A 72,089-nucleotide genomic window follows, 5' to 3' on the forward strand; every position below is an offset into this window, starting at 1 on the left:
GATTCAGTTTTATCAGAACGCTAAGGACACAACACAGGGAGGGATACATTGCTGCTGATTCTTACTTGAACAGGTCAAAGCTCCAGTATAATAAATGGAGAATAAATGCATGATACTAGAGTATTAATTGAAACATTATTGTAACTTGGATTTGTTGACTAGCTTGAATATTATTTTACGTCCATCCATTTTCTTCAGCTTATACAAATCATAGTTGGGGCTGGAGCCTACCCCAGCTGTTGTAGGGCAATAGGCGATGCACACCCTGGATTAACATAGAGGTAGATAACCATTCACACCTGTGGTTAACATTCATGTCTTTGGACTGTCGGAGGAAGCCAGAGTACCTGGAAAGAACCCACACAAGCACAGGAAGAACATGCAAACATTACAGAGAAAGACCCTGACTTGGATACGAACTCAGGGCCTTCTTTCTGTGAGGTGGCAGTGTTAAGCACCTAAAACAACATTAAAAACTAACATTTACTTGTGGTTTTACTTTTAAATGTAAAACACTGCATTTTGTATGAATGGATAAATGACAGTGAATACATACACTATCATGTTGTATGCTCTAATCATTACAAGAGTAATTCTGTGTAATGCACCAAGACTAAACATATTATTGTAATGTAATCGAGTTAAAGATGTCCTTTTTAAATTATTTAAAGGTCTTCTCATTTAGAACCCTTTCTGCCTTACGCCACATTATTATTTTAATTTTAACATTGGTCTTCTGCATTAACCTTCCCGCTGGACTACTATTTGCATTTTGCCGCAGTGTTTATATGTTACATTGAATAAATGGGAATGTGTTCACATGAAGTCTTTCTTTATGTCTTAAGAGACTGCTGTAATAGCTGTCAAGGTCTCCACTGATGCTTGAGAAGCATGCCTTCAGTCCTTCAAAGGTTTTCATCACAGACCCCATGACTATTGGTTTTGGTTTCTATGGCAACTAAGTTAAAATATAAGTTGACTCATCTTTTTACAAACATGAGTACAGCATTGTGAAGAAAAAAAATATTTTGGTCAGAAAAGGATTTAAGAGCAAAGCCTTTTCTGCAAAGAAGTGAAAAAATAAATAAATACATTTTTTTTCTTTTCAATAAAACAGTGAAGAAATTGTGCTGATTTAACAACATTGTTTGATCTGCTGGAATAACTTTTTTTCTGTCTTTTCTCAAGATCTAGAAGGTGTAACATAATGTACTGGGATAAATTCTTGTCATGTCTGGTGTGGTATTAACAAAACCCACTCTGTATTTGAAATCCTTCACTGAAGGAACTGATTTCAGACACAGACAAAAAGACAAACATCTTGGACCTGTTAAGCAGGGAGCCATTTGAGTCCATTCACAGACTTACAAATGCTGGATTAACTACATGCAGCCATGGTAACATAAGGATGAGCAGAGCATTGAGTAGTTTCTGAGAAGCACAGTGAGGTAGTGCCTGCGAGCTTAATGACGCAGATTCCACTTTTGCGTATGCTTTTACTGTATGACCGACTAAAAAGCCTGTGGTTAATTACGAATGATATAAATCACATTAGGGGGATATAGTGCATGTTTTGTTCAGGAAAGAACTAAGTAGAGAGTGTTTCTCTTTATTAGATAAAACATATTTAACATTCTTTCAAATGCACAAGGCAAAATAGCTTTAACAATGGGTAGTTATTAATTCTGAATTCCGCATTCATAAAAATGATACAGTCTGTTGCCGTTAACCAAATTTGCAATGACTGCTGAAGGTCGAAATCCACATTAATGTGATTCACTTTGAAATGGCTGTCTGTGCAAGTTTCTCATCGTGACGCAATGAATTAGACATGTAACTAATAAATATCCAACATTAAATAAGAGTAAAATAAGAGTGAAGTGTGCACAGTGAACCAAAGCTCAGAGATACGAGGGTCTTCAGGCCGACGAGACTCAATAAATGTGAAAAATGTTTGTCTAAACTTTCGAGGCGCTCAAAATCATTGGATTTTAATTTAAATTCAGCAGCAAGAATTAAATTACAACCAACCCCAGAGTCTCTTAGATCTGGAAATGATGCTCATGGTTGTTTTAAAGATACCTGTTGTGAGATTTGTTAGTGCAAAATGACTTGCACTACAGTTTCTTCTATCAAATGGCACCACACTGCAAAATCCTTGTCCCTAAGAGGCTGTTACTATGGTGACAGCACACGGACAACATTGATGTCAGAGCCAATCTTGCAGTTGTATCGAGCATGTGGACATACAAATATTCAAATGTAAACACGGGTGTGGAGTAAATACATATTCTACACATGTTGCAATCCTTCATTATACATATCTAAAATGACCTGCTGTCCTTCAGCTCCTTTGACAATGAATTAGATTTATATAACACTTTTTTGGACTTGCTGACCACTCAAAGCACAGGGAAGTATCACGTCTCAAGGCTGTCACACTAGATTCTTTATGACTGTTCTAGACAGTGTCTCAAGCACCCTGGACACTCTCCAAATATCTTTTATCTAATAATATTGGTTTTCAGGAAATACAGAGGCCTCACTTTTGATGAAAACTCCATGCAGTCTTGTTAATTTTCATTAGAAAAGGTGCTTCTTTTGCAGCACTTTTAGTGGGAGTTGTATTTCTGAGCTCTTTTGGCTTTAAATGCTTGATTTTCCACTTTAAAATTTAATGGATGGCTGGAGAGAGGATTTTAAACCTATAGTAGTTTATAAATTTTGACAACAGTATATAAAATTTCAGGATTCAGATTTGTGATACAGCACAACTTGTACTCCTAAGACAACCAGAATTCTGGAGAGCCATATATTACAGGGAGTCAGAAAAGAGAGAGTAGGTGGTTTTGTGGGTAGGTGGGGAGCAGGTTAAAGATGCTCCACCACACTCTTTCCAGTTATCCCAATGGCCTTTTAGCGGCATTACTCATTTTCGGAAAGGAGAGACACTCCTGTTATATAAGGCAGTGCTACAGAGTCTGCCTACAATCTAAAATCCCTGCAGATCCTCTGCATACCTGTACATAATTGCAAAGTTACTTATGGTGATATCTGTTTTCACTGCACTCAGCGAGCTCTAAAAATGACAGATTTCTGTTGTCTAAACTAACTAAACTTTATATGCATTAAAAATATGAGCGGAAAGAACCACGTAATAGATGTTTATTTTCAAACCTGCGCATTTTCAGCAATTTCACCATGACACACAGCACCCACACGGTCTGTGAAGAGGTTGAGGATAGCACCTGCTCCAGAAGTGTGTTGTTAATGTTATTTCTACCTCATGTAATCACCTCTTCAGAGGCTTGAGTGAGCCCTGTACCAGTATCAGCTCAAGAGATGAAAAACAAAACTGTGCTTGGTGATCCTTTTTTTTTTCTTGCACAGGTTAATTTTTATGTTGTGTAGCAGCTCTGGATAAGGGATACAGTTAATGTACTAAACTAATCTTGTGTTACTCACTTTACTGCCAGTTGTTTCCCAAAGATACTTTGGACTGGCATTCTTGTACTCCCTGGCTTTCGGTTTGATCTGACAATCGAGCTGCATGGACATAAACCTTCAATCCAGTTCATCACAGCAAATTAAAAGGCATCAGAAATCAATACACTTTAATAAGTTGGTAAAAATGGATATGAATGTGCTCTGTGGAGAAATAAAGGAGAAAGCATGTTGCCTCCTAGTCAGTTGCTTAACATAGCAGGTGGTTTTTAACATGAGTATAGGCTATACTCTGGAAAATATATTGGAAAATATATCATAGACAGCTTGCAGTTTTTGTGAAGTTGAAGGTACTGCCCTAGTCTCGTTGATACATGATGGAATTGTGCTGCTTGTGTTTGAGATGTTTTCCAGTCAAACATCTTGCAGGATTACTTGATCTTTGATGATGGTACTTTATCTATGTATCTTCCTGCAACTCTAATTTCATGACTAAATATGCTGTTATTTGGTTAACCACAAGGTGTACTGAAAGTTCACCCTAAAGGTAGGCTGCACCCTTCTTTCTTCAGGGATGAAAGAAATCTAATGAAAGGAAATGGCCATTTAAAATGGAATTACTTCCAGTCTTCCTCGTGGAAGTAGCAACGAGATTTTCGTTCTATTAAAAAAGAAGCTTTTTTTTCCCTGTTCCTCCAAGCCCCATTTTGAGACATCTCCCTAAATATACTTTGCTTTCAAAACATAATTGATGCAGTGGTGCACGTATATAGTGCTCCAAACACTGCTACACAGTGGGTCGCACTCGCGCGCACACACGCTTCCCCTCCTTTCTGCATCATAGTCCGCGGTTACCATCAAACGTTCACGTAATACTCCCGTGAATACGCTGACTTGTTGGAAACGCTCGAGTATCTTATATCTCTGTGATAGCACGCTGGGACATCAGTGGATGCATCCAAAGAAAAGTGAAGCCGCAGTCAAATACTCGAATATTACGCAAAGACTTGGATTACCGAGTACCAGTTGACTTCGTTGAAGGTAAGTGAGTACAGTTTGCGTAATTTGGATTAGTGTCATAAGACTGCAAAACACTGAAAACAAAAACGATAAGTGAAATTGTTGAGGGATGTTCTCCGAGGTTTATTTATTCAGTAACGCGAATGACCGTCTTTGATACCAAAACACAACACAGCCGAGATGTTTTGAAAACTTTTGGAGGAATTAAACATTTTGGTAGGAATAGCAGACATTCTCACGTGATTTCAGAAAACAGCAGGATCGGTGACATCGGACGAACCTGTGCTAAGCGCATTTTTTGAGCTATGCATAAACTGTTAAACCTGCATGAGCTACTGGGCTGTCAGTGTATTCCTATAGGAAGACTAATAACGGTGAAATCGGTTTTGCTGCCGATGGCAAGTTTGCATATACTCTTCATTATCATAACTTAATTCAAAATCTAAAATTTTGAAGCGGTAGTTCATAGACTTGCTCAAACTGCGCTCCAGATTTACATAAGGCGTCTTCTCCCTGCACTCAGACTGCAGTACTTCTTCAGTTCACATTTTAACAGTCTCGCGGTGTCCATGCCTCCTTGTCATTATTTGTCATCTTTTCACAGCCAGCGAGCTTACAATCCCCACTTACTTTGGCCACCACTTCTTACACCCCAGAAGGAGGGAGAGTGCTTTGACGTTTTGAACACTTTCCCAGAAGAAGCACAACAGTCCAAGTGACTGTCTCCTAGAATAAACCATTTTTAAAAAAGAAAGCCATAAGGGTGCCCTTGTATACCTGTAGTGGCTCTTGAAAGGATTGCAGTGACGTGTCATTTTAGTCATTACGGATTTGGATCAATTACACAGCATTAAAGGAGTGGGAATTTGTAATTAGCGCACAGAAGTTTGGAAAACCTGGTGCAGAAAACAAGAGACTTGATACAATGATACAGTGATAAGAGATGCTGTGTTTAAATGCAGAATTTGGAAATGCATATTAGAATGTGCATGTATGAATATCCAGTATTTACATATATTTACAAACAGAGATGTAGACACACCACACTCTGCTTTGGTGGTTCTTCTTTCCAAGAAACAGTAAAAGATTCATCACTGAGAAGAGTGTGGAAAGGGCTTACCTGAAGAGAGCTGTGGTTTTCAGTTCATGTAGCAAGCTATACACTGAATTTAATATTTCTATGCAGTGGTGCATTCCAGTAGGTTAAAGTAGCTGTCTGATAACTGGGTCATACACCGCTCTGGTATAGTGTCAGAGTATTGTGGTGAACAAGCTTCAGTATCTTTCTCGATTAATTACCTCGGTTAATATTTTTGAAGTTTCGTTCTGTAAACTCTTTTAATAGAGTTTCGGTCACATGAAGTGGCAGTGGTTTTGGGGAGTAATGCCAGTGAGAGCACAGAGAGCTGTTCTGTACAGACGGTGCCACAATGCATACTGTAGCTCTTGGAAACCATGGCAACAAAACAACATCAGAAGAAAGTGGTAAGATGAGCCAGTGATGCTTCAGAAAAGAGTTGAATGGTACGAGTCAGTGCATTGCACAAGCAAGCACAAAAAAGGACTGATTCATACTCAACAATTTTCTCCACCTCACTGGACCTGCCGTTCGAGGAGGGGTGGGGTTGGGTGGGTTGGGACAAAACAAACACTTTTCTTTCGCCTGTGTTCATTTCTGCCTTAATGTGTCGGAAAATGAAAAATGTAAATGTGTGCTTTGCATTCACAGCTAGCAAGAGGGACATTTTTATCATAAATGAAGCATTACAAGCTATAAAATTTGGCTCAGATATTATCACTGCCATCTGCCCCCTGTCACCAAGCAGTTTCCTTTGAAGAGCCTCAGCTGTGGCCAAATCCACAGCTCTGGCCTGCTGCCACTGTCTCACATGGCTTTGACAAACAATCCAATTCCAAAATAGCAGCAAGAAACATTTATTTAAAAATGAATATATAAATAAATAAGGAATAAATAAGGACGCTTGTAGTCATGTCTGTAAAATGTCACGGGCAAACCTAACAACAAAAGCACAGTAAAAGAAAAAAAAATGTTCTCCAGACCCCCCCAAAAAAAGGTTTATGTTCTTCCAAACTGCCTTCAGAGGTTGTCAGTTGTTACCTCCTACACAAACACACCCATTACATTGTGAAGTATGCGTACTAGTGGTCTACTAGAACATAAAACAAGTAAACAAGGCAACGACAGTAAATAGTATCTGTAAAATGAACGTCTGCTTTGGGGAAAATCGGTACGCATCATCCAGTTTCCATCACAGTTGTTCAACATGACTCAGCATATCAATTATGCTGCTTAGAAGACCAAAAGAGACAAAGCTTTATTACAGTGAAACAACATGCAGTTATAAGATGGATTATAAATACAATGTCACTGCAGGAACATTGAACATATAATGTCTTAGTATTTTAGTGTTTATTATATAATAGTTTATTTAATAAAGCAAAATGAGTGAAGCATAAAAACACATGAAATTACTTCATGTACATATTCATGATGCCAATTCATTAAATTACAAAAAAAAAAAAGACAATTGCAAGCTGAAATCAGTAAATTCATGAAATCTAATTTTTATTTAGGATGTTTTTAAAATTAAAATTTATAAACTTCTGGCATTGTGTTGAACTCAGTATTTTAACACATAAAATAAAATATCCAAATCTTTTCCACCCAGCTCCACAGTCATACTTTTTTTTACTTACTGAATGCAGATGATGGTTATTATTTTTAGCCATATTTAAACTTAACACGTTCATGCCATTCAGGCACTGCAGCCTAGGTGAGACTGCTTAAAAACACTGATTATTTTAAAATTCTGATACATTGCTGTCATTTTTAACTGCTAGAATATAATGCATAATGCAAATTTCCAGGCTTTTTTTTCTTCTCAAACTCACATCAGCATGAGCAGAACAAAAACGCAGACATGCCTCATCCCTCAAAGATTTTATTTTGAATCATAATAGTCCCCTAAGGTTAGGCAGTGTTGTGCAACTGCTGGAACGCAATGTGAAAAAGTGCCATCCATCCTCATTAATCTTATTCTTCAAAATTAGACCGGTGGTAGGCAGCTGAGATGTGCCCTAGGATGATATTTACAGACAAAGGCTTATATTTTAGTACCCTTTGTGGCAGGACCATGTCCAGTTGGTAATGTGTTCCAGATGTATGTAATTTATTTTCCTTAATAAAGGGTCAGTGGGAGCATTATGCGACTGCAGCTCTATGGCTCAGTGTACTCACAGTTTCATTTTTGTAACATACATACATTTCATCCCACTGTCACTATCAATAAAACAAATGCAACTCCAGCTAGTGAATAACAACAACAAAGTCAATGAAAAGGACAGAGACCTAAACACAAATTGCTTCTTGGTTTCTTGTCAGATATTATACATCACATTCAAGTTCAGGGGGATCATTTTTTCTTTTTCTTTATACATTTTTGACCTTTTTGTTCACTTTTGTTTAAATCCCATTTCAGCATAGAAATGGGAGTTTTTTGTGTTTGGTTTTTAATGTTGCAAAACCTCTGTAAAAAAAAAGGTGTCTATTCAAACCCCACGCATCACGACTGTCAGCTTTGTAGGCTGTATATTAAAGTTGTTATTACTGAAAACAAAATAACCTGAGCTACTACTTTATGCTACCAATCAGCAGCTGGACAGTGACATCTTTTTTTTATTTTTTATTAATTTGTTTTCTAATCACACCGTTCTGCCTTTGTCATTATTCACCAAGGGTGTCGCTAGTTATATTTTTCTTTTTTTAAGTTGAGCTCAGCGACTTAATTTGAGACATAATTTACATCCCCATTACTGAAGAGCACTTCATTCAGCTCTTTCAAAAAGCATAGATAAAAGACCCCTGACTCAGCAATAGTCAAGTGTCTTCTATCTTTTTTTTTCTGTCTTCTGCTGAAGAACTGCTTCTTATCTCAAAGATTGCTTTGAAAGGGGAAAAACATGTGCACACAAAATTCTGCCCAACTTGCCATATTTCTGTTTATTGTTTGCTGAGCCGTCCTGTGACTCAAGCTTATGAGAACAGGTGTAGGGATCTGTGATTCATTGTGAGGTCTGATAATTGTATTAACTGGTCTGACATCCGCCTTACCTTCTAATTCTGCTTGGCATTCATGATATTGTCTGTCTTTCTGCGGTAGCTATTGTCTGTGTGGTGAGAAACAGAGGCCATGAGATAAAATGCGTGTTTCTTAAAACTCTGGTCAGACCTTACTAAATATGCTTGCGGCCTAGTTTTTGTTCAAGCCCTTTTATAAGTGAGGGTAAATAAGATCATGAATTCTGGTTGAATAAACACAAACAATGAAAGCAAAATGTGTGCGTTTGTGTCCTCACGTACGTAGTATGTTTTCTTCCGTTGGTCTAAATGAGCCTTACAGGACTGGTGTATGTATAATGAAAAGAAATTATTCTGATACCCAGACAACAGAGTTGTATCAATCTGAGTGAGAGAAAATGCTAATGGTGAGTCTGGGTATTATTCTTGTCAGATTGATGCAGAGGATGTGATTTAGCTTGGGCATATCTTTCAAACGCTCCCATACTCTAGAAGTGAAAGCTCGCCCCTTTAGGACAGAGGAGAGCCACGCTGTTGTGTTCTGCATTTTCACCAGGCAAATGGTAAACTGAAGTATGGAATTGTTTAGGCTAGAGCTCTGCAGGAGGAGATGGATCGCGTGCTTTTAGTTTGCAGCACTCTCGGTCTTTCACTCACCCCCCAGGAAACATCTCCTGCTTGTGCACACTGAAGAAAAAACACAACCTTGAGTAAAGTCTGGGATGGACTTAAATAACAAAAAAGTAATGGCTGAAAAGAAGAGACTTGATCCCTTTGGCTACTCCAAGTTGACCCCCACCTTCACTTTAGCGTGCTCAAAATAAAAGTGGCCTGTTTGTAGTCAAAGAGTGGGTGGATTACTTTTTACCACATAAGTAACAGTGACTTAGAAATGCTGGTAACTTGCATAATGTGTCCGCATTCCTATTCACACACAATTACATAGCTCTTAAATTAATAATAGTTGTACTGTAACTACCTACTGCATTGCTTACCCTAGTACTAATGATATGAACCTCATGCGTCAAAGATTTTACAGTACATACAGGTAGAGATAGAAGATGTGTAAAAAATGCAATAAAGGTCATCTGCTGAAGTCTAATAAAGGATGCTGCATTTTAGAATTGTTATCAATTTGTTTACTGAAAGAGCACTTTGCAAACACAAAATCCAAGCGATAAAGAAGTTGGAAACTGTGTCTTTCCACTAAACCACTAAATAGCCTTATGGTGACATATTAACCTGACTTGTGTCATTTCTTAGATTGCTTAAAAAGAAGCTAAAATTTGGAATATCGCTAGAAAAGATAAGGCGTTCAGATACTGCAGCGTCACTATCTCCCATAGATGTCTTTGGAGAGTCTCCTTGAGAACATTTGGTCACCTATACCATCCCAGTGTCTTCGACTCGAGGGTGCTATCTTGATTCACAATTACTCTTAAGCAATACATTGTTAAAAAGTGCACTGAAAGAACATCTTCTTAAAATATGTTACACCTTGCTGTACTACAGATATTACTGGATGCAGCAGCCGGGAGAAATCTTTATCTCTGGTCTTGACTGAGGCTATCACTCAACACCTCAGTCAGAATTTTTGTACTCCCACTCTTCTGCACTGGCTGCTACTTCCATTGTAAGGCCTGCCAAAAAAATAGTCTGTTATCCACACACAGATCCTATGTCATCAGTAATTTTAGCTGGCAGTTGTGGACTTGTTCAGCCGCATCAGCTCAGGTTACCAGAATTTAAAGTTATGTGTAATTTCAAAGCAAAGTTTGAGTTCTAACCTAGAATTGAAACCAGAAGCCCAGCTGGTAAACACTTTGACCACCAGCTGCTTGCACTGATCTCACAAGACAGAAAGTCTCTAAGCAAAGTAGATAACTAATTCAAAGCAAAGGCGAGACACAAAATGCCGTTGCTCTGAGAACACGTTATAGCAAATGATCCAGTGTTAGATCACTCTGTGTCCATAAAAGTGCTCCAATTTTCATGATGAAAAAAAAGCAGCGGGGTTATGTAGCCAGGCTGTGAAATTGGCATAGAAACCTGTTAGAGGAATTCATGTGGGTGAATTTAATTTATTGGGCTTTTTGTGGCATACAGTTGGAAATGTCATCCTGCATGCAGTCATTTATCCTACAGTTAAGGATTTATGTTGTTATGTATTTGTAAGCTCTGTTATTTTGGTCAGTAGAGAGACCAGTGCACTCAAAGTGTTTTGTATTTATGAAAGCTGTAGGTTATTTATGATGTATGATTGACATATTTAGTAAAAGTTTTTTCCCATATACTGAAAATTCTCATATTTATGTTGTTTATCTTACAACATATCGAGATTTGTGTTATAGAAAATTAATTGGTGGTTCAGAACCTGGGATTTCTGCAGAACTGAGTTAAATAAAACCTGCATGAAAATACACTGGCAACCTGTCCAGGCTGTACCCAGGATTTCAGCTTTTCACTCTTTCGTCCTGTAACATCTCTGATGGGCTCCAATCAGTCAATCGCCACCCATGCATGGATGGATGGATCACATACATGATGTGTGTGGAAGCTGTTGTTCACGGAACATGGAGAACTAATACACATTGTTGGAACCTGTCAGTGTTTTGACTCAAACCATAAAATCGCTGTATAAATCACAGACTATATTATTAGAGTCTAAATTGTTTTACATTACTCTGTTGGTGTCCTTGGGAAGATTGACCAAAAAAGATAAGCATTTAATAAATTATCCTATGTGATTTCACATTTTCCAGCATTATAATATTTGTCTGACACACAGTTACGTATTCGAACGAAGGCACTGAACTTCTTTTTGGGAAGCCATGTGGCTTACACTGCATGTTATTCATTAGTTTTGTGATCATAAACTACCACTTATTTTGTTGTAGTACAGTACTTGGACAATAATATTATTCTCTAATAGATTTTCTCGTATATTTTCTTAATTCTTATAATTGAATTCTTCCTACTGGTTGACAGTGAACATGTACGGGTTTATATGTTAATATTGTGGTGTTTTCTCTTGTTATTTCAAAGCCAACAGGGCAACAGCTTTTCCAAATTTTAAGCAGTTTAGCATATACAAAAGCAGAAAAAATGTCAGCTGTTGCACAAGGTCAGATCCACCTGAATATTCTTTACTGCAGAAAACAGACAAATGAAAGCTGCTGCTCCTGCAGTGCAGGGCTGACTCACAGCAGGATGGAAAGAAGCACGCTTGCCGGTCTCACTGAGTTCCCCGAAGAAGATTACTGAAATTTTAAATTTTTATGTTGTGTTTCTCTTGTGGTAATTTGAAATAATTTGCTCCCACAAGCTCAATTATGCCTGCCTAGTCTCAGATGTACAACCAAAAAGATTCCAGAGAAAGAGAGTTTTGCTTCCTGCAAATGTGTGCACTGATTTACTACATTTACTCATTTAATGCTAAACGCATCGCTGAGAAACCATTCCCCCTATTTCTTTTAGTGTCATTAATGAAACAGTTTATTTCGTTCTCAAGTAATTTTTAGCACAGCTTTTAAAACTCGTGTGCAATAATGTTGTTTACAGTATTTAGCAAATACTATGTACTATGCCGTTATCTTTCAAAACAAAGCTATACTCATATGTTATCTCTTCACTTACTACCCATCGTTGGCAGGTTGTGTTGGCAAGATATTCCCCGGCTAGGGCACGAGCTGCCATGCCATTTGGCTGTTTGACACTCGGGGAGAAGAAGGATTACAACAGTCCCTCAGAGGTGACCGACAAGTATGACCTCGGACAAATTGTTAAATCGTGAGTAAATTTTTCCCTATCTGAATGCTGACAAGTGTGTACATAGTAGGGATGGACCGATCCGATATCGCGTATCGGTATCGCTCCGATACTGACGTAAATTACTGGATCGGATATCGGAGAGAAATAAAAAATGTAATCTGATCCATTAAATATCACAAAAGCACCTCACAAAATTTGCGACATGGCATAACTCAGCTCAGAACCTTAGCACGTCGGAGCAGTATGCCTCACGTGATAGAGCGGCTGTGGCGTGCGAGACCTGTCGGCGGTCTGATTGAGCATTTGGAGCCTCGCTACGTGCTGCCAAACCGGCATTTCATCTCCAAGAAAGTTATCCCAGAGAGAAGTAAAGCAAGTGTGTAAGTTCATCTCTGAATGTTTGTAAAGCATTCCCACGTTAAGCTTAACAACCGATATTTGGAGCGACTGCCTCTTCTCTCCCCTCCCTCTCCTGTTGCTACTTCAATCATGAAACTGATCAATGATCAGCTGATCAGCTTTTCTGTCGCGAGTCCGTCTCTCTTGTTTGTTTTTGGCCCACAAACAGTTTTATTCATTAAAAAAATACACTGTATCGGATTCATATCAGTATCGGCAGATATCCAAATTTATGATATCGGTATCTGTATCGGACATAAAAAAAGTGGTATCATGCCATCTCTAGTACAGACTTCTGAGGAATTTGACTCATAATATGATATATGTTTGCTTTTTTTCCATATTGACACAGAGAGGAGTTTTGTGAGATATTCCGGGCGAAGGACCGGAACACCTTAAAGATGTACACATGCAAAAAGTTCCACAAAAAGGATGGAAGGAAAGTCAGGAAAGCTGCCAAGAATGAGATTAAGATCTTGAAGATGTAAGTAAAGTATGGCGCTGCTCATTTCAGAGCTTTAGGGGTGTGGAAGCCACCTGGCAGTGAAGCAAAGCTGATGTGAAATGACCATTTATCTCTGAGTTCAGCCAAAAATACCAAAAAGGGGGCATTGTGGTGAAAAAGCCAAAATATTCAAGTTTGGTATATTGCAAAAGTGACAAACAGAGTAAAGTCAAGTAAAGTCAGATTGCAAGTTTCATACATATTTGTTTTTGCTTAAAGGATAAGTCCGGTGATGTTCAAAATTTACTTACCATCTACCAAGCTGAGAAGTAAACTCCTTAATTTATCCTTTTAATATATATTTATTTTGCAGCCAAATTATGACTTATGCCTTTTTAACATATTGAAAATCTGCTAAAAAAAAAAAAGAAAAGAAAAAGAAGAAGAAGAAGAAAAAGAGAGATCAGTGAGCATAACTATTGCAGTAGATGGCATGGCATTACCATAAACATGGGTTTATCCCACATGGACTGCTTTCGTAAATGTTTATTAGAGCACAAGAGGTGCAGCTTAAATCTAGTGTTTACTGATGAGTAAAAAAACAAAACTACTGCTCATCACTTTAAAAAAATAAAATAAAAGTAGTGTGTTAGCTGTGCTTTAAGATGAGGTCTTCATTAGTGACAAATGGGTATTGGACCTGACAAAATTAGAACTAAAAACATTTTTGGTCAGGATTTTTTCATTGGGTCTCCCACCATTCTTATCCTGTAAAACGTTATTTTTAAAAGCCTGAGATTCTATGACACGTAACATTCGGTGGGCCTATTGTGATGTCTAAGGACTCAATTGTCACATTTGCATGAAAAATAATACATAATAAAGGTCAACATACCAGCAACTGACAAGAAATTATAATAACAATCAGCATACTTGGTCCCAAATCAGTTTAATAAGGAATTCATTAGATGTTGATTATTTATGAACCCAGAACTGACATATTATTGTGGTGATTTGTCATTGCTTGACTAAGGCCTGCACTGTTTTAGTTGGTGTTCTAAAAATTCACCCTCTGATGAGCTAGACCGTGGTGATGCCATGCTGGCAGTTTTTGACGTAATGGAAAAAACTGCCTGTTGCAGTTACACAGCTTTACCTTGTTTTATGCTCTTGTTTTACAGAGTACCACTGAGATTTTGTTATCCTTTCTGACTCAGTTATTTCTCATGTAACCTCACCTACGTCACTGCATCTTTCTCCTGTTCCCTTCAAAGGGTAAAACATCACAACATCCTTCAGCTGGTTGACGCCTTCGAAACAAAGAAAGAGTACTTTATTTTCCTGGAGCTGTGAGTAGTTTTGGGGCATTTGTTGCTCACTGTACCTCTTCAACTCTCACAAAAGAAACGATTTATTGAATCTGTGAAATGTTTTAGAGTATTATCAAAAAGTGACGTACTAAATCTAGGTGTCCTTTTTTGCCAGTGCTACAGGCAGAGAGGTCTTTGACTGGATCTTAGATCAAGGCTACTACTCAGAGAGGGACACCAGCAATGTTATGAGGCAGGTGTTGGAAGCTGTAGCTTACCTGCACTCTCTGAAAATCGTCCACAGAAACCTTAAGGTACTGCACTGCTGACACCTAGTGAAAAACAACAGCATGTCATCACTGGCCAAATAAATTACTGTATGCAGGGACCACCTTGTAATAAGGTTGCATTCATTAAGATCATATGCTTTCTATGATACAAACAAACTTTCATTTCCTTAACCAGCTGGAGAACTTGGTCTACTTTAATCGCTTGAAGCACTCCAAAATTGTTATCAGCGACTTCCAGTTGGCAAAACTGGAAAATGGACTCATTAAAGATCCATGTGGGACTCCTGAATATCTTGGTGAGTAAAATCAGTTCAGATCAATAAAATTCATCTTGTACTGCTTTAGTTTTTAACTATAAAGTGCATCCCTGCCAAAATACTTAAAACCTGTTTTTGCTGCTAGCCCCTGAAGTGGTGGCGAGACAGAGATATGGAAGACCTGTGGACTGCTGGGCCATAGGTGTGATCATGTATATACTGTAAGTGGCTCATAATGTGCTTAGAGTATCTTGTATTACAAGTTTTGTTTTGTTTTCTTAAGTTAGAGTTTTGTGGAAGAAAGTCTTATTCTTTTATCCTCATTTTTCTACCTCATTAGTTTGTCTGGGAACCCTCCTTTTTATGATGATGCTGAAGAAGATGACTCTGATAATCGTGATAAGAATCTTTTCCTAAAGATTTTGTCAGGGGATTATGAATTTGATTCCCCATACTGGGATGATATTTCAGACTCTGGTAAGAGACACTCAATGTATTTGACTGTACAACCTTGTTTATAAAATTTTAAAAAAAAAAGTTGAGATGCTGTGTAAAATGTAGGAAAAAAAACAGAATGCAAACAAAAAACCAAACAAAAAATCCTGTATGTTCTCACTTAGGGATCAGGACCATTATTTACCTCAGCCTCAGACAGCAGCAGGCATATACAGTGGGGCAAAAAAGTATTTAGTCAGCCACCGATTGTGCAAGTTCCCCCACTTAAAATGATGACAGAGGTCAGTAATTTGCACCAGAGGTACACTTCAACTGTGAGAGACAGAATGTGAAAAAAAAAATCCATGAATCCACATGGTAGGATTTGTAAAGAATTTATTCGTAAATCAGGGTGGAAAATAAGTATTTGGTCACCTCAAACAAGGAAAATCTCTGGCTCTCACAGACCTGTAACGTCTTCTGTAAGAAGCTTTTCTGTCCCCCACTCGTTACCTGTATGAATGGCACCTGTTTGAACTCATCATCTGTATAAAAGACACCTGTCCACAGCCTCAAACAGTCAGACTCCAAACGCCGCCATGGCCAAGACCAAAGAGCTTTCGAAGGACACCAGGAAAAGTATTGTAGACCTGCACCAGACTGGGAAGAGTGAATCTACAATAGGCAAGCAGCTTGGTGTGAAAAAATCAACTGTGGGAGCAATCATCAGAAAATGGAAGACATACAAGACCACTGATAATCTCCCTCGATCTGGGGCTCCACGCAAGATCTCATCCCGTGGGGTCAAAATGATCATGAGAACGGTGAGCAAAGATCCCAGAACCATACGGGGGGACCTGGTGAATGACCTGCAGAGAGCTGGGACCAAAGTAACAAAGGTCACCATCAGTAACACACTACAACGGCAGGGAATCAAATCCCGCAGTGCCAGACGTGTTCCGCTGCTGAAGCCAGTGCATGTCCAGGCCCGTCTGAAGTTTGCCAGAGAGCACATGGATGATACAGCAGAGGATTGGGAGAATGTCATGTGGTCAGATGAAACCAAAGTAGAACTTTTTGGTATAAACTCAACTCGTCATGTTTGGAGGAAGAAGAATACTGAGTTGCATCCCAAGAACACCATACCTACTGTGAAGCATGGGGGTGGAAACATCATGCTATGGGGCTGTTTTTCTGCCAAGGGGACAGGACGTCTGATCCGTGTTAAGGACAGAATGAATGGGGCTATGTATCGTGAGATTTTGATCCAAAACCTCCTTCCATCAGTGAGAACTTTGAAGATGAAACGAGGCTGGGTCTTCCAACATGACAATGATCCAAAACACACCGCCCGGGCAACAAAGGAGTGGCTCCGTAAGAAGCATTTGAAAGTCCTGGAGTGGCCTAGCCAGTCTCCAGACCTCAACCCCATAGAAAATCTGTGGCGGGAGTTGAAAGTCCGTGTTGCTCGGCGACAGCCCCAAAACATCACTGCTCTCGAGAAGATCTGCATGGAGGAATGAGCCAAAATACCAGCTACTGTGTGTGCAAACCTGGTAAAGACCTATAGTAAACGTTTGACCTCTGTTATTGCCAACAAAGGTTATGTTACAAAGTATTGAGTTGTATTTTTGTTATTGACCAAACACTTATTTTCCACCCTGATTTACGAATAAATTCTTTACAAATCCTACCATGTGGATTCATGGATTTTTTTTTTTTCACATTCTGACTCTCACAGTTGAAGTGTACCTCTGGTGCAAATTACTGACCTCTGTCATCATTTTAGGTGGGGGAACTTGCACAATCGGTGGCTGACTAAATACTTTTTTGCCCCACTGTATATGCAAACCTCAAAACTCAGCACTGTCTAAATATTTTTGAACATACTGCCATAAAGATGTTAGACAATGGACAGAATCCAGCAGTGTGACTCTGTACTAAAAGAGTCAGTAGCAATCACATGACTCGAATCAGACTAGTTTACTACAGCTGTCTCAAACTGCTACATCCGGCTGGTCTCTCTAAAACACATCCTGAGTTGAGATGTTCAGGTCATCTGCACTCAAGTGATATGTAAACCATATGAATTCACACAACTCCTTATCTTTTTTGGAAACAAGGTTGCATGTATGTGTGTCTGCAATAGGCAGATTGCAAATGATGTGTCCAAGGTATAAATATTTTTTTATATTATTTCTTGTTTGTTTGTTTATTTTATTTGTATTTTTTACAGCCAAAAGCTTAGTGGCATCTTTAATGGAAGTGGACCAAGATCAGCGATTGACGGCACAAGAAGCCATAGCCCATGAATGGTAAAGAACCAAAATCAAATGTAAACAGTACCATGAATGCAAGTTAAATTATGAAGTTGATGAATAGATTGGCACTGGAGGAAAATCTCTCTTTTGTTACTTATTTTCAGGATTTCTGGCAATGCTGCCTCAGATAAGAACATCAAGGATGGCGTTTGTGCACAAATTGAAAAGAACTTTGCCAAAGCCAAGTGGAAGGTAGTCCTTCATATGAAGTATACATCATTAAATTAATGCTGTAATGTAATTACATAATTAATGTAATGTTTAGTGTATTACATACATACGTTATATTCAGTTGTGGCCCAGGATCCAACTAGCAGGCTATATCTAGTTGTATAAATTGTCTAAAACATATTTCTTTATCCATAAAATGACTCTTATTTGACTCTGTTTCTTAGAATAGACACACTTTGATGGTACCTGCTTGCTTTCAAACTGTTTGTTGTAGCATTTAAATAATGCTCAGTTGGTACCAAGGGGCCCAAAGTGCCAAGAAAATTACCGCAGACTGTTAAACCACCAACGGCAACCTGAATTGTTTACACAAGGAAGAATGCTTTAATGTTGTTTACACAAAATTATGAACCTACAATCAAACAGGCCACTTTTTCCTAATCTTCTATTGTCCAATGTTGATAAGCCTTGTGAAAAATGTATCCTCGGTTTCCTGTTTTTAGCTGAGCGGCGTGGCACATGGTGTGGTCTTCAGCTGCTCTGTAGCCCATGTCGTTCAAGTTTTGATGTGCATTCAAGACTTGAGTTACTGGTTCCCAGTATTGCTCAGTGGATCAGAATCAGAATGGCATTTATTCCAACGTTTGTACACAAATTAGGGATATTTTTTGGTGTCATGGTCCAAAAAAAGGGTTCGACAAATAGAATACAATATAGATTATATGTTTTATATGATTTATATTACATGATTATATATTATATCTTATATTGTATTATAAATACACACAATATAAATATATATAAAGTACCTACAGATATTAGAATACATCTTGTATGTAGGTAGAGCACAATGCACAAAAGGATATTGCCTACATGTCTAAATACATGAAGATACTGTCATGTGACTGATTTTTGCATTAATGAGTAGTTGAACAGTTGTGCCTAATGAAGTGGCTAGTGAAGTTGCCAATGATGAGCACAAGTGAAAAGATGGACTAATGTATTTCCTTGTATGTAATCATCTTATATGAACTACATTTTCGTTACTCACAGAAAGCTGTTAGAGTGACTACTCTCATGAAGAGACTTCGAGCATCTGAGCAGGGCGATTCTGGGGCCACGGGGGCTCCAGCTGACCCCAACGCACCAAGCGGTGCTCCTGCTCCTCCAGCAGGTGGCAGCGACGGCGTTGCCGCCAACATGAAAGGTGGTTGCAGCGAAAAGGCTCCGGAAACACAGACTGCACTCTCCCTGCTCAGTGCAGCCAGACAGGAAGAGCAGGCAAGGTGCAATGGTGATGTTCCTCAAATGTTGCCACAGAGAAAAGGAGACTAGGCCTCAGTCAAACACGTAAGGAGGAGCAACAATCCCATGTGCAGTACAGCCAATAAATCTGGCATCATGATATTGTGTCTTTGCCGTCTAAGTTTACCCCCAGTTTGCAGAATTAATCCACAACAACTCACTTTCATCCTTTTGCATTATGTAATGACTAGTCTTTTCAATAGTGTTCGCCACTCTCCCTTGTTTTGTTGCAAAGTAGGTCTTCTGTTGTGTTTGTTTTCCTTGAGAACTATAAAAAACTCACAGCGTAGTTTAGTGAAATTAACTCAACTTTATTCAACCTGCCACTGTATATAGATATATTTGTCTTTGTTTTGGCAAATTGCTACTTTAGCTTCAGAACTTAAAATCCTGAGTTTATATCTTGTGGCCTAAAATTATGAGTTGGTAATTTAACGATACTAAGGTTTATTTCAAAATAAATATATAGAGTTGTATTTAAAAGTCTCTCCAAAATAGACAGCAACACACCATCTCACAAGTAATTGAATATAAAACTAAAAGTCCAAATAATTATTTTTCAGCCGTCTTAAAGATTTCAAACTTGTACAATATGAGTGGTATTCAAATATTTTATAAAATACAGTGGATTCAATTTGACACCATGACTACTACCGGGCAACTTTTGACAACTTAGAATTTTAAGGCATAAGAAAGCATATGTTTTAAGTTAAAGTGCCTTAATATTTGTTGCAGTCATGTACGAATATGTTTCAAGAGGAACAACTTGATTACATATGCTTACTAAGTTCATTGAAATGTTTTAGCTGTTTTATTTGCGCCTCCGTTTAGAGTCTTTAGCCGCTGTATTGATAATTGTGTTCCGTCCTCTTTGACACTTCATTTAAAACACTGAAAACTAGATGTAGAGCATTCTGTGTGGAGTGATGTTTTAGTTGTTATTGTGTTGTAACTCGTAGCTAGTAAAACTCAGAGTTTATGGCAGAGTCCATATTCTGTACGACTATGTATATTTGAATTGTATGTGTATACATGTGTATTTTTTTTAATTGTGTGTATTTGGCAACCTTTAGCTGAGCTAACAAGTTGCTACAATGCTTGTGAATGAATAAAATGAGCAATACTCCTGTTGCCCTTCACTTACATGATACAGTATTTGATATTTGATTGTGTTGTTATGTTTTGCTTTGTTTCTCAATTAGTATAAGAATCCATGCCTTTTGCCCAATGTCAGACCAGATCAGCAATTCCAGTAATATTATACCAAGAAAGTGTATTTAATTAAAAACTGTGATAATTGCTGACACAGAAAACAAACAATAGATGCAACATATGCAAACACATGCATGTTCATAAAATGTCCCAGCCAATATTTATATTGTTTATTGTGCCTTTAAGCTTTAGACTTTAGCATGGGGCTTCTATAATTGTCTGTGGTAAATTGGATTTTCAGTGATTTTTGAAAACTAAACTCAATTGGACACCCAATATGAAACATATTATTATTATTATTAATATTATTATTATTATTATTATTATTATTATTATTATTATTATTATTATTATTATTATTATTATTATGAGGCACTAACAAAAAGGAGAGGAGGAACTGTAGGTGGCAGAGTGGAAGATGCTTAAATTTTCATTTGAGGGACCAGAAAGGACAGGATTAGAAATTAGAAAGCACATCATAGAGGTAAAATTAGAGAGGGATGGCTGAAATGGTTTGGACATGTGCAGAGGAAGGATAATGGATCTACTGGACAAAGGCAGTGGAACATGGAACTTCCAGACAGGAGGTAAAAGAGAAAGACCACAGAGAAAGTTTTGGGGTGCAGTGGGAGGAGATCATCATCATCTTCTTCTTCTTGTTATTATTGTATTTAATAACCGCTGGGTGGCAGCAATTCTCCCTGCATAGGTATAGTATAACAAAAACGAAGAAGACGAGTCTGCGCTGCAGCAGCTGTAGAAGAAGAGCACACGCCTCCATTTTTCGGCAGTTCGTTCAAGCCATCGACGGTCTGAGCGACAAATTCTCGCAGTATCAACTCTCAGCTCGAGGAGCAACCGAGGTGGGTTCCATACACTGAATATACACGTAATAATACTGTAAAAAAATAAGCCTTGGTGAAGGTGCTGCGCAGTTGGAAGCTTGGAAAACGAAAACGTCCTTTAATCGTTAGCCAAGTTACGTTAGCTTCGATAGCGTCACTCATCACTTACGGTAGACTGACTTTTGTTACAACGGTCTTACAAGTTAAAACACTGTCGCTGATGAAATGATTCGATCGTGTCGTTGAATTCCTTCGCAGTTCAATTAGTAGGACATCATTGTTTGTCTATGTTGTGGCGTAGTTTTGTGAGGCCTACCTATGGCTATAATTAGCGAGCCGTTCTTTTGTGGGCAACCATTAGCACTCACGCCACACTGCATGTTTATCCCGTGCAGCCATCTTTTGAAAATCATCTTTGTTTCGGCCTAATAGCGCTCTTCCTGACATATAAATGGACACTTTCACGTGACTGTGCATTCAAAGATTTCTGATCAGTCCTATTGGGTTTTTTTTCTGTCAAAGCCCAGTAGTTATCATCTTTATTATTAAATGACCGATGTACCATAGGTAGCTTAGATGGTGTGGATAATAACGCAAATTGGGTTTTTTTTTACTCTGCAGATAGGATACTGACTTATAAGAATGTGGGATGGACCAGGGCAAGGACCACGGGGAGGACCACCCTTTCGGTAAACGAGCATCATTTAGTCATAAGCGCATACTGACTTTAAGATGTGCTATTGTGTATTTATTTCTGCCCAATTTCACATGTTTTTATCTGTAATGCTATTTGCAAGCAGTAGGAAATGTATTTGCATATTTGAAAGATTATTATATAATTATTGTAGGGTCTTTGCCTTACAACTTATAGCGCATTTAAGCGACTGCTGATGTGATTTGGCACTATCATTAATTTGAAAAAGTTATGCAATACATTTTGCTACCTACCTTGAACCATCGAATGTTTGTATTGATCTGGATAAACATATCCGCTCACTGTCAAATCTGGCTTAAGATTATCCATATTGCTATAGAGTAGTGAAGAATGAGGTCCACTCAGCACTACACAATGGGGGACATGTCAGAACCTTTATTAGCAAAAGTCTGTAAAGGCATTTCTCATGTAGACAAAGAACCACAAACAAATACATGTAGATAAGCACACAGACCTCTACTAAATATTCTCACTCAAATGTTTTTCCAAACCTATAAAAACCTGCATGCTAAATCTCCCCACACACAACAGCTGCTGTGTCATTTGGTGCTGGGACTAACTGGTCCTTCTCAGAAACGATACAGTTCCCACTCCTAGCCCAACACCAGTTGGTGTAAAACTATACAGCTGGTGGTATAAAAATGTAATCAGTCCTATTTTGAAAATGGAAAAGAATAAACATCTTAAGATGATATGAAGGTTATATGTGGTCAGTGATAACTGTTAAGCAAGTGAGGTTAAGACAGACATTCATTTTCTGAAATGTAAAAGTTGCTTTAACAAAGTAAATCCTCAGATTTTGTATATTTAAGTTTACAAAATCTACATAATACATATTCTTTCAAAGAATACCTATTCTTAATTAACATGCCACAACTTAAGGACTTTAAATTACCTATGCACACAGACATGCATGTGATACATTGTATTTTCATGTTGTCAACATAAAGCATAAAACTGTATTAATGTACAGATTATTGTCATGATGTACTATCCAAATAGCTTGATAAATTCTGATGCTTTTGCACTATTGTTTCATGAAACCCATGCTAATAAAGCCTCAGTGAATTCAATTAAACTGAATCATTGGATGTGACTTAGTTCTACCATGCTTGCACCTGTTTTTTGTTTTAAATAATATTTTAATAAATATTAATATATTCCAGTGGTGATCACCGTGGAGAAATGTTTGGGGGCAGAGATCGTCCCATGCCTGACTATAGAGGTAGAGATGGGATGAATATAGGTCATATGGGCCCAAGACCCCTTGATCTGCCGCCTATGGAAATGAGGAGGATGGATGGGCCACCCATGAGGGGGCGTGATATGGACCAACATGATATGCGAGGAAGGGAGCCAAACAGAGAGTTCTTCAGACCTGGAGAAAAGCCTGATTTCAGTCTTCGGCGGCACTATGAAAATTCCATTAGAGACAAACTTATGAATTCTTCAGGTCTCCCTGGGCCCGGCAGGAACTCCGTAGATATGGGAGGCAGGGGTATGCCGCCTCAAGAAACAAACAGGTTTATGGATATGAGGGAGAGGGAACCATTCCATTACGATATGCCACGGTTTAGCAATCCCAATGTTGATGGAAGAAGAGGGTTCCCCATGGATCAAATGGAGCGAAAGGATGGATTTATAGACATGCATGACAGACCACCAATGGGAGAGGCAGGTCGCTATGATATGGACATGGCTGCACGTGACAGGAGAATGATGGACACTGACAGGAGAGGAGGGCCGCCTTTCAATGCAAGGGGTGGCTTTGATTCTGATATGGATTTCAGAAATCGTCCCGGACCTTCAGCTGAATTTAGAGGTAGAGATCGATCTCCTTTAAGATTCGGAAATAATGATGTCCCTCCACAAAACAGAGGAAGACCAGACATACCTCCAGATGTCGGTCCTCCTAGGTCAGACTTTATGGGTGCAGTAGACACTATCAGAAAGAGAGAATATTCTGAGCAGAGTAACAGTCCCCTTATGGATTATCGGAGTGGTGAAGAGATGACACTTGCAGAAGAATGGAAGAACCGTCGAAAGGATAGCAACTCTTTCTTCAACAAAGGTATGGGTGGTGTACCTGAACCCAGCTTACCTGTAGGTTTTGGCCGAGATGTGAATATTAGGGATCCACCAGGCTTTAATGAGCGGGATAGACCATCTGTTGACTTTCCACGGAAGGATCTTGGCTTTCCTCGTGGTGATCGCTTTCCTCCCATGGGTCTACCACCAATTGGAAGCAAAGGCCCACAAGATCTTCCGCTTCCACAAATAAGTCCCCTTACTGGCCCTCAAGGAAGAGAAAATGAGGGTAAACATTGGCTTGGAGAAAGAGACCCAAAGCATATTCACAATAAATCAAATTGTGATGAAAGACCGCCTTTGGAGAAGAATCATCCTTTACACGAAATTCAGGAGCCAACTGATCGCTTTAAAGAGATGAAGGATATCCCACCAAATCAAGGACCTGGAAGGGGTAAGCTAGGGCCCGAACAGGACTTCCCAAGCAGCAGCACTATACAGGCAAGAGATCAGGACTATAGGGACATTGATTACAGAACAGGCTCTGGAGGGGTTTTTGACTACAAACATGAAGAACTTCAAGCTCCAGAGAAACTCCTTAAAGAGTCTAAACCAATCTCACCTTCAAAGTTTAGCGATTCTGGTTCCAAGGTATGTGTAATTTGTTTTTCCTCACTAGTATTTGTTTAACAATATATTGTATTAATAATATTTGAATATTTTAATGGCTGCTGCCTGAAAGGATCAAGATTACAGGAGTGCATCAATGGAAGACAACGTTTCCAATACTATATCTGTAACTGGTATTCCTAAGACTGCCACAATGGAGCAGGTAATTGAAATAGAAATGCAACCTTGTCTTTTACATTATCTATTTTTAAACCATACTGTGTTTTTAATTGGCATAGACAGACATGACATAGCTTACTCATTTTGAAATGTTTTGCAGATTCTTGGTGCTTTTGCAGCTCGTGATGGTGTGCCAATGCAGGGGATGAAAATCAAGAAGGTTGTGCCAGGTAAGAATGAAATTTCTATGTGGAACTGTTTGGGACAGTTTCTCGCTAGTCTGTCCTGACGATTCGCTTTTACGACATTCGAACCTCCGCATTCTTTATTTCTTTACATTCTTGGTTGCTTTTCTTGTTGGTTGTCTCTGGTAACTTGCTCAGTGAAAAGAAGCAGGGGGGTGGGGTGTTTCTGCAATCCTTTTTCATGTTTGAGGACCTGGGGTCTTTGCCAGCGCTTAAAAAGACTTAGCAAGATTAAATATTAGCAGCTTTTGGAGAGTGATATTTGGTGACCCGTCAGAAAAAAGACGTGTGGCATGTGACTTGCTGAATGTGTCCTTCGGGGACGCTATCCAAGTACTCTGATCAGGGGGGAAAAGATGTCTGCCAATCTGAAATGGAAAGCCCGCTGCTGGCGCTTTGTTCATCTTCCTGATTTAAACATCTGCTTTAGTGTGAAAGTTTTCCTCAGTGGGTCGCTGTACACGCAGTGCCTTCATGATGCTGAGCTTTTTTGTGAAGATCATGTCAAATGTATCAAAACACCTCACAGAAATGGGTGCCTTTTTTTCGTTTTTGATTAGATATGAACACAAATTGTAAATTTTTCTGTCTCCATGGTGCTCTCTACTCAAACACTCACTTGCCAGTGGTTTGTCAAGGCTTGGCTTATCAAAGCCTTTCATGACGAGTCTGAAATGTCGTCAGTCATCTGAAGACTGATTAAGAAAAAAAAAAGGCATAAACTAAAAGTTTTCCTGAAAAGGTATGGGTGTCGGTAAAGGTGTGAAAATTCGCTCGCTTTGTCTCGATGTATTCACAAATGCATTCTTGTAATGTTTCACTGGGTGACTATCATTACTGGCATTGACTAACAAAAACCCATCTGTATTTCAAATGCTGTCCCCAGGTTACAGCTACGATACGGCCTATGTGGAGTTTTTAAACCTCGAGGATGCAGTCCACTTCATGGAGTCCAACAAGGTGGCCCATCCTCGTCACTCTACGAAGGCCATCTCTTCCATCAGGATTACTAGGGGTTGAGGGGGCATTTATTAAATGGGGAGGAAGAGAACCATGGAAGGGATTGCTTTAATTCTTAGTGAAGTCATCTTGGCTGAGGAGATGATGTCAGATGTCGACAGTTTAAGAGATCTTTTTTTTCTTATTATATATATATATACATATATATTTTAATAGGTGGTCCTAATCTCTTTTATTAACATATCAGTGCTTATCCACACAGCCATAATAATGCCACAGATAACCTATTAAGTCGATCTAGAAAAAATACGACTTTAAAACAGTATGTACAGACAGTAACTGGTTTTCCTTTTATTGATTACTAGTCCTAACTTTTCAGATTTCAGCCATGATGTGCCAAACAAGTAACACTACAACGTATTTAACCAGAAACTATAAATATAGTTCTTGCATGGTTTAACATTTGATGAAAAGCTAGTCTCATTATCTACAATGAATCAATGATTTTTAACATTTATTCTTTTTAAACTCGAACGTTTACTCTATTTGGTTATGAAGACCAAAGGAAATTTTTTGCTGCTTGCGACAAATGGGTGCCTTTATGTCTTGTGGTGGCATTTTGTTTTCAAGTAAGCAGCTGCAAGTTTTAACATTTTACACAGCAATTTTCACGGGATTTCCCATAAAATGGGGGGGAAAAGGAGGCTGATTGGTGCTCGTTTTCTGTACCGGCACCCTTTGAAAGATTCCAAGTTTGAGGAATAGAGTTTGAAGGCATATCAGAAGGTGATAGTCGGTTCATCTTGAGGCTTGGGGTTGAAAAACAGTATTGTAGCTGAAATGTAACTGATTGATTGAAGTAGCTGAAAGATGTCACTTTTCACCAGTTGACCGTATTTGTTTTGTAGGAGTTGTGTGTGGTGGCTGTAAGCTGTGTTGCTGACTGTCTTCATTCAAATTATTATTTTGGGGTCTTGATTGAAACCTTTTCCAGTTGTAATTTTAGGACAGGTAAAGCATTATAGTGAATACCCACTTATCTATAATGTCTGTAACTACTTTGCATTCGAGAGCTTTTAGCTGTGCTTGCAGCTTGGCGCTGTAGTTTGTTGCTTCACGACTTTGGTGCAAACTGAAATAAGTGGACGATATCTTGACTATATTATTTCAGCTGTTGTTGAATCGCCAAGAAAGTTATTTTGGCGTTTCCTCGTAATGAAGCTGTTTGATTTGTGATCGAGCCGCTGACTGTTCCTTTAGGGTCATTCATTATGTTGACATTTCTGTTTTTGCTGCTATGCCACAACATTTATTGGATGGATTCTCTGACTGCACAAATTTTCATGGAATGCCTGAAAGTGGGGAATACAGATTCACAAAGCTTCAAGACACAGTTGCAAACAGTCTTGTCTTCAGGTTTCTGCAGTATGTCTTATATTTTTGGTTCAATTTCATTTATCTTCAACTTTTTCTCAGAATGCAAGTCTTGCAAATTCTTGCTGGCCTCTTGAACTCATCAGTTATTTATTTGTTTTTGTGGTTTTCGATATCGGCCTTTGGATTGCTTGGAGCAACTTTGATCTTGACTTATCTTGGCCAGTTGGATTTTTGCTGAAATGTGTAGCTGTTTTGGCTCAAGTTGACTGTTTTGCTTTTCACCTTTATTACACCAATAACTTATTTATTTTTGTACATGTTCAGCAGCTTGTGATCGGCTCGTTCAAAAAAAACATACGCCAATGGAATCAGTTGTCAGGTTTTAATGACAAATATTTGAATATCCACCTTGAAACTCCTGGGAGAGGAAAAGGATGGCTCTAGTTTTTGGGGGGTAAAATAATGGCTCTGGAATGAAGACACACTGGCCACATTCAGATGCATTTTTGACTTCCACAGTGTTATGGATGATAAATGGTTCAAAATTTGTAAAAACATTTATACGTACTGTAGGTTTTGCTTGGATACATCTCATGCAGATACAGCCTGGTGTTGGAAATGGGTTATTTACAGTGGCAATGTTTGGTTTGTACAACTCATCTGCTCAGAATTTGGTTCTCATCTAGAACTTTAGAGTGACCTTTATTCTTCCGTGGATGGCTGTCTTGTAGACCAAGAGTGAAATTTCTAATGTCTGGACCAGCTCTCTATATCTAAGTCTGCGTTATATCTGATTCTGCAAATGTGAGACTAGTGCAGTTTTGGTGACTTCGCAAGGAGCAGTGGGCGCCATGTGTCCAGCCTCCTACCCGCTCTGACTATGCAACTCTCTGGAGTGTTTTTAGTATTGACAATGCATCAAATGTGGACATATCTACTGCGTGCTCCATGTGAGAAAGGGACAACTGTAGATAATCTGATTCTAATGACACTTCTCAGACTTCATGTGCTGACTGTTTAATAAGGCTGGTGGATTGAGAGGGGAAAAAAATTGGCATGATCTCAGTTATTTTTGACAAAAAAGAAAAGAAAGAAAAACATTGCCTATTTTAGCTCTTCAGTTCGGGGTTCCCTGTCCTTTTCTTGTTTAATAGTGAGTTGCATAGCTTTGGGTTTTGGTTGGGCAAAAAATACATTTCAGCATGTTACTTTGGCTCAAGAGATGTGAGATTATAATGGCCCACATGATAATTTTATCTATTGATAGAGTAGTAATGAATATAATCCATAGACAGCGCTTATTTGTGGTCCCCTTTCAACTAGCTGTTTTTTTGGGGACTAATGACCCATGTGTAGCATGGGTCATGGACATGGGCTTTGCACTTTTTCATTAGTGATGGCCCATTTTGTCCTCATAGAAGAGAGGAGGGCTAAACCTGCCACAGTGCATGTTGGGTGTCACTGGTATTTTAGATATGAGTAACTGGGAAGTTTAGTGTTGACTGGTATTTTCTGTTCTTCTTTCAGGGGTCTATAAAGGTTGGCACTAGAACTACTTCAATTAAGTATATCCAGCCAGAAGAGTGTGAAAGACGTGTTCATGTGAGTGAATAAAGAATCTTTAGTTCTTCAGTTCAAAAAACAGTTTCTTCTGAATTATCAGAACACATTGATTATTGGGCTTACATTAATAGAAAACAGCAACAATAGTAACTTGTACTAGCTTATAGGAGCAAGATGACTTTGTAAATAAAATAAAGCTAATATCTAAGTAAAAGATGACGTGAAAAAATGCTTTTTAAAATTTATGGCTCGCATTTTCTCTTGCTACAGGAATCAGATCACAAAGTACCTCAAATCCAGGAGCCCCAATTGCCCATATCAGATGAACCTTTGGAAGAGCTGAAGATGAACCTGAATGGGTCCAGACCAAAGGATCCGATTGAGACCTTTTCTCATAGTCAGTGGCAGCGTAGCTCTGACCTCACTCCAGAGGCCTGGCAGCAGCAGGTGGACCAGCGGCTTCAACAGCATGATACGGAGCAACAGGCAGAGTCTTGGAACAACCGCAACCTTCCTCATCACCCCTCACAACAGTCTGACTCTGTATTTAAAGACAGCAAGAGTATGCAAACTTCAGTTTGTTGTCCTTTGTATCTTGATATGGATGAATATGTTTATTCAGTTATGTGCTAATACAGTTAAAGTAAAAAATTGTTGTCACTGTTACAGCCATGATAATAAAAAATGTGAAGTCCACAACAACAGTTGAGACTATCCTGAAAGCCTTGGATCCCTTTGCTTATTTGGATGAGAGAAATGTTCGTCTAGTGAAAGGCAAACCACCTGGATCAAAGTGCTTCTGCTTTGTTGACATGGACTCCCATGAGGTACTGCCAGATATCGCTACTTTTCCATTCTTGTTGAGTTTGTAATGGGGTTATTTGTTCAGTATCCGAAACATACCATTGTTTCTTCTTTTGTAGCAAGTGACACGTCTGGTTGAACTCCTCACTAAACCCAGGCCCCTTTATATCGATGGAGTCAGAGTATATGCTGAGGTTGCAAAACCCCTGAAGAACCAAAAGTAAGTAACTGTGTTGCAAAGATTTTCAAATCAGACATGTTCACTAGAAAAATCTTTACCTTTTTTTTTTTTCTTTTTTTTTCTTTTTGGTTTTCCTTCAGTGTCAAAAAAGATGTTGAGAAATCAAACACTTCTATCCTTGGGTTTCCACCTGACAGCAGCATAATCGGGGTAAGTTGTGGTAATTATAAAAAAAATTATAGAAACTTGCATCTTTGAATGTTAAACTCATGAAGGGTTTTCTTTTTGGTTTTTTGTTTTTATTGGGAGCTCCAAGCAGTGACCCCTTCCTCAGTTCAGTAGGCAAAGTGAATTTAAGTGCATAATTTCATTAAGATCATAACAGCTTAAAAGGGTTTATAATATTAGTTCTGTACAAATACTACTAAACTCCAGAGCTTTGATTTCTAATGATGTTAATGACTAAGGAGAACACAGAACTCCAAACAAACACCTGGTCGCCCAGGTTGAGGTGATGTAGTTTGTCTGTTAGACTGCATTACTCGTCACTGAGCTACCATGCTGTGCTGTAAAGGGCAGCTACTGTTAAAAAGCGAAGAAGCAAGGTGGGAAAAATAGAGGGCTAACAGGAGGGTGAAAGTTATATGAAGGTAAAGTAGTTGGATAATGACAGTGGGGGAGGATGTGAGGATGAGAAGGGAGGTGAAGAAAAGTGGAATGAGAGAAGGGAATGATTGAAAGTGAATAATAATAATAATAATGGATTGCATTTATATAGCGTCTTTTGGATTCCCTCAAAGCGCTTTACAATTCCACTATTCATTCACTCTCACATTCATACACTGGTGGAGGCAAGGTACAGTTGTAGCCACAGCTGCCCTGGGGCAGACTTACTGAATAAGATGGATAAAGAGGCTAGAAGGAAGGAGGAGCTACGGATACAAACCAGGACTAAAGACTGTTGTTTGTTTGGGCATGTCTGTAGTGAGAACATCCAAAAGCAGCGTGGGGGGCGTGCATTATGAATGAACTTGTTTGAACATCTCTGCATGATGTCTGGGTGAAGACACATGACCAAAGGCTGTGTGCTCATCAGCTTTACAGTAAATTATAAAGTCATATATTTAAAAAAGCTCCCTATTATATTTGTATATCTTGTGGTATTTAAAAAAATAAATAAAGTAAAATGAAAAGCATCACTAATTGACAAGTGCTGCCATGCATCATGATTTGTCAGCAATGAGTTACATTGACTATTGATGTTTAGGTGTTATGCAAAAGTATGTGAACAAGTATTGACTGCTGTTCTGCATCTTTATCGAGGTGGTAGTAGTTCTGGGGTTTCAAAAACAAATATCTAAGTAATAAGAGTCAGCATTATTAAATGTGCAGTGCTCTCTAATTACTGAAGCTGAAGTGAATGATGCAAACTCAGATGATCTATTTTCTTTCTGTGTTTTAGCAGCAGCAGTTTCCACAACCTCCACAGTTCTTGCAGCCACCTACTGGTGCTCTTACTGGAATGCAAGGTGACTCTTTCTCAGATACAGTCTAGTGTGTCTCTCCTGTTGGTTATAATTCTTTTTTTTTTTTTTTGTAATTTAAAAACTATTGTTTCTCCTCAGGTGTTGCGATGTCTAATGCTGCGCCGCCATTAGACCCCAGCGGCACCCTGGTAGGTTGCATACCAAAAGAGCAAAGTTGCAAATATGCTGTCTGAAATGTGACCATATAACTGTCTTTATTTTTCAACCCCTCAAAGGGAATCGGCTATCTTGCACCTCCAACTGTGGATCCATCATACCAGTTGGCTGGAACTCATGTGACCACAGAGTCTTCTGGGATGGCAGCTACCACAGACGGATCACAGGCCTACATTTATGGTTAGACGGTTTAAATGGGTCTTTTTTTAGGATCATCTACCATCCAATTAGGGCTGGGCGATATGGCCTAAAATCCATATCAAGGTATAATTTGAAGCATGTGTGGTAAATGTATATATCGCGATATATTCTTTTCTTCTGTATAACGTATTTTACACACTATAAGGCACACTTAAAATCCTTTAATTTTCTCAAAAATCAACAGTGTACCTTATGTATGAATTCTGGTTGTGCTTACTGACTTCGAACCGATTTTATGTAGTACACGGCCCAGGTCCCAAAGTCAAACAAACACTGCGGCAACACTGAGAGTTAAAACTGTCTAAATTCTTTCATATTTAATAAAATGATCAGCGTTGCTGCTTTACCAGGTGTAACAATTAAGTTTAAGATCCATGCATCCATGAAAACAGAATTTATTAAATTCATCGGAGTTCGAAGTTAGCAGGAAGTTAGCTCGCTAGTTTCCACTTAAACATGATATGCCATGTTCTGACTGAGAGATTTTTGAAAAAATTAAAACGTACAGCTCTGCTATCACTTCCAACATAAATGAAGAGAGAAAACTAAACAGCAGTGACGTTTGTAGGGTTACTGAAGTTGGACTAGCGGGTATATAATGATGTACTACATGATTGCTAGCAAAACAGCTACGTTAGCATAACATTAGCATAGTGAAGCTGAAGGATGAACGCTAACCTTTTTCCACTGGATAAAAGTTAACGTGAGGGTTTCTGGTGGTCAGGGACACATGCAATCGCATGGAAGGATGCTATAAACGGACCAAACTTCAGTCAGGAGAACAACTGAGATAATCCATCCACAATACGAGGTTGGTGATTAATATACTGCAATAACATGGGAATAGAGCAGCTGCGAGAGAATTCAGCATTAATGAATCAATGGTTTGGAAGTGGGGGAAGCGCCATTTTTGGCTTTTCCCATATTCCAAAAGTGCTTCGTCTCGTAGTTATTACTGTTACCCGGCATAATTTGCAGATGATACTGCTGTGCCCTAGAGCGGGAGAGTGGTATAGTCAAAAGCTCTACCGTTGGCCAAATTTATATCGTTTCTACCGTATACAGTTTATACCGCCCACCCCTACATCCAATGTATTTATGTTTATTCATTTGCTATGCTTACTCCAGGAGCTGAAATTCCAGACACGTCTAGCTACTTGTATGATGCCACGTCAGGCTTCTATTACGATCCGGAGACAACGCTATACTACGATCCGAACTCCAGGGTGAGCCTCCACACTGCCTAAAAAAGTGCAAAGTGAGATTAATCAGTGAGATTAGTCAGTGAGATTAATGATTGCTGTGAAGAATGTGAATACGAGTTTGTATGTTGTAGATTTCACTGCATAATTAAAACATCTACCCAGTACCTCCAACTTCTTTTTGAGAAGATGGATTGTTTAGGTGATTAAAAATTATGACCCAATCATTAAGTAATAAGAAGATGCTTTGATTTAATTTAGCAGATTTTTAAGCAACCCCAAAGGGAACTTGAATAGAGGTTTTAATCTTGTGTGTGTGTGTGTGTGTGTGTGTGTGTGTGTGTGTGTGTGTGTGTGTGTGTGTAGTATTTCTATAATGCTCAAGCCCAGGAGTACTTGTACTGGGATGCTGTGTCAAAGACCTATGTCCCAGTCCCAGGAAGTAACTCTGCAGATAACCAACCTGTTACCATGACGGCTGAAGACCAGGCCATTCTTTCAAACCCAGCAGCAGATGCTCCTCTAGAAATGAAGAAGCCGTCAGTGTCACTTCAGGCTTCAACGGTTCCAGCTCCAGTTTCAGCTGCCAGCTCAGCTCAGGAGCCCGGCTCAGTTTCTGGTGCTGCTCCGGACAAAGAAGGTGACGACTCTGCTAAAAAGGACAAAGAGAAGGATAAGGAGGAGAAGCCAAGAAGCCTAGCTGCTGTCAAGGTATCAGTTATGTAGCAAATCTGCTGTGCATAATGTTAAATAAATGTGTGCAGGGGGCAAATAGATGAGAAATGTTTTTTTTCCTATTTGCAGATAATGAAAGATATGGAGCGCTGGGCGAAGATCCAGAATCGTCAAAAGGAAACTGTGCGTGCTCCATCTCCTCTGCTGAAGACCGGAACAGACGACGATAAGAGGCAGTCTAAATCGGCCGATGCTGGTTTCGCTGTATTTGAAAGGAAGGTTAGGGACCCCCAAACATCATAATTGAGTCGACTCGATTTCACATGCAGGAGTAACAGCTATTGCTTTCTTTTGTTTTGTAATCATTTTTCCTTCTATTCTGTCATCTGCAGATTGCAGGTGGAGATGATCTTTTTAAGAAGCCCCTTGCTCCTGCTAAGAAAGACGAGAAGTCAAAAGTAAGATTTCCTCCTGGGTCATATTTTTGGTGTTTTGGTTATTGTCAGTTTAATCTTCATCTGCTTCCGTTTTCAGCGTCCAATGGGATCCCTGGGTATGCTGGCATCAGACTATGGAGCCGGAAGCGATGAAGAGGTGGAGGAAGAAAAGGAGGATGAGACGGTTAAAACCGCTCAGAGCGGCCAGTCAAAAGAAAAGGACGACAAACTGACTGACTGGAAGAAGATGGCGTGTCTGTTGTGTAGAAGGCAGTTCCCCAACAAGGATGCTCTTATCCGTCACCAACAGCTTTCTGATCTGCACAAAGTACTACCCTCTGACTTGTCTATCATCAGTTATTGGCACTGATACTACAAATTTAGCTTCTAAAACTTGCATTGTTATTTCCACAGCAAAATATGGAGATCCACCTTAAAATTAAGAGGTCAAAGAAGGAATTGGAGGCACTGGAGAACCAGGAAAGACAAGTAAGTGGACATGCGTGGAGTGGGAACGTTTGCAGAGGAGGGTATTGCGTGGATAATTCAGTAGTCTAAGTAAAAGTGATTGCATCCTCTACAGCTGAGTGCCAAAGAAGCACCCAAATCACCAGAACAGAAAAGAAGAAAACACCATCACTCACAACCACAGCATCAAAACACCTGGGCTGGGAGCTCCAGGTAAGAGGCATTAACAAAATGTGTTTATTGTGACTAAAATGGGAAACAAAGTAAATATTACGAGAATTGTAAAAATAAATAAATTTAAAGCATGCTTCTGGTCATATTTGCCTAACAGTGTTTCCTGTGTTTAGGGAAATGAATAAAGTCAGCGAGAGGCCTGGTTTAGGGGCGGAACCTGTCGCGGTAAGTGCGGGGTTTCATTTGATTGATTTTAGCATTATGAAAGGTTTTTGTTATCTGGACATCTTATTGAGTTTTTTTTTCTTTTCTAGCCAAGGAAGAAGAAGGAGCCTGTCGTTTGGGACCATGCCACCTACAAACAAGCAGTACGCAAGGCCATGTTTGCACGGTTCAAGGAACTTGAGTGATCTCATCTGAACACATCTTCTGTTTGATATGTGAAATGTTAAAAACATGCCATGGCATGAGAGATCTGTACAAATGCCTTTGGACATTATTACTGTGTAGTAAATGTGTATTATTACACATTTTTGTACACTGAACACTGACAGATAATGAGATCTTAAAAATACATTGCAAGGCTGCAATTGAGCTTAAAACCCCACACAAAAAACTTTATGAATTTTGTATATGAAGTGTTAATACAGTTTATTTGAATACTTTTTGCCCTTTTCCCCCCACTTTTTTTTTTGTTTTTTGTTTTTGTGGTCTGTATGTATATTTGTGAATGTGTCTAGATTGTCTTTTTCTCTCCCTGCCCTTTTAAAGAAATGTCACTATGGCGACGGTTTTGTCTTTAAAATGAACGATTTTTTTTACACTCTAATTTGAATGGTTAAAATTATTATATATGTGCATATTTTAAGTAAAAAACAAAAGAAAGAAATTGACCTCGTGTTTCTGTGTCTGTTGAGGTTCATGTCCGCTGCACACACATCTCCTGACCACTAGGTGGCAGTGTGATGCCGTGTTATATGTTGGTGTGAGATAATTGAATCAAGTAAGAATGCGTTTGATGTCTTCACCAACTTGAAGACAGCCGAAGGTCTCAAGTGGATGTGTATATTTCTAATTATGGATGCTGGTGAAGACCAGCTTTGACAAATTGTTTTATTCATTACAGTAAGTCTTGATTGTAGTTTTAATGTTTGCAATTTGCAGAACCCAGAACATCACCATCTCTCCTTTTATTGAGTTTAACTAAGACCTACAGTGGTGGTTCAGTGCCTGTAGAGGATTGCATGATGTGCTGGCATACCAGCTACTCTGAGAACAGGGAGCGTGAGGAGCTGTAATCAGTGTGACAAACAACAGATACAGCAGGAGGGAGCCAACATCCTATCACGTGTGCAAGAGCAGTCATGCCTTTTACTTTATGCTTAGTTTAGGGCCATAACTTGCCTAACTGGAAGAATTAATCGTTTGTTTTTGCACCCGTATCTTAACAACCAGCAGGTAAAGTAGATACAATTAAACTTACAAATCCACATAGTTAAGTGTAAACCTGATTTTGTTACTTGGAAACAAAAACATCAGGTGTTTTTGGGGGGGGGGGTTTTTGGTTTATTTTACGCTCATTTTTGCCCGGCAATTAAAATAATAATAATAATACTACAGAAACACTTTTTTAAAAATACAGTTTTCATCGCCACTCTGCAGAAACATCTGTACAAATGTGGAGTCAAATTAAAGCCTCCGTTGCCCTTTTGTGTTCCGAAAACAAAGCAGTAGGTCTTTATTTGTACTCCTAATTTGCTTTCTTTAATGTGTGCAGCTTGACAACTTTTCTGTTTTGCTTAATCTACCAAATGTAGACTAACAGTAATATAATGTGACAGCTATCAGGATTTCCCACATACCAAGTTATTACGAAGGGGGAAATTGTATGAAATGTTTACTGCATATTATGTAATACGTTTGCTCAAATGTCACATTTTATGCAGCAAAACAATCTTTATGCTCCACGATATACAAAATAACCTAAAATGAAATTATATTTTAGCAAAATACAATGTAAAGATGAAGAACGTACACTACCATAACAAAAGCATGTACTGTGCAGCCCTTTGCTTTTAAAGCATTTTTGTGGTCACTGTAAGTCTCTGTCCTTGGGGAAAGGGACAGCTTATGTGTCAGATAAAATCAAGCATTTGATCATATATTCATACACTGAGAGGTCCTAAAATTACTTCCATATTTTCAGGGATTTTTCTACCCTGCTAGCCTGCTGGTATGTTTAAATTAACTTGTATTCTGATTTAATCGTAGGTCACTGTATCTTCAGGCATCAATCAAATGAATACATTTTGAGGGCAACAGATTTAGCAGAGTAGGAGCCATGATCGTTGTATTTCCATGTAAATAGCAGTTTTATTTCCAAGATTCCTATTGATTTGGGTTTCATGTTCTTCGGTGACATCATTTTTAGACCTGTAAACTACAAGTTAAATAAAATGTGCGATTGTACAGTCAGAGTAGAAATTTAGGAAATTTGAAAATGCTGCTTTTACCATTCAGTCCAGATCCTGTATAATATTATTGTATAACAGTGTCAACAATGTCAGTAGGTGTTTATACTGTGATTCATGCACTGAAATAAATACACTGGGTGAGGGATTATCTTGCATTTTATCTCCCCTCACTGTCCCAAAGGGCTAAAGGGAGGCGTTTTGAGAAGGTATCTGTGGCCATTTTCATTTTTTTGTGGACTGATTTCCATTTCTCTTTTCTCAATTCTGTCATAAGACCCCAAAGACACCCCCAGCTTCCAGTGACAGATGCCATCATTATCCAGTCCTAATGGTCTACGGAATGAAAATTAATGTGCAGTTAGTCTGTGAGGATGAGAGGCCAAATAGAGAGGTAGCGCAGGGGGAACTGTCACGTTAGTATCCCCCGTGTGCGTGTGAAGGAGAGCTTTCAGACATTGTGGATGGCAGTAAAAAGTGGACAGGGAGGCCAATTATCCCAGCTTGACGCCTTTTAGCAGCAGGCAGGTGGAGCCGCAGTCTGGGGACACGGCACAAGAAGATACAGTCAGCAGGATTCTCAGATGTTGAAATGTGCTGTCAGACTACAGGGGTGAGAAGAGGAGGGAGAAACATCATTTGGTTGCTTTTATTGGTGGTCTGACACTAAACTGTTGCAGATGTGGAAATATTCTAAATGCAAAAAGATGCTAAAAAATTGGATATATTTACATTTTGCTAATTTTTCTGCCCCGGTATTTACACCCTTGCATCGAAAGGTAATTCACAGCACATCACTTTGTTTTTCCATTTTGCTTTTCCCTCTTCAAAGAGCCCCAGAAACATAACTCACATAGCATTATTAAAGATGGAATGGATTTACAATATGGTAACATGTAGGATGACTGTGTGGTCATCTCAGATCTCGTCTCTGTCCGTTATGACAAATGATCAAAAGCATATCCCACACAGAAAGAGTCCCTTAAGGAGTAGCATGTGTCTGTAGTCACCCCGTGCAAACAAAGAAACTAAACCACTGCAAGTTCATAGGAAACTCATTCTTGTCTGAGCAGTTTCCCCATCTGGTTTGGTCTTTCAAGTGTAAGTTGGAAAATTGTCTGTTATTGATTGTTAATCCACAACATTATCTTGAAAATGTCCTCATAATTGCGAGTTGTGGGACATCCTTCAGAGCGCGGCTCATGCTGAGAAATGTTGGACCCTTGCTCAGAGCTGAACGAGACCCACTGGCAGCCCTGTCAGTGAGAACATTACAGACATTTGGAAATGATGTCATGATCCTGCACTCCAACTCCAACTGACAGAGAAATGACAGAAGTGATAGCACTAAATTAATACAGAAAACAACCAGTTGGAACATTTCCCTCTATTTTCACAGCCTGTTTTGACTTCTCTTCCAAGTTTTGTGTAATTTACAGTTGTCTCATTTAATTATCACTCAGGAGGTTTTGGCATAAGCGGTTCTCATCTTTCTTGCCACGTTGCTTTTCTAGGCGCACTCTGCATTGACACTGCTTGGGAGGACTGTACGAGATTTACGAAGCTCATCTGAGCGATTCAGATTCAGATGTGATTCAAAAAGTCAAAAGTAGCCCTGCGTCATTTTTATATTAATCATCATCAAGAGTGGCAGTTGATTTGAATGCTCTGTGACTCACTATTGTCTCCTGACAGTTAAACTTAATTTCATTGCCTGAGGTAGTGTGGATGAATTTGATTAAAAGAAACGGGGGGGGGGGGGGGGGGATAAATAAGCAAAAAGCCTTAAATCCTCTGTTTTTTTGTTTTGTGTTGCTGTTTTGTTTTGTTTTGTTTTACATGGTTTCAAATTAAAACTCTGTTATAAAATTGTGTGCCGAATGGATTGGCAAACCTAATGGTAAAGGACAACATGATGATCTTGTGAGTATCTTTCCTAACTATTGTTTTTTATCTTGACCAACAATGTGCTCGTGAACACACTAACCATATGAGAATTTATGTTAATTGCATTGGGGGTGGGGATCAGGAGGGTTCTTATATGAAAGCTGAATGTGCATAATAAGGAAGTGTCTATATTAGCTGCAGGCAGCAGAATAATCCCCTCACCACAAAAGCAATAAAAAAGTAATTATCTAATTGTATGTTCAGTCCTCACAAGATTAGATTTACATGCTGAGGGTTTCTTCGTCTGTCCTCAGGTGCTACCATATGTCGAAACATCTTTAACTCATGTCTTGTCTCATAAGGTGCATTAGTGTGGCTATTACATGTTAAGAGGTGACTTCTTTAACCTATTTCACCAGGCACCTGAGTACTTAAGAGGAAAAATACTCAAAGCAGGACAAAATTAAGAAAAATTCAACTCATCTACTGGAAGAATTGTCTTGTTTCAGCACAAAGCCTTCTTCCGTTCCTCATGGGAAGTCAAGCCTTAAATAAAACCAAAACTTGTTGGCTGCACATCCATGATGCAATTCTTTCATTCTGTCACATCCTAAAGGTGTTGGACTGAGATCTGGTGACTGTGGAGGCTATTTGAGTACAATGAATTTGTTGTAATGTTCAAGAAACCAGTTTAGGATGTTCTGAGCTTTGTGGTGTGGTCATGGTGTGTTATCCTGCTGGAAGCAGCTGTCAGAAGACGAGTACGCTGGTCATAAAGGGAATTTTGTGGTCAATACTCAGGTAGACTCAAACAAAGATCAGCTGGTATTTTTGGGTTGAGGCAGGATAAATGCTTTCATGCTGATTACAACAAATTCTGACCCTCCATCCAAATTTTACAGAAGAAATTAAGACTCATCGATTCACTGTTTTTCTAATCTTCTGCTGTCCAATTTTGCCTGTGCCAATTGTAGCCCCAGTTTCCTGTTAGCTGACACGAGTTCTCTAAACCCTAGAGATCAGAGATAACATCTGATATCTAGAAGATCAAACCCAAGACATCAGCAGCTTCTAAAATACTCAGACCAGTCCAGAAACAATGCCACATTCAAAGTCATGTAAAAGTTCTTCCCCATTCTGATGCTCAGTTTGAAAATCAGCAAGTCGTCTCGGCCATGTCTACATGACTCACTGTATTCAGCTGCTGCCATGCGACTGGCTGGTTAAGTATTAACAAGAAGTTAAAAAGGTGTACCTGACAGTGTGCCTGTACACAGCATTTTAATGAGATTCATAATTACAGTGTGGAGTAGTATGTACCCATATATCACTGAAAAGAGCTTTTTCCCAGACAAGTGCTTTTTTTAATGAATAAATTCTTTCACATGATTTCCATAAAATACTTCCCCCAATGGTTTTTATCAAAACTTAAAGCTACCATTATTTCAGTTACTTGCTAACCTAAAAAAAATCTACAAGTTTACTAAAATGCAAGTAAAGAATAAAACTCCAAAGCTAGGTAAGACAAGCGGTAAGAAGTCTTTAAGGATTCAAGTGAGCTGGCCCTTCCTTGGTTTCAAATTCTGTGTGACTAATAAGGTTCCTCATGGTCATCAAGTCCAGGCACTCAGATATTTATATTTTCATCTTTGTATATTATTAATGTCCTGTTTAATTTTTAATATAATATCAGCTTGAGTGAGCAAAGGGCTGAGGGCAACTTGAGGCCTGGGGTGGAAAAAATAATATAATTTATTAGCTGACTGGAAAGTTGGCCCTACACCCTATTATAACTAATGTCAATATGATGATTTTTTCATTTGTTATGGCCATACCTGGCAATAATGTTGTCAGGATGTTGCTATAATAATGATTGCACTTGGGAATATGTTTAATGAGCTTAGCATATGGATTGTTTCAGGTCAGTTCCCTGCCTCAGTTTATTATTGCTATTCACAGTAAGTGGAAATAGCTGTCAGTGCAATCAGCCATTACTACTATACTGTGCACGACAGTTTTACTACTAGTAGTCCATTCTGACACCATATTAGTAGCGTTCTCTATATTATCTCCTTCTCGCACACACACAACTCCATTAAGTTCCCTCTTCATCTGAATTAATGTGCTATACAGTTGCAGTGATGCACACTTGCAGCAAAATTACAGTTAATGTATAAACTTATGCTGCCACAAGGGGAAAAACACACATCATAACGCAGCTTCCTTTTCTTTCTTTCTTTCTTTCTTTCTTTCTTTCTTTCTTTCTTTCTTTCTTTCTTTCTTTCTTTCTTTCTTTCTTTCTTTCCTTCATTTCTTTCTTTCTTTCTTTCTTGCAGTTTGAGAATTAACCTGCTAGTCACTTTGTCTAACAGGTATGATTCAGAGGTGTGGACTCGAGTCACATGACTTGGACTCGAGTCAGACTCGAGTCATTAATTTTATGACTTTAGACTTGACTTGAAAAAATGTTCTAAGACTTGTGACTTGACTTGGACTTTTACACCAATGACTTGGGACTTGAATTGGACTTGAACCGGTTTACTTGAAAAGACTTGATATTTTACCCCAAATATAAAATTTAACATGCATATTATATAGAGATTGAAAATGTGACGTCATTCACGGGTAGAACCGCAAAGGATTCTGGGAACTCGTGGCAAGCGGTACTAGCGCACGCAGGCTTTCAATTGAAATCAGTCACACAGCGATAAAAAGAAACACAAAAATGTCAAGAAGCCGTTGTATTATTAACTGCAATAGCCGGTCGCATGACAGCCACGGGAAGCCGACGGGTAAAGAGATCGGTTGTTATCGGATTATGTCGTTGAAGAGAAATTGTTCGAGCCATGTTTCCAAAGTAACAAAGACCCGGACGGATGGCCTGGATCATTCAAAGATCAAATATAACGTCCCAGAACACTCCAGCTCACAGGTTAGTCTGCTCCAAGCATTTACACGAAGGTCAGTGTTTTTTAGTAGTTAATACGTCATTTTCATAACATAATTGGTGATATAGGTTACAAGCAAGTCTGGCGCTGAACAGAAATTGTGGCGCTATGCTCCTTTGTTTATTGTGCATAAATAGTGAATTGTCCTGACACAATATTGCGTTTCGCTTCTGTTATTATGGTACACTGACAAAAACATATACTTTTATTCACAGGATAAAACAGGTTTTTTGTATCACTAATTGCCCAGTACGATTACAGCATACAGTATTATTGTCACTGCTACATTTCTGTGATGCTACCAGAAATTATTTCCACTACTAATTAATTACCGTTGAGCTCAAAGGTCCTATTAATAAACGGTTAACGAATGTGTATTTATGACGACGATTTGTGAGACTGGTAAACTTATGATACGTACGATGGTCTTTCGTTCTACACGGTGCATTTCAAGGTCCTGTACCCATCCGTCGGTAAACTGTACCTGGACTTGTTGCAGTGACCGGAAGTTACTAAACTTCATGAGTGTATGCACTCACTCCAAGAAGCGTATAATTATAAATATGCATATAAATATGCTACGATGAGATAGCTGACTTCATCTAACTAGCAAATGTTGTCCAGGCTACGTTGGTGATACAGTTTTTTTTAATGTGTATGATATTTTTGTCATGCGATTTTAAAGCTGGTCCTACAACCGCATCCAAGAATAACATGCAGCTTATCTCAGAACTGTCGGTGAAAATTATTCTTGGAGCTAGGTTTAATTGAGCTGCATTTTAAAGAGGTGCAATTTCACAATTTGTGTATATTTTCTAAGTTCACTATTTTGTCATGTGTTGAGAAAAACACAGATTTTAAAATTACATGGTCTAATATTTACATTTAGCATATAACTGCAACATTATTTTTTCGTTGTTTTTTTTTTAAAGACTCGAAAGGACTTGAAATTCAAAGTTTCAGACTTGTGACTTGACTCGGACTTTTACACCAGTGACTTGAGACTCGACTCTGACTTGCCTGACATTACTTGAGACTTGACTTGAGACTTGAGGATAAAGACTTGAGACTTACTTGAGACTTGCAAAACAATGACTTGGTCCCACCTCTGGTATGATTTACCATGTTTGTATTTCACACTGTTGCTGCACGTTCCAGACAGGTCAGACTCTCCCACGTTATAAATGTTGCGTGAGCTCTTTTAGTAAATTGCACTCTGAGAAAAAAGTAGTCCATGTTCAAGACAGGCTAAATATACTTGCAGCATGTTCAATCAAGACCACTACATTCATTTTGTATGCCTGAAGTCCACTGCCAAACATTACAGTGGGCGCTCACAGACTCACCCCTCCTCTGGATGCCCTGTCTGCTATTTTACCACATACCAAATAAAGCTTCTTCAACATATCTCTGAAACCTTGTAGGTGAGAATGACAATCCCCTGCTGCTACTATACGTGTAATTTTTTTTAGGCTTTTACATAGTACGTATGCACTGGAACTGCTGAAGCAAAGATCCAGGTTGCAGACCCCCGATGACAGAAACATGGCTTTGCTCCTCAGCCTACCTGTGTTTTGGGGCCCTGTAAATGTGCACTGAATCAGAAGGTGCTGAAAGGTGCTCGCAACACCAGCTCTTTACCCCAAACTACAGTTCTACTTAGTCTTCCCTCTATGGAGGAAACCAGAGGACACATGGTTAGTTTCATCAGCAGTAGGTTTACATTAGCTTTCTCCAACTGATAACATGATCAGCAAAGTGTTGTACAACAGATGGAGACGCAGTGCTGCTGCTTTTTCTCATTCCCCCCAACTTGATCTATGCTAAGCTGGCTGCAGGATATTTCCATTACTGTTCTTGGCTTTACAACATTCGTGGCATTTCTATACAACAGCTTTGTTGAAACACAATCACCTGTGCTTGTGCCAATTTCTGGAAGGAAAACGACTGTACAAATCATTCACTGTCCTGGAGGCACAAACCAGTACAGTAACATTACCTGCCACATCATGACTGTCAGCTTTGAGGGATTATAGCAGTCTGTAATGTTGCCTATGCTCTTACATAAATGAGAATGGATGGAGCTGGTGGGAAACATGCAAATGTTATTATCTACAATCTGAGCTCAGGCATTCTCATTCACTCTTCTTGATTTCCACTCTAATACGTAGGTCTCAATTTGTGGTAATCTACTAGACGCGATGAGGTTCGAAAACCAGAGCGGGCTCAGTGTTCATGTTGACTATCAGGAGTACAATTTGCTGCTCTGTTAGAAATGAGGAGCCATCATATGCAATTTTATATTGAACTATAGAAGACAGTGGATTGAAAGAAACACCATTTCTATGACAAATCTGAGCACAGGAGGGCTTCTGTGTCTTGTTAATGTAATTTGTCTTTACTTAGAGTCCTGAAGGGCCATTGGATGACAAATGGAGGCAATAAATCATTTTGTCTCTTTCTGTAGCGCAGACCTCAAACAACACAATACAGCAAGGCTGTAAAGTGCCTAATCATGTCAGTTAAATGCCTCCTTATGTAAATCTCCAAACTGCATCTACAACCCTTTATGTTTAAGATGACTTCATCTACCTACCAGCCTTTCATTCCCTTGCTTTTATGCATGTAAGTGCCTCGCACACTCACTGACAGCTGAGAAAGCCTCAACCTGAACCACTTCCACCTCCCCGGAGACAATACTGACAACAACACAGCCACTTGGGTCGGCCGCTCCCTGAATACTGTGTAGGTGTGCAAGCAAAGACAGGAGTGCTGTAATGTGTGTGTCTTAATGGCTGCCTGTTAAAGCTCAGGTGTAGCATGTATCTGCAGCGTTTGTTAGGTGATTTTGCTCTACCTTTTTGTTAGTCTTTCTCTGAAAGCCTGATAATGAACCTCGTTTTTTTTTTTTTAAAGTCTTTACTTTATTCTTTTACTGAAGAATAAAAAAGACTGAGTTTCTGATGACAACATAGGTATTTTGTTTCTTTAGTTACTCAGATGATCTGTAGTGTGATTAAAATGTATAATTTTATTTACTTATTCTATCAAAATCCTCACATATTATATTACCCTTCCAAAACACAGCCAAAGATAAGTAAAATGCCTTTTTCTATTTAGTCCTAACTTTTTTTACTCCTCTATATATCTTTGCTCAGTATATCTGCATGCAAATCAATAAGTGCACTGAAAGCTTCTTTCAAGTTGCTTCAGTCGCCCCTGCATTTGATCTCAGATTCTTACCTTTGAAATCTCAGACTTTTTCGGTCTTCCTGCAGTTCTTTTGCTCCCTAATTAGCGTCAGTACAGGGACTCTTGCCTTCTGTGCTTCCATATATTTTTTAAGCTTAACTTTTTGACACAAGCAAAAAGTTTAACAGCACAAAAGAGCCTCCTTTGCAGCATAACCAGAATACAGTGCAGTGATGCAGACATAGATGCACCATCATGCATGTCCTTTGTCATCAAGACAACCTTAATTTAAAATTTTCAGCTGAATACCTATATTACAGTACATCTTAGTCACATCTCATGTAGCATGCACAATAATAACTACTCTATACAGACTGTAATATCAGAATCAGAATACTTTATTAATCCCTAAGGAAATTGTGTAATATCTTTTCCTGAACCTGTGTGTGCAAGTCCTGAGCCACCCCTAATGTCTTTGTGTTTTGCTTCCAGGTTGTTAGAGCAATAGTTCTCCAGTGTTTCTCTGCTTTTTAACTCATTTCCAGTCCAGGTCTTGTACCTGACCATTTTCCGGAAATTATTTGTTGCTCTTATTGATGAGCGACTTAACACGAACCAATGAATCATTCAAGCACAAAAGTCCATAAAAGTTTCAGATATTTTTAATCCCCCCACTGCGCTTTCTTTTTGTACTTGGGTTAACGCATAGTTTTCTTTTTATTAAACTCTGCATTTATCTGTTCTCACACTGTTAGTCACAGGGCAAAGATATTTCTGTGCGTGCCCTGTGCATATGGCAGGAATCACAGTAAAGCTGACTTTGGCTCAACTTCTACTGCAAATTTCATGTAAGCAAAATACACAAATGCTACACTGTTGCTATTCAAGATATCAAAGGAATCTGTTATCAACCATGAATGCACTATGATTAGATTAAGATGTAGGATAATTCATGACCCATTAAGCCATTAGGATATTGGAAGCTTTATAAGTTTTCACTTTGTAGCATGATGAATAGAAACCAGCCACACAGGCTGGGAGAATTTTGGGCAAATAGGGGCGTCGCTGATCGGTCTCTAGGCCTGCGTGATGGGAGCTTAGGAGAATTGGCTTAGATGGTATTAAGTAGAATAAACACATTCATTTTGCCCAGAGGATTAATTTCCAATTTTTTAGTAATACTTTTTCTCTGGTACAGCAGCGAGGATCATGTTTATGGTTTTAAATTAAACTTCTTAATGGTCATTTCAAAGAATTGTCTTAATTTTTAGCAGAATTTCTCATTTATTAGTCACTTAGTTTTCATCTAGCTCTGCTATTACCATTTCCGTTTTTTCACATGATAATTACTTAGTATTAATATTGCTAGTGCTTAAGTCATGACCAAGGGTGAGAAGGTGTTGCCCTTACCTGTGTTTATCAGTGATGTGAACATAATCACACAATTAATCCAATTCAAGTCTATTAGAATTGTAGCTTACACTGACAGTGCTACCATACCAAACCAACAAAGACAACCAAGCTTTTTCTACTTAAAAGAAATACAGGGCATAGTATACGGCAGATTTCTTTTACTTTTTTGTGTTTTTTTTCCTTTGCAAATAATGTTTCCTGCCTGTATTATGTGTAAAAATGACATGTTACAGCATAATTCAAATTAAAGTAAAATCAGATGTGGTCATTCTCACAGCCATTGTACAATTCTGCATGTTAGGCCAACTGGTGTCTCTGAACCCTGACAAAAACCTTATGACATACTCGCAGTGTGCTCGTTGCCAGAAAATCGGGGGCTCACGATTCAGGAACACAGAGAACATTAGTTGTCTGTGCCTGGGTGACTTCCAACAAGCTACAGTTCCTAGTTACTCCCAGAGTGTTTTCTTTGACGTGAGCCTAATCACCTTCATAGATCATCAGAACGTATCTGGAGTGGCTGAAGGAGAGCTCCACCTTTGTGCCAGGCCCGGTTGGCGTGACTTCCACTCCTGCAGCTGTTCATGCATAAATCAAATAAGAAAACTCGATGAAGCCTTATTGTGGATAGTGTGTGAGCTTATTGGACCGATCAGCACCAACGAACGCCTGTTTCTCTTCACTTGAAAATCAACCATCACCATAAAATTCCTCTGTAGTTTCTAATATCGTATCCTACAATGCAAACACGCCCACCAGAGCACAATGACGCATGTCTTGAGCTTGTTTTGTGTTACACTGTGTTCTCCTGAAATCTAAGAAGGTGTTTGATCTTCTGTTCTGCATCTTGCCAGGACCATTATATAGCCACAGCATATCAAATGGTTCAACAACGGCATGCTATTCCTCTGGCCTCGCCTTCTATTTGAATATCATCTGTCAGACAGTACAAGAGGAGTCCTGCTCCAAATGAAAATGCCTATAGCATATGAAATTACACAGCAATTTATGCCATCTGTAATCGTTATTCATCATCTCTGTGTCCTGTGACAGCCAATAATTAGCAGTACTTTTTTGTCTTCCCTGCTCCTCTGGTGTCTCTGGTGTACCTGTATTCTGTGGGGGTTCAGTCACAATACAAACTTTGTTATTAGAGACAGCGCTGAGAAAGCCTACTACAGTGCATTTTGCTAAAAAGTGATTAAAGACGTAATCTGATGCACTTTGAGGGTTTTATAATAAGTTATGTGATGAATGTAAGTATATCCAATGTTGTCAGTGGTGTGCTGTTAAATAAATGATGCAGATAATACTATAAAGCTGTACTACAGCTCTTTTGTTTTTCATTTTTTGTCACAAAGGAAATAGGTCATGTATTTTTTCTCTTATATTGTGTGTAAGAGCAACACATGTGCCTCTGCTTTCCGTATGAGGGGCCATTTGCTGTAAGGCCAAAGAAGCATCAGGCATACAGCTGGGAAACCAGGAGACTAGCACAGCCCAATCATAAAGTCATAATATAATCATATATACTTACCAATTAATCACTGTCAAACCACTGTTGTGTGTGACTTGTTACAACGTAAAGTATTGCAGTAACATCACATTTGATATGGATAAAATCTCACGGCTTGACCTACAAATAGCATGATAAGCCTAATTCTATCCATTCATAGTGCTATTTTGTAGCTTAGGGAGTGTTAGATAACAGAGATAATTTCTTTCCATTATTTGTACTAACAGTGTTTATATTCAGAATGCATAAACATACTTTTCCCATTTGCATACCTGCATTACTTACGTGCTCTTACCACATCTATGACAAACTTTATTGCAAAAACTAAAGCCACACTTTTTCATTACCTCTAATATTCAGCATAGCTAGCGCTTGGTATACTTAGTTTGCCATATTTGCTTTCTTTTGCAGTAGATGCACATTGTTTTTATGATTTATTATTTTGTGCATAATAAGGCTAAGCTCTAGGCAATCACATAAAAATGTCAGTTTTTCTGACTGATAACAGAGCAAATTAAACATTGGCAAAAACATGCAAAGCAATTGCATCACAGATAAATAAAAGTTATGTCCCTGTCTCAAAGTCAGAGAAGAGGTTTAACCTAAAACGCTGCACTGCTGTACGCCCGCTTAACATTTCTGATTTCTCTGTGGATGACAAGCTTAAGCTCCAGCATACTTCAGATCACTACATCTGCCCAATCTCTGCTCGACAGCTGACATCATGCAGCTGTTGCCAAAAGGGAGGCTTTCCCCCTGAGAATGAGCTTTGCCTGCACCGTACCACTGTCACAGTTTATGCACGGTAACGTCGTAACCTGTTCTCACACAGATTTATGCACACGTGAGCACACACCAACATGCTTGTCCTATCAAGGCATCTGTGAACATGGAAGCCTAGAAACTGTCAAATAACATCTGTAACAATACCTTTTGATCTATTACTTTAATTAAATAGTAAAACAATCATTAACAGGTTCATAGGACTGTGCTGAGGGGATTTTTTTCTTCTTTTTCGAGAATGCGAAATGTAGCCTTACATGTTAGCAGCAGCTCTTATAAAAAGCTGTCCTGCAATAAGCGCCATATGATAAATATGAGTGAATAACTTGTTCTGTTTAAATGCTTCATGATGTACTTATTGACAGATAAACTTCTAAACAAACGAATCACATCCATCATACACTAGTTTATTTTGCTACTGAGGCAACAAAGTGCAAAGTCAATCATCTGATACAGCACATTATTTGGCATGTGCACACAGAGTACATATATCCTGACCACAATTAAAAATCAGAGGCTTTTTGATTAAATCTCGTCATAAATGTAAAATAATGGATTTGAAATTTCTATCAAATCTATTTTAATAAAATTAAAACACTGAAGCTGTGGCGGGACATGCACCTTTATGTCAGCACAGCAATCTGAGCAGAACTTATAGAAGTTTGATGGAGCACCTGGAGTCAACAGCTCTTCTCAGGTCACTAGTCAAATGTGGACCTCATCTGCACCACATCTGGACCTCATCAGGCCTTTGGCCAGTAGAAGGGAGGTGTGAAACAGCCTCACACAGAGCAAAAGGGTGTTGTGGAGAGGAAATGAAGAAGAAGAAGGTTTGGGAGCAGGCTGAGCTGGTCTTACCTAAGATCATGCTGCATTTTTTAATTAAGTTTTTTCCTGGAACAATGAAGACTTATCATAAAGCGAAAAATAATATCGCAAAATAATAATAATGTTTAAAACATTTAAAGCACATTGTACAGCAATAATAGACAGCCCACTCTATGCAAGTGACTGGTAAGACTTAAATTCAGTGCTGGTCTTCTTTCTGTTTAATAAACTGTGACTCCAAAAGGCTGATTCAGTCCAGCCCCTGTGTTCTGGCTTCACTGCATATACATGTTGACAAATTCCACAGCTCCTTTGAGTTTCTTTCAGGTCATATAATACTACCCATATATCTGAAAGTGTGGTCTTCAGGGAAGGTAAACCAGTGCAAGATGTACAGGGAGCATCATGGTTACTGAGTGTACGCTCCTTTATACTTAGCTATGTTTTTCCTTCATATGATATCATCCATGCTATGTTGCACATTGTCTGAATATACACACCTAATCCTAAACATGACGTGTGAAACTGTGATTAGAGACTGCTGGTCTGTCACCATACAAAGATATCCTATATACTGGATGTTGTGTATTAGGCTTCTGCTGCTGCTCATATGGGTCCCGACTTAGTTGACCCTCATCAAATAAAAGTCTGTCTCTCACTTTGTCACTTTCATACAGATGGAAGGGACATTTATTTGAAAGAAAGATTTTCAACTTCCTGTACAATTTACCAAACTTTTTGCAGCAGGACTCTGGACTGCCACTCTGTCCAACCTGTTCCCGGTTAACGTGTTGACAGTATATTTGACACATGTCTCACTCCTACTTCCTCACAGCCATAACAGACCTGAGGGCAGAGCAGGCGGCAGCAGCACATTTTGAAGGTTAACTCTGCTAATGAAGCCAGGCTGGGCAGCAGGACCCCAAGGGTTTTTGTGGCAAAGTCATCTATGTGCCACTCTGCTGGAGAGCTGGGCTAACAGAGTCCTCATGCTCGTTACCAAAATCTCTGCAGGCAGCGCTCTGAATAAGCCCAGAGCAAAACCATTGTTAATGAGAAATGACCCCTTTAGTTATTACTTCCCTGAGATGGAGCTGATCAAAATGCATCTAAGATCGTTTCCACAAACTGACCTTTATCTGATGAAGAGTAATCAAATTAATTTAAAGTGTGTTTTTGCTTTTGTTTTGAATTCTAAGAGCAGAAATATGATCATATTTCACAGACGTTTACAGTGCTAATAGTTTAATCAATGTCTTAGATATTTGTACTCCAAAAAAAAAAAAAAAAAAATAGAATCTTTAAGGAATCATACACCTTCCCCGAAAATCAACTTGAAGTATTTTGAACTCATGAAAAATGTTGGAACTTCTTTGAAATGTACTTTTCTTTTAAAAAAAAACAACAACAACATTTTAAACTAATTTTCAGGGATGCATTTAATGTCACAAGAACCTCATAAGATGAAAAACACATACCAGTGGTATTTGACACAGAACTGAGTGTTTGGGGTCTGTTAGCATGCACTACAAAAAAAAAGTGACAGAATGTGAGCAATTTGTGAACTGGAGTCAAAGGGTCACAGGAGGAGGGGGTTTTACTCCTAAAACTGGCCTCATTGAGGCAGAGCTAATGTAGTGCGACTGGAAACTCAGTGTGATGAGGTGTTACAGGACAAGAGTTAATACTAATTCAGCGACACAATAAAGCGCTAATTAATAGCAGAATCTTGTTTCATAAACTTTATGTAAGATTTGCAATAATAGCATCAATCTGCCATGATTCTACCTAACACCGTTATGCATTTAAACATACTTTATTGCCATTTTTAATACATTTTTAGTATTACACAAATATCAGTAATGAGTCTGTGTCATTTACCAATCTTTTGTAGAATGATGATGATGAGGTGTTCACAGTCTGTGATGTGCTGTAACTTTCAGCTTGGATAACATTCCCCTTTGGACCTTTCCTGTTATGATTTTCTGTGATAGAAACAGCCATGCTGCTCTAAGTGGGACCTATCTGTGCTCACATCTGGAAGCACACAGGCAGATGAGGACCTTGTGGCATACAAATACAGCTGTCCACTAAAACACAGAAATGATTTATACACTCTGCCTACAGTGTGGTTCTGTGTATATTCTCTTATATATGCAATTCCTGTGCATGGGCATTGGCATCCATGTTTACCTTAAATGTGTGGGTACAACGAAAGTACACTGATGAGAGAAAATGGGGTACTTTTGGTGGTCTTATGAGTATTATTAACAATTTACATGCGGGAATGTTAGCCGGGGCTAAACACGAGATTGCAACTCCTGCCAGTTTATTCAACATTTCAAGAACAATGTTTTTTGTGATTTACAAGCCCATTCTCAGATCTATTTCAAACAATTGGATTAGAGTCCGTTTGCGGCCTAACCCAACATAGTTTATGCCCCAAAAGCAAACTTCTGTCACATTGCTTTTAGACCCATAACAAGAGATGAAAAAGACTTTTTGAGGATTTAACCTTAGTTCATGGCTAATATAGAAGATGGGGGGCTGGGCTGTGGCTTGAAATGGAAACTAATCCAGTGTGAAATGGGCCTTGAGGCAATCCATTGGACCTATCTAAAACAAAAAACATATCACTGATGTCATCAGGATCTCAGGGATAGAAAAATGACATGGCGTTCACCCGTGGCACTTAAATTTATTGTCCCCTTATTATTTTGTTCCATGATGAGGTGTCATTAAGTCTCAATAAGCAAATCAGTATAGCAGGCGCAGCACTCATAAATAATGCAACTGTTTGAATGGAGACTCCACAGGCTCCGAACCCAAAGTGAGCCCCCAAAGAGACCTCACAGAATGAGCTTAGGGAGGTTAAAAGGCCTGTCGACAACATAAACAAAATTCTAAATGGAGAAAAAGGGTCTCTCTGCGGTTTTAATCCCATCTTCTCCCTTTTGCTCACCTTCTTTGCAGCTTTCACAGAAATACGTGGTCTCTTTCCATTTCCCTGCTCGCTGAAACAAAAAGAACAGTCTCACGTTGCCAAGTTCTTTTTCTACTTCTAATCCTCATCTGAAGAGACTCTCCAAAGAGCTTAAGGCAGCTGAAAGGTCACAGGCTGCTTTGTTAAAGTTAACACTGACCCAGGAACCAGAGATGCATGCAACCTATTTTGATGTGGTTTGAGTTAAAGTTGCATATTTATGTGTCATGTATGACGAGTTTATTTGCAAGTGTTCTAAAAGCTTTGATTTGCCCTGCTTCCACAAGTTCCCAAATGCAGTTCAACAACCTCCTAAAGCATAGATAATGTGAGCTTTGTACACTGTCTTCTGTCAATACTGAACTGCCCGTTTGTCATGTCAAAACAATCTTGATGTACAACTCCACGATAAAGCCATTTACTGCCTTTCATTCTTCATTCTTTATACTTGCTCTCCAGTAACCAGGTCATTTCTCACTATCTAACAACTCTCAGTCAACCACGTGCATTAGCTTAATCTTTGCTAAAGAATGTGATATTGATTGGTAGATTTCTATACTATGATAAATTTATGACAGGTTATGGACTTCCCTCAGAGGCTGCCAGCTCATCAGCTCTTTGACGTTAGAAGAATAGAAAACTCACATCCTATTCAATAAAAATGAATAATTGATGCTAGAAGCACTTATTACTCCATTCAGGGCCCGCAGACTTGTCAACCTTGAGTTTGTTGTTGGTATAAAGGCATTTTTTAAATTGCTTTGGTTAATTCAGTTGCTGGTTTGCACTACTTGCGTATTATAGCGAATGCATTCCACTAGTGATGTGCGGATCGATACTGAAATATCGATTCCTCCGATACCAGTCATTTATGTTCTAGAATCAATTCTCACATTAAAACATCGATATTTTAGTAATTTAGGGTAAATTTGTAGTTTATCATTAACAGAAACACAGTGGAAAGAAACTATATCATTTGGATTGTCTACATTGGAAGGAACTACTTTCTCTTCTGCCCCTTGGCGTGCGCACTCACAACAATGGCTGAGTGTAATTGGAGTTGTTGGACGTGCTTTACATCCACAAACAGCCGAGATGTGGTTTGCGATACATGTGGCAAGAAAGTGAGGTGTTGTGGCAACACCACTAACCTTGTCAAACACAGAGAGAGAGTAAAGCATATCACAGAATATGACAAGCATATGTTGAGGTGAACTAAAGAGGAGGAGTGGGATAGGTAATGCTAGGGTGAGACAGACGTCTCTCACGGAGTCCTTTAGTGCTGCAGGCAGGCAACGTGTTCAAATAGCACACAACTTCAGGTTTTTTATTTCTATATGATGAATTCTGCATTATTAAGTGATAAGAACAAGTAATCTGATGTCCTGTAATCATTATGACACTATAATTTGAGATACAATAAAAGATACAATAAATAAAATAAGCTTTTGTACAAAGTATCAGTATCGGATCAGTATCGTCGATACCACCCTGAATTTTACTTGGTATCGAATCGGAAAGGAAATCAGTGGTATCGCACATCACTACATTCCACGATTCACTGTTTTAAAAGCTGATCAGATATTCTTGTAATGTCCCTACATCACTAGAATAATTAAGTTATAAGGTTATTAAACTGTGTTAGTGCTAAGTTTACAGTGAGTCCAAATCAAACCCAAGATGTGAGTGGTATATAAAATGATCATCTGATAGGGAAACTCCTAATATGTAGTCAGGCTGTGAAAGGAATATCTTAAGGATGCTGTCAATTCCATATTTTGACAGTAAGAAGTCAGAGTACTTCCTGTTTTTTTTTGTTTGTTTTTTGTTTGTTTTTTTCTTCTAAATGACATCAGAAACAGCAGTATGCGACATTACGTGATGGCAGAGCTTCAGTTCATCCTTTGTCTTTTTTTTTTTTTTTTTTTTTTTTTTTTAATAAATAGGACAGGGGGAATGAATGAGAGAAAGAGGGGGAGAGAAAGAAAGAAAACCAAAGGGGAGAAGAGACGGTGAGAAGGGGGGGGAAGAGAGAGAGAGAAAAAAAAAAGAACTCCTGGGTCACCTGTATGGAGAAAAAAAAAAACAAACAAACAAAAAAAACAAACAGAGGAGACAGCAAACAACAAAGAGCAACATAATAATAGAGAAAACAAAGCACCATCACAATAAACTAGCTAGTCATAGATATCAATATTTACTAAATAATAAACGATATTGTGCAGCACGCAAGATAGACAGCGCACAGTGTGCTTTGAGGCAGCAGCCAAGAAAGCTTTAGTCCGCGTCTGTGAATACCCATGTGTGCATACCTGTGTGGATCAGCATGCTTGCATTCCAAAGGTTTCTCCATGTAATGATCTGCTAGGGAGTGTGGGGGGGCCACAGCCCCGTCCTCCAGGGTGTGAAGCGGGTATGGAGGAGATCAAAACTCCAGACATCCAGAGGCCCCCAGAACACAAGAGACCATGGAAGACCAACAGAGGGGCAGCCGCGCCACTGTTCCAGTAAGAGCTGAGGAGAGTCCCAGATGAGGGCTCGCCCAGCAGCCGCGGAGCAGAAGTCAGGGGGAGTTGCAGTGACGCGCCCGTGAGCTCCGCCGGCCCCCAGCTGTGCCTGAGTGACCGAGCCCCAGGCCGAGAGGCCGGGGGCACCCCACCTCCAAAGGCGCCCGAGCGAGCCCCAGGCCCCAGGCCCCGAGAGTACTTCCTGTTGAGTGTGGTTTGTCTTTTTTCATGACTTCACATCTCTTATGGACAGAATTTCTAGGTGCAGCCAAGGGTGGGCCTTAGGGTCATGTCTTTATGTGTTTGTGGACTATGGTGCTGTGCTTGTAACCTCCAGCTCAAACTACGTTGGAGTGCAGTGAAGAGTAAAGTAGCTGGGATAATAATTACCACCTCCAAATCAGAGGTGGATTAGAGTCACGGCTTTTCTCCTGTTAGGGCATCTCAGCAGTCTTTTAATCAGCTTCTGGCAGAGGTGGAGGTGATGGCTATGGAAAAGACAGTTTGGGAATCTCTGCTGAGACTTGGTGGATGGATGATCCCAAACAACTGTTGGACATTAAAATATTCCCTTTAAAGCCACTCTAGACCCTATGTTTATGTGGAGTATAGGGAAATAAATAATTATCATCTTTGTGACTTTGTGTAAGCTTGTCGAATCTGATATCATTCAGATGACAGTCTGATTATTTTACCTGGCATCTAAACAGCTTTAACACATGAGGATACAATAAACTAAAGAGAGCTCCCTGGTCCCAAAGTGTCCCTTTATTTGTGGCAGACTGTCCCTTGAGACCCTCATTAACAGTGCAGTGATGACTGAGTGAGTTCTCCATGGTGGAGATCCGTTGGGGGTCTCATAGAGGGTGATCGTGCCAGTAAGTTGGTGTGGGCAAGAGCTACTGACTTGAAAGAGCAGGGGACACTGTGGGTACATAGAATCTCTCCAGCGGCTCTTTTAGTCCCTATCAGGTATCATCACCACATGCCAGAGTTTATATAGCACCAAGCAACAAGTTGTGAGGAAATCTGATCCCGTTAGAAGCGACGGGTTGGCTTTCCTCAAGCAGGCAGCCCTGTGGCTAGCCACCAAGCCATGGTTTCCCCGGTACTTAGGGTGTGTGTTACCTCTTCGATAGTGCTAAACCATCCCTCCCCTCACCTCCTGCCCCCAGTGTGAAGTCTGTCCAGCAGCTCTCAGGTTTCACAGACACCGCTGGTAAAACCCTCTGACGACAGCCCTGTCGGCAGTGTATGAAGTAGAAAGAGGATCATCTGATGTGGGCCGCTCCCTGGATCTGGTGTGCATGGAATGCCTTGCAGAAAGAGAGGAGGACATTTCCACTTCTAAGAGGAGGACACGGCTACTTCTGATACTCCACTCATCTCTGCATGTAACACAATATCTACTCATACACCATGGCAGTGTAGTAGCCTTTTTTTACTCAGACTAAACTTGCGTCTCCTCTACCACATATCTGACTCCCTCCTATCAACGTATTCAGGTTAGAACAAGTTTAGCTCATCCCTCTAGATAAAAGGGGATGATAAAAATTATCAGAATATGTGGTTGGGAGAAAATGGAAGGCAGCTATAATATAAAACAGCCTCCTGTAATGTCAATTACTCATCTTTTCCTTAAATGATATGCTCTTACTCATTGTCAACCCGCACCAAGGAAGAGAAAAGAGGCGCCATCTGACGCTTGCACGAGAGGTCTCCTGACGAGTCATATCTCCATGGGCAAGTTACAGTAAGCAGACAGAAGCAGTAAAGAAGTTTACAGTAAAATGAGATAAATTCTGTTCGTGTGAAGTCCACTAGAAAATAAAGAGGTAGGATTTAACTCTCAAATGTGATTATGGGAATCATCCTAATGGGAACAAATCTGTTTTATGTGTTGGTGGATTGAGTGTGACAACTTCCTGAAGTTCTTTTGATATCTGAAAAGGGGAACACTCAGATTCTGGCAAGACATTTTGCCCAATCCACACAATGAGCCTTGATTCATTAAGAACTGATTATTCCCATACTTCCCAGTACATGAGCTCATTCTTGATTGCTGTGGACTGTTTTGTTTTTGCACCTCAGCAAGGCATGTCCTGACAGTACGAGATAGAAGAGCTCTGTCTTAAGTCTGAGGATTAGTCTTCGTCAACCATAGAAACTTTAAGTCCCATGCTGTTTCTTGGAAATGTTTCATTTTATGCCCCCAGGCATTTGTAATCTATTTTAGCAAGAGGCTCTCAATATAATGACAAATGCATTCACAGATGCTTTACAGAAGAGCCTTGTCTGCTCTTGTAAACTATCTTTATATGTGTGACAGAATTTCTGACAGGAAGTTTGGTAGTTAAGATGTAAATATTGTTTTAAAAGGGTTTACACATAGAGGTGAGAGCTACGAGTTTATGCATTGTGAAGTAAGTAATGTGTGGCATCGAGTACAGCGGCTACTGCAGTCTCACAGTCACAGCTGTGTCTACGTGTTTACTTTTTTGACTCACTTGAGTTCTTTTTAGAGCTCATTTGAGTAACCAGTGTCATTCAGAGTCACTGTACACTACAATTAAAAGTGATTTACAAACATGTTTTATTTATCTGTCCACTGGGCCTACAGCAACCATGACTGTATGCAAAGGAAAACTGCAGCTCTTCTAAAACTTCTCCACATCCCTTTAAAATTAAAGACTAGTGGACATTCCAGGCTCTAAACCCTTTATATGTCTCACTGTTATATGCCAAATAACACTTTCTTCAGCTTTTGCTGGTAGTAGCTTTAATGCATTGCCCTGCATTAAAATCAGTTTAACTCTGTACCAGCCTATAACACAGTTATTTCACCTGTCATTGCTGAATCACATGGTCTTTGTTCACTACATTACTGCCGGTCTTTTCCTCTGTGCAGGCCTTTTAAGGAATTGGTTGTTCAGCTTTTCCAGTAAGTTCCCTATTTTAATATTATGTTTATCAAATAGGCCTGAAGAATGACACAGATATCCTCATCTAATTGTTGCCAAGAAGAAAAAAAGAGCACATTATTCAATATGTCAAAGTGTTCCTTTAAATAGCTGGCTAAGCACTATGTGCTGATAAGGAATCATGAGAACATTTAAATGCAGTTACGCCTACAAACTGTACAATAACCCGAGCATTAAGGCGGATAAACAAGCCAAAATTCCATGCAAACAGTTTGGAGTGGCAACCAGTCGCTGCCAAGGTGGGTCATGCGTAACTGAGAATCTATGATAACCTGCAACAGCATTGCGTGTCACCTCCTTCCTTGACATTACGTCTACAGCTGGATTCCACCCAACTCACTCATAGATAAGACGTCTGATGAAAACAAAACAAAAACGGAGATCAGATCCCCCCCTTTAGTCTGTCAGCTTTGTGAGAACAGCCATCGATAAGGCCCGTCCATCAAGCCATAAAAAGCAACAACATCTCTGTCTTGTCTGTCTGCAGGAGCCTTATTTCTTCTTCCCGAATGTTTCATCCAGTACAGAGCATTCACACGCAAATAGTAACACATGGGAGCATAGAAAGAGAAAACATACATTTTTGCTTATATATTTTTATTTACTATCTACTACATACGCTTCAGGATGCTCAAGTTGGTATACAGGTTTTCGTGTCAAAACCTCTCAAAAATCATAACACAAACATCACAGTTTGAGCAACTCTGTCAGCATGAAAGAGGATCGCGTGAAATTAAATCTGGGTGCTTCGAATGTTATCCAGGAGATCTAACTCAAATACCCCCATCCCCTTCATGCAGCAACAAAGGGATGCTCTGATGATAATCTGTATTCTGTGTACCGCCAGCGAAAGGGAGGGGGAAGCTACAAGTGAGTTGAAAGCAGCAGGGGCATCTTTAGCAGCTGTTAGACAATGTTTGGGTGGGAGAGTGACTTTTGTTTGAAGTGGCAGATAAGGAACTGCAGACCAGAAAGAAAGAGGATGAGAGTCCATCACTACCCGTGAAGTAAATAGCGTGCAAAGCAGAGGGAAAACAGGAATAACATGTTCATCATAATACACGGAGGTTGAAATCAGACATTGATTGCAACAGGGCTAAAATCATAATCTGATTGCAGTGAGAAATGCTGGGACAGATCATTAAGGGATGAAGATAACTACACTTTGTTTACTACTGTGATTGCTCTTACTGGTGAAGTTAGTGCAGTTATATGTAATATCTGTTTTAAATGTCATTTATTGGCCTCTGGCTGGTGGTTGTATGCGAGCACTGGGAGGTTGTAAGCCCTAATTCTAAATGTCAGTCTAAATAATGTTATGTTACGATATGCTGGGTAGCGAAAGAATCACATTTAGTCTTCTATTTCAGACTATACATAGCACCCTGTTATAAAAAGTGGAGCATATTACTTTTTTTAATACCCTTGCAACAAATACCTAATGTATTAGCTTTGCAAGCTAAGTTTCTTTGTCGATCAGCTACTTACATTGGATCATCTGCCTCACCCTATCCTTAACATCCTCCTAACCTTCTCGGTGGTCTTCCTCTTTACCTTCTGTCTGGCAACTCTACATTCAATATCCTTTTTCCAGTATATCAACTATCCCACCTCTGCCCACGTCTGAACCCTCTCACCACTGCTAACTTTGTCTCCATATCACTCAACCTGAGCTGTCTCTCTGATGTACTAATTTCTAACCCTGTCCCTCCTGGTCAGTTCCAGTGAAAGTATTACCATCTTCAAGTCTGCCGCCTCCAGCTCCATGAGCTGCCTTTTCCAAATATAACACAAAATAATCTCTTTACCAGATTTTGTTCCTCTTTTGTTGCCTCTTGCCTGGTTGACAGTGAAAAGGAAAATAATCCAGTCCAGTGGTTCTGTCAGTGACTATGTTAAGGTCAGACTGCAAAAAGGACAGCCTTTAAAACATGAAAATATTTGCAGCATATTGTTGATGATAATGGTTCTTTCTCCAGTGAAGAGTTGTACTTCAGATTTGAAGAAGCACCTGCACCTGATCCAGGTGAAGCCCACTGAGAGGAGAATGATGAGGGAAACTAGCAAGCTCTTTGCTGGTCATGTGGTATCTACTTGACTTTTACATGGAATGAGTACATTTCAAGACATTCAGAGGTAGGTGAACACTAAACTACAAACCCTCTAAAACCAACAATTTTAAAGTTTCTGCTCTCAGAATGTGACTTTCTGATGGTTTTACTAAAAACAATCATAACCACTGATGGATATAGATACTTAAATACAGGCACTACAGTCAAAGGAATATATTTGGAAATATTGGCTTTCTTGCATTGAGATAGATAGAAAGACTGAAACCAATTTCATGTGTGTAAGGTAAAAGTAAACACAGTGAATTAAATATATCATATATTACAGCCAGCAGCCATTTAGCTTACCATAATGATTGGACCCAGGGGAAATAGCTAGTCTGGGCCTGACAAGAATAATAAAAGTAGTTACAGAGTAGAAAATGTGTCCACAAAACCACAGCTGAAGGGTTAAAAAAACACAGTCCAAGTAAAAATGTCTCCTGAAGCAATGTTAACACAGTTTTTGGCTACACTGTGTCACATGCAAGAGCATCCTGCTTGCAGCTGCAATCAGACTCGTCTACACAGAGCTGCAGCTAGAAAGAGGACAGCACACTGTGTCTTGTTTGATGTGGGCAAAACCCGTCAATTTTACCTTTTCATTTTTACAAAGACTAAACAAATGTTTCTAATGTTTATTCATCAGCACAATGACATTGACATTATTGTTACTGCAGTAGGCAGGTAAGTTCTTCATTCTTTGCTAATAGTAGCCAAAGACTGGCAGTGAGACTGAGGTTTTATTTCATAGACGTATGTGGGCTGGCAATATAAATTATTTAAAAAGTCTGCTCAGTATATGAAAACTTTTTACATATAATGTTGATGCACTGTGTTGATGCACTGTGACGCTGTAAGTTTTCACGATATGTTCTCGAGAGTCCACTAGAGTGAAGCTCTTGCCAAAGACAAGAGAGGGCTCAGTGATAAAACATAAAAAGTCTTCTTTGTCAGTGTTTTAAAAAGAGGGGAAGATCTCAGAGGGAAGAAAGAGCTTATTTGAAGAATGAATGCAGGGTCGTGGGAAATGTCTGTCATCACTGAACAGATACTTCAGAACTTGAAACATGACATGTTACACTGAGCAGACGAGGCTAAAGAAATGTTCAAGGGCTCTGAGACTTGAGCATTGTTATTCTATGAAATGTTCCCTGTTACCGATGAAAAATGTTCCGACTTTAGTTTTTAAAAATGTGACTACATGTTTCTTGATTTATGGGATCCATATTTTCTTTTTAGCACAAGTGCATAGCTTTCATTTGCTTTGTTAGCAGTTTTCCTATAGACGTTATGTGTATATATGTGTATACACACACACACACACACACACACACACACACACACAAACATATATATATATATATATATATTTCTCTCTTTCTCTCTTTCTCTCTCTCTCTCTATTCCTATATATATATATATTAGGGGTGCAACGATACACAAAATTCACGGTTCGGTTTGGTACTTTTTCGATACAAAAAAATGTTCATGCTTTTTTCATTTGTCATTTATTAAAATTATAAATGTATATTTTAACTCAAAAGTACAGTTTTTAAATTTAATGTTGCTGAAACAACAAAGTAATAAAGATATATAACTGATCGAGAAATAACTCATCTTTGGAAAAGAGAGTTTATTACAGAGAAATGGCTCTTTCCAAAATAAAGGCTATACTATACGCTTCTTCTGGGCTATATTCTCAGCAGCATATTAAACATATCAGGTCCCCATAAGGAGAATCATGTGCTAACGGCTGTCTAAATGACTCTGGTAAAGTTTGTAGCATGCGTGCTTGTTGTTTTTGTCTACTTCCACTTGTCTTTGTCTTCCACTAGGATGATGTCGGCGTAAATGTGCAGTCATATTCGTTGTGTTCCCACAAGTGCTGTCACCGTTAATCTCATTAAAATGACATTAACGCCATAATGCGGCAAACCTCCGTTAACGAGTTACCGCGGATCGCCCTGTGCGTGGGGCTGGACGGCGTCAACACGTTAACAAGCTAACTGCGCTAACGCACTAGTTCCCACCAATGTAATTTTGCATTGCGTGGCACATCCGACATACTGTTTTACTTTTGTCCATGACGCGCTTACCTTCAGGGTCATACGTCACATGATACATATGCGTACCGAACCGAAAGCACTGTATCGAATGGTTCAATACCAATACGAGTATTGTTGCACCCCTACATATATATATATATATATATATATATATATATATATATATATATATATATATATATATATATATATATATATATATATATGTATATAACTACATATATATATATATATATATATATATATATAACTACCCATTTTCCATATTAGAGTAGTCCACAACTAGCAGCTTATATCCAGCACCAGTTCTCAGTGCCAGTGCATGAAGAGTGTCTTTTTTGCACTCAGGCAAAAGCAAGACCAACTTTATCTCTGTGTAGGAAAAACACACACATGTGGTGCCAATTCAGCGAGTTCTGGCAAAAAAAAGAAAGAGGCTCATCAGGCCCAAAAGCTGAACGAAGCTCAAGCTCAGCTTTTGCCAAACTGCAGTATGACATTATCCACAAAGTATTTCAACTGTTTACCTCACAATTGTCACCATGTAAATTTGCTGATTAATACTCATTTATGTTGTATAAACACGGTGAAATAAAGTTAAATAATCTATGCTTTACAGATAAATCTCCTGAACAGAGATTTCTTATCAGACAAACCCATTTCCAATTAAACAAATTAAAGTCTTTTAATCTTTCCAAACATAAACAGTAGTTGCATCACTAACATTTAAAAACAGACTTTACACCACAATGCAATTAGTCTGTTATGGACTAAAATATCTAAATAGCTCACGAGGAATTTACAGTATTACATAAACATTAGAGTATTCTTTTAATAACCTGACATCAAATAACATATATACATATATTTATATAATGTCTGATAACACTGTGTTTTAACTAATGTATGTTTTCACTAATGTAACTAATATTTATACACATGAAACAATCATTGAGAAGCGAGTTTATAAATGTGAACATGAATGATTGCACCTTATCAGCTGTTTACACACTGATAATGAACACTCTGGCTTCAATTGTTAAAAAAATCACCGCAGTTATATTATATTGTGTTAGAAATATGTCATAATTGTTTGTAGGGGCTGGAATAAAGTGTTACATGAAAGAACAAACATAAATTAAGGCAAGATTATTCATTAAGACATTTTTTCAATGTATTATTAGATGTAGGGTCAGCAAAAGTGCTTCAACAAGCTCTTCTAAGATGAAAAAAATGTAATGCCTGTGGAAAACAGCTCTTGTTTCAGTGTGGCTTTTAAAATGTGGAAACAGTTTATGAAGTCTAAGAGACAAATCAGCGGCTGAACATCTGCCCTGATCAAAGATAGTGCCTGTAACAAATTTTTAGAAGCTAAAAAACACAGTCTAGATTTGTACAATCCCTTATGAATGACACTGGATGTAGAATTCAATCAGAGACAGGCTTTTTGCCTCTGAATAATTATCCCTTGTAATTTCTTTGCGGAGGCCTCGGCTCACTTACTGCTGTTCTGACTGACAGGCGCCCCTGCAGACGGTGAACTGGCAGAGCCAACACACACACACATTCATATACAGAGACAAGGGAGTAGAAACAAAGGGTATTTGGTAAAGAAAGCACTGTTCATTCTTCATAAGAAATCATTCAAAGCTGCGGTTTCCTTTAAAAACAGATTATTATTTGGGGCATTTTTAATTTTATGAGTCATTTTATACCCACCTTAGCCAACAACATGCATTTAAGTATGTAAAAGTTCCCAAAGCAACAGCTTAGATGGGTTTTTTCCCCCATTTTTTTGCAGGCATTGCGCTTGTTTTTTTAGTCTATGAGTTCCCATTCCATTTCACAAATGGGGGCTAAGACAGTTGTGGCACTGAATCAATGTTGGCCTAGTTTTAAGCCCGAACAGGCAGTATATAATTCCACATAATGTGATGTCAAAACACCGAGCCATAAAATTGTAGACCGCTGGTTTAGTAAGAATTTGTTGCCCATATAAATTGTGGGCCGCATATAAAAGCTTAGAGAAACACATAAAAAAGGCCAGGAATGACACAATGCGTGAGCCCAGTTCGCAAATTCCAAATTTCAGTTCAATTGTTAAAGTTCAGCCAAGTCAGTTTCTTTTCATCCTTCAGTTGAAAGATGAAAAGTGTGAAACAGCAATTTTTTTCTCTCTCTTACTGGCATGCAAAAAAGCAACAACACGAGCCGTGCATGTGTGTGCTTGTGTGTGTTTGTGTGTGTTTGTGTTTGTTGTCTGGACAATACTTTCACTCTGCGTCTTTGCATTGCATGCCTGGCACTCCAGTTATCTGTCTGCTTTGGCTGTGGCCCGGCTGTTGTTTCTCTCCAGGCTCATGCTTTGGAGATAAGGACAGCAGAGGAATTGAGATAACGCAGAGGCCCAGACATACAACCCCCCCTAATCCCCAGAGAGCCAACACGGTGATAGCCTCATTCCAGCCCTGATTTTAGTGACGGTGACACTACATAATTACCCCGTAAGCACAGATAATCACAATCTGTATCAATGAGCAATTAGTGTAGACATGGGCTGAGGGCTCTCCTGGGGATCCCAAATCAGAAGCCTGCTGGGAGACTCAGGAGGACTGGTGCTTTTATTGTAGCGCTGAAGGACCTTTTGACAAATGCTGAGCCATAAATAAACAAGCCTGCTTCCTTTACAATCCCATTTCTGTCTTAGATTGATTGGTTTTATCTTTCAATACAGACATCTGGTATTGAAAAACAATAAACACGAGGTTGTCTGACCACATCTTTGATTGCACCATCACTCTGATTGTTATTTTAATAGCTTAAAGTGAAACTTAATTCAGCCTAATGTATTTATTTAGTGCAAATTAGCAACATAAGCCATATCAGGACACTTCACATAGTAGGGTCAGTAGAGAGAAAATCAACATTCGATCAGATCAGGCCAGCTCTATACTCCAAACAAAAGGGAATTTGTCCAGATTCTTTAAGGCCAATAAACTACTGCTGAATATTCTCTGCAAACAAATACGTCTCTTCTCACTGTGTCAAGACTTACTTGTTTAATGGAAAGCATGTTGGCTAAAGGAGCATGTCGGTTATGCAAAATGTTGGACAATAACAGGAAAATGTTTATAGACTGGATGGACTTGGGCAGCTTCTTGTTGCATACTTATAGTTTTGCTTAAAATGTTAAATATTAGCTGGAGTGTTTATTCCTGCTTCTGCTAGTTGACAGCTGCGTCCAGCATTGAGTGTTTTTGGTGGCTTTTGTAGAAAGATCCATGTCTTTTTTTGTATCCAAGCCCTCTTGTCTTGGTACAGCTTACTGTCCTGTTCCCCAGCTCCTGACCCCACGCTGTCTCATTAGTGGCGTCCTCAGACCCTTTTACTTGTTGGAGAAATCAACATAACCCAATAAGTCTGTTTACTGCAGTGGTCAAAGGTCAAGTCTTTGAAAGGCACAGACATGTTCAGTGCCTGTTCTGGAAGCCAGAGCTAATGTTGGATTTGTGCGAGTGAATACAAAACATGAAGCTCATGATGATGTTTTCTAGTTTTGCGTAGTTTTTTGGGGGATCTTATATCACTTTCTATATGTCTTCAGTAGAATTTGTTTTAAAGAAAATCATTCCCAGTTTAAAATAGTTCTTTTTATGTTGAAATTTCCTGCATTCTTAACAGGAAACCCTAAACTCACCTCTGCCTCAGCTTGATCAAACCTTGATTATGTATATTCAAGTGAGACAGCAGCCAACAATTTCTATTTAAATGATATTTAATGCAGGCTGGTCCAAGCAAAATTTGATATCCACAACCTTTTAGGCCAGCGTAACTGAATAGTTAAAAGGCTGCAGCATGATAACCACCAGCTTTATTCTTCTAATCTAATTGACTTAATTTTATTTTCTAAGAGGAAACAGTGCACCAGGGTTCCAGCGGGCATTTTACTTCACTTGCATTCACCAAAGTCGCTTAATACAGCTTTGTAAACAGTCAAAAAGCCCAATTTAGATTACATATTCTGAGCGAGAGTCAGTTGCAGTGTGTAACTGTGAACACGCTTGTTTTAGAGCTAAGTGCAATAGTAAGTGAAGAAGGTCCAAGAGTGGTTGTCTCCTGAGGGATAAAATTCCCTCACTTCATCTCCCCTTCCCCGGCGGTGCCTGACAATAAGTGGAGGATTGTTAAAATGAAGAACCATATGTAATCATACTCCAACAGGGGCAAAACAATCATAACTCAGCACGGCTCAGAGTCAAAGTTCAAGAGAGACATGTTATTCATTTTGAGAGAATACTCCAGGGTCTTTGAGAATTACGCTGGATAGACTTTCAGTCGAGAAAAAAAAATAGGAATACGTGACCCAACATCACCGATGCTTGGATATGTCAGAGCACCCATGTTTTTTGACATGACTCCCTCAGGGAAAGGTTATTATTGCCACCCAACCAAACACATACCTGAGTGCTTGAGATGGATTAGTGACAGAGCTCCAGAAGTATTCAGTGTGTGTTATTCTTTGTATTGTAAATTAAGCTCTTCTCAGAAAGGAAAATATGGTGATGTTGTGAACAAAGCCCACCGAGAGTGACTAAACTGAGCAGAAATGAGCTAACAACTGTTATCAAGGAAGCCAGCATTGGAGCCACAGACCTCCATTTTTGTCCAGAAACACTGGAGGATCTTTCATTATAATGAGAATGGCCACAAATGCACCAAATCTACCGCTAAAAATAGTCCTTAACCAACAGGGTCTTAGTCTTATAAGAATTTTTGAAAAAAATCAATAAAACTGTATGTTTTAGATGCTTTTAAATACTTGGTACTTTAACACAAACAGATGGACATGAGCCAAAAATATAAACATGAGGCACAATATTTGAGTTAAAGTCTTTTACTGAATTATCCTGTTGCTGTAAGGAAACAAGAAAGTGCAATCAGAGATTTGTCCAAACGTAACACCCAAATACCTTTATTCTGATCATATAGAGATAGACTGACTCACAGTCTATGTTACAATTAGTCCTAAAGATGCTGGATAGGAAAAAAGCTCAGCATTATCTATTGATTATTAAAATCATTGTAAGCTATTAGATTAGGTTTCTTACAATGGAAGAAATGCATTCATCTCAAAAACAGCGTCACTTTTGTCAGTTCAGCCTGATATTGTTAGAATATTACTCAGTGATGTTAAAGTCACATACAGTTTAGCAATGAATGATGACATCTGGCAATTCCAAGCAAACATGAACTCAGCTATATTTGACCTTTGACCTCCTGCTGTTGGACGAGTGTCTGATGACACTGCAACAGCTGTGACTGCTATTCTATGAGCTCAGAGACTGTGTGAATGGAGCATCATGTTTGAAGCGTGAGGGGTGAGCACGGACAGTATGTGAAGGACTCTGTAATTAGAGACCTTCGCTGCATTGGGGGAAGAAGTCAGTAGAGCTGTAAACGCTTCCGAAGAATATCCCTCTCCTTTATACTCATGCCAGCGTATTTAAAGTGCTACAGTAAACATTGCTGCCCCTCTGGTGCAGCTGCTTTTTAAAAGACGTTTTCAGTAAAGTCTGTGCTTGCAAGCTGTGCGTTGCTGTCTTGGCTGTTCTTTCATTTCAATTCCAGTTACTTATATTACCAAAAAAAATGGGTTCCATATTCAAGAAACTTCATCAGCAGTGAGGAGAAAGGTATTTGTTTGAATTTCGTGCATGTGCAGATTTATGTCTGTGGGTGCCTGGGACTGTTTCACTAAGGTTGATTAATTCTGACACAGGTTGACAGTTCTCTTGCAGCAGTGATAAATTTGACCACACATGTGCAGGGGATTGGAGAGCAGTTAAACCAGTCACCTTTCCCCCGTGAAAATATCCTTTAAGGTTTATATCTGTGAAACGGGCCTGTCGCTCCTTATATGTCAGGGTGGGACTGAAACATCCAGCGTGACTGTAGTTGAGTCAGGATCTAGAATGATAATGAGCTAAGCTGAGAATAGGCAGGGTGGTTTTCCTATATCATAACACTGTGATTCACTGCGCACATTAATATACAGCTTATTCAGAAGGGGTCCACTTTAAGGAAAACTGGCAAGGTATGCAGAGGTGTGAAGCCAGGGTGTGAAATTCTCTCCAAGGCTCTGTTTTTTCACCCTTCACACACACACACACACACACACACACACACACACACACACACACACACACACACACACACACACACACACACACACACTCAGCTATGCTGGTCAGTTTTTCTGTGTACCAATGAGTGCAATACCATGAGTACACCATCTATAAGCAAGAAATGCAAACTGTACACTGTCCTATATCATTTTACTGAGTTAAATTATAATGACAAAGCCTAACAGGGTGACTGTGACCATGATTTGATGTTTGACTCCTCTACAGTATAAATGTTCTTGGGTAAAATAGTGAACCCCAAAACTGCTCTGATATATTTGTTGTGGGTTTATATGATAGAGGGTAAAGCACCATGTGTATGTTGCTCGCATTGTAAAACAAGCACTATTTATTTTCACTCCACTTTTTAGAATGGTGTGTCAGAACTGGACTGTATATACAAACTAGATTGAAGCTTTTTAACTCAAATAAAAGCTATGTAAGTAAAATAACATTGATTTATGCTTCAGCAGGAAATCTCTGCTGTAGCTATGTCCTGACCTGCCGTGTAACCTGATGTATAACTCCCTATAAATGTAACTACATGTAGCATCTACATGTAGTTAGATGGCCTATTCAGTACCAGCAGTTTCTCCTATGCATTTCCAGTTACTTTTTCACTGTCATTTTTTTTTTGTATTTATCAGTGAGATAATAACAATCATCATCTCAGTATAAGGAATAAGAATCATAGCATCAATATAAGGACTCATAAATGACAGTAAATTCCTCGAGGAAGATTTCTAAAACTACTAAAAGTGACGTGAGGTAATGTAGAAATAAGTGAAAAAACTTGAAGGACAGATGTGTTTGACCAAGAGAAAAAAATGACACAACACGAAACAATCAATGGGGATCCAGGAGAGAAAGCAGTCCCAGCATTTTATTTCTTTCTATTGGCTGGCACTGCACGTAAAACACCAGGACAAAACCACACAGTAATTAACACCAGCATAAAACAATGCAACAATGTTAGATACTTATGTAGGCTACTTTGTAGGCTCTACAAAGATCGATTCAATTCAATTCAATTTTATTTATACACCGCCAAATCACAACAACAGTCGCCTCAAGGTGCTTTATATTGTAACGTAGACCCTACAATAATACATACAGAGAAAAACCCAACAATCATATGACCCCCTATGAGCAAGCACTTTGGCGACAGCGGGAAGGAAAAACTCCCTTTTAACAGGAAGAAAACCTCCAGCAGAACCAGGCTCAGAGAGGGGCGGCCATCTGCTGTGACCAGTTGGGGTGAGAGAAGGAAAACAGGATGAAAGACATGCTGTGGAAGAGAGACAGAGATTATTAACAGATATGATTCAATGCAGAGAGGTCTATTAACACATAGTGAGTGAGAAAGGTGACTGGAAAGGAAAAACTCAATGCATCATGGGAATCCCCGGCAGCCTACGTCTATTGCAGCATAACTAAGGGAGGATTCAGGGTCACTGGAAGCTGGAAGGTGGTTCAGCAGAAGAGGGGGCTGAAAACTGAAGGCTCTGCCTCTCATTCTACTTTTAAATACTCTAGGAACAACAAGTAGGCCTGCAGTGTGAGAGCGAAGTGCTCTAATAGGGTGATATGGTACTACAAGGTCATTAAGATATGATGGGGCCTGATTATTTAAGACCTTGTATGTGAGGAACAGGATTTTGAATTCAATTCTGGATTTAACAGGAAGCCAATGAAGGGAAGCCAAAACAGGAGAAATATGCTCTCTCTTTCTAGTCCCTGTCAGGACTCTTGCTGCAGCATTTTGGATTAGCTGAAGGCTTTTCAGCGAGTTTTTAGGACAACCTGATAATAATGAATTACAGTAGTCCAGCCTGGAAGTAATAAATGCATGAAATAATTTTTCAGCATCACTCTGAGACAGGATATATCTAATTTTAGAGATGTTGGGCAAATGGAAGAAAGCAGTCTTACATATTTGTTTAATATGTGGGGGTAATGATGAGCCTTTAAGATTTCTTTTTTTTTTTAAGGTTAAGGAATTTGGTCATAAAAGAGCATCAGATGTTGGTGTTTTTGGTAGTTTTACTATCCAATTGGAGCATACCTTTATTGATTTCTTCATTTTCCACATATATAGTTATTCAGGTTTACACTTAGTGATTAAACAAAATATAATATTTAAAAAACAGACATGTGCACAACATACACCGCATATATTTGTCTTTTGTTATTGCTTGCTATCAGAAGAATAGGTGAGTGGGGACTACGAACACATAAACAGCTCCCAAACTCCAGGATGATGTCTTCAAACCAAAATCTATTTTGTAAAAAGAACAAAAGAATCTACTCCTCAGTAGATTCTTTTTGCATTGCTATCAGCAGTCATCAAAATGTGCTGACTTGCAGGAGTGGTTCCAAAGGCTAGCAGACATCAATGGCATGTCAACTGTGCTCTGCAAGTTGATTACAAGATTTAGACCTCCAGGTGGAACTGGTGTGCGCAGGCCATTATGCTCAAAAAGGCACCGGGGAAGACAGGCCCAAGGTAACCCCATTAATCTTTTGTCGACATCCAGACCCAGGAGAGTAAATAGTGAAATAATGTCATTGATGATCTCCTTAAATGCATAAGACAGGTAATCAGGCTTTGATTTGTTGTGCTACTCTGAAGAACACAAGAAGAAGAAAGTAGCAGATCTACCTTGACAGCATCTTGAATTGTTCATCATAACAGCAGAAATGGACCAAAATGGACCGTTTCATTACAGCTTTAAGTTGGTCTGGATATCAGAATGATGAAACTCTTTTTGGAGCTGTGCAAACTCAACAGTCACTTTATTAGGTGCACCTATTCAACTGCTTGTTAAAACAAATATCAGTCAACAACATGGCAGCAACTCGATGCATATAGGTGCATAGACATGGTGAAGACAGCTTGCCGAACATTTGAATGGAGCACAAAGGTGATTTAAGTGACTTTGAATGCGGCATGGTTGGTCTGAGTATTTACCCACGCAAATATATCTAAAGTTTACAGAAAATGGTCCAAAAATATATATATATATTCAGTGAGTGGCAGTTCTCTGAGTGAAAATGCCTTGCTGATGTCAGAGGTCAGAAGCAAATGGCCAGACTGCTTCAAGCTGATAGGAGGAAATAACTCAAATGACCGCTCATTACAACCAAGGTATGCAGAAGAGCATCTCTGAGCACACAACACACATTGAACCTTGAAACGGATGAGTTACAGCAACTGAAGACCACACTGGGTGTCACTCTAGTAAGCTAATAACAGGAAACTGAGGCTACAATTCACATGGGGTCACCAAAGAATAGCAGGTTGGAAAAACATTAGTTGGATGAGTAGGGTCAGAATTTGGTGCAAAAAGCATGAAAGCATGGAAAAAGCAGTAA

General features: G+C 39.1%; 2 protein-coding genes across 4 annotated transcripts; both read left to right on the top strand.

Moving 5' to 3' along the window:
- The first annotated feature begins 4,273 nt into the window (after positions 1–4,273).
- Positions 4,274–20,393, top strand: LOC113022286 (caM kinase-like vesicle-associated protein). 2 transcript variants are annotated; one of them, XM_080301726.1, is made up of 11 exons: positions 4,274–4,489; positions 12,216–12,352; positions 13,086–13,217; positions 14,453–14,527; positions 14,664–14,802; positions 14,954–15,074; positions 15,181–15,256; positions 15,376–15,512; positions 17,707–17,785; positions 17,896–17,983; positions 19,016–20,393. In XM_080301726.1, the coding sequence occupies exons 2-11, from the start codon at positions 12,258–12,260 to the stop codon at positions 19,295–19,297; spliced, it is 1,224 nt and encodes a 407-aa protein (XP_080157852.1). In that variant the 5' UTR covers positions 4,274–4,489; positions 12,216–12,257; the 3' UTR covers positions 19,298–20,393. The 2 variants fall into 2 exon arrangements, with proteins under 2 accessions (XP_080157852.1, XP_026023297.1); XM_026167512.2 differs by having other exon boundaries at positions 4,275–4,485.
- Positions 20,394–21,208: 815 nt separating this feature from the next.
- Positions 21,209–35,735, top strand: rbm6 (RNA binding motif protein 6). 2 transcript variants are annotated; one of them, XM_026167513.2, is made up of 23 exons: positions 21,209–21,342; positions 21,946–22,013; positions 23,206–24,718; positions 24,810–24,899; positions 25,017–25,086; positions 25,988–26,061; positions 28,966–29,040; positions 29,272–29,563; positions 29,671–29,828; positions 29,925–30,025; positions 30,127–30,196; positions 31,449–31,515; positions 31,612–31,661; positions 31,749–31,869; positions 33,019–33,116; positions 33,459–33,803; positions 33,897–34,046; positions 34,160–34,225; positions 34,302–34,532; positions 34,619–34,693; positions 34,788–34,885; positions 35,020–35,071; positions 35,161–35,735. In XM_026167513.2, the coding sequence occupies exons 2-23, from the start codon at positions 21,967–21,969 to the stop codon at positions 35,254–35,256; spliced, it is 3,939 nt and encodes a 1,312-aa protein (XP_026023298.2). In that variant the 5' UTR covers positions 21,209–21,342; positions 21,946–21,966; the 3' UTR covers positions 35,257–35,735. The 2 variants fall into 2 exon arrangements, with proteins under 2 accessions (XP_026023298.2, XP_026023299.2); XM_026167514.2 differs by having other exon boundaries at positions 31,452–31,515.
- The last annotated feature ends 36,354 nt before the right edge of the window (positions 35,736–72,089 follow it).

Source organism: Astatotilapia calliptera, chromosome 5, assembly GCF_964374335.1.
Source record: "Astatotilapia calliptera chromosome 5, fAstCal68.1, whole genome shotgun sequence".
In the NCBI taxonomy this organism is placed as follows: domain Eukaryota; kingdom Metazoa; phylum Chordata; class Actinopteri; order Cichliformes; family Cichlidae; genus Astatotilapia; species Astatotilapia calliptera.

Bases quoted from the DNA above. Each gene is read 5' to 3' on its own strand.
- rbm6 (XM_026167513.2), top strand. From the start codon at position 21,967: ATGTGGGATGGACCAGGGCAAGGACCACGGGGAGGACCACCCTTTCG. The intron at 22,014-23,205 runs GTAAACGAGCAT...AATATATTCCAG, and splicing joins CGGGGAGGACCACCCTTTCG to TGGTGATCACCGTGGAGAAA. The intron at 29,041-29,271 runs GTGAGTGAATAA...CTCTTGCTACAG, and splicing joins AGTGTGAAAGACGTGTTCAT to GAATCAGATCACAAAGTACC.
- LOC113022286 (XM_080301726.1), top strand. From the start codon at position 12,258: ATGCCATTTGGCTGTTTGACACTCGGGGAGAAGAAGGATTACAACAGT. The intron at 12,353-13,085 runs GTGAGTAAATTT...ATATTGACACAG, and splicing joins CTCGGACAAATTGTTAAATC to AGAGGAGTTTTGTGAGATAT. The intron at 15,513-17,706 runs GTAAGAGACACT...TATTTTTTACAG, and splicing joins GGATGATATTTCAGACTCTG to CCAAAAGCTTAGTGGCATCT.